At 36.2% G+C, this 64,699-nt stretch overlaps 3 protein-coding genes across 3 annotated transcripts; 1 reads left to right on the top strand and 2 right to left on the bottom strand.

Moving 5' to 3' along the window:
* Window positions 1-2,093: 2,093 nt before the first annotated feature.
* LOC110463480 (uncharacterized protein C7orf72-like) lies at window positions 2,094-9,216 on the bottom strand. The gene is made up of 4 exons (XM_021518099.1): window positions 9,212-9,216; window positions 3,454-3,561; window positions 3,184-3,273; window positions 2,094-2,238 (listed from the first exon to the last, which is right to left on the bottom strand). The coding sequence occupies exons 1-4, from the start codon at window positions 9,214-9,216 to the stop codon at window positions 2,094-2,096; spliced, it is 348 nt and encodes a 115-aa protein (XP_021373774.1).
* Window positions 9,217-22,078: 12,862 nt separating this feature from the next.
* LOC110463479 (myeloperoxidase-like) lies at window positions 22,079-37,988 on the top strand. Its single transcript, XM_021518098.1, has 13 exons — window positions 22,079-22,265; window positions 22,526-22,655; window positions 25,601-25,818; window positions 26,262-26,444; window positions 26,672-26,720; window positions 29,602-29,705; window positions 30,374-30,475; window positions 30,956-31,048; window positions 33,706-34,189; window positions 34,434-34,646; window positions 35,563-35,729; window positions 36,809-36,908; window positions 37,388-37,988. The coding sequence occupies exons 1-13, from the start codon at window positions 22,079-22,081 to the stop codon at window positions 37,986-37,988; spliced, it is 2,631 nt and encodes an 876-aa protein (XP_021373773.1).
* A 1,642-nt stretch (window positions 37,989-39,630) lies between these two features.
* Window positions 39,631-61,823, bottom strand: LOC110463469 (uncharacterized protein C7orf72-like). The gene is made up of 9 exons (XM_021518085.1): window positions 61,154-61,823; window positions 53,932-53,993; window positions 47,252-47,343; window positions 45,612-45,750; window positions 45,126-45,193; window positions 43,946-43,987; window positions 42,685-42,792; window positions 42,406-42,504; window positions 39,631-41,045 (listed from the first exon to the last, which is right to left on the bottom strand). The coding sequence occupies exons 1-9, from the start codon at window positions 61,686-61,688 to the stop codon at window positions 40,901-40,903; spliced, it is 1,290 nt and encodes a 429-aa protein (XP_021373760.1). The 5' UTR covers window positions 61,689-61,823; the 3' UTR covers window positions 39,631-40,900.
* Window positions 61,824-64,699: the final 2,876 nt, after the last annotated feature.

The following is a 64,699-nucleotide window of genomic DNA, read 5'->3' as shown; positions in this document are numbered from 1 at the left end:
CTTTTACAAACAAAGTAGTCCTTGATCCAAGCATGCTACTGACAAAATATCAACATACTGAGCCTTTTGGTTATTCAGAACAAGTTCTTTAAATATTTTGAACATATTTGCTCCTTGTGACATTGAATATGATTCAAGGTAAAACATTTAAACAAACTGGTAGCCCTCGATCCAAGTATGCTACTGACGAAATATCATCTCCCTGGGCATTTTGGTTATTCAGAAGAAGTTGTTTAAAGTTTTTAACAAATTTGACCCCTGTCACCTTGAATATGGGTGAAGGTCATTCATTTTAACAAACTTCTTAGCCCCTCATCTCAGCATGCTACTGGCCAAATATCATCACTATGGGCATTTTGGTTATTCAATAGAAGTTATTTAAATTTTTTAACATTTTAGACCCTTGTGACCTTGGATATGAGTGAAGGTCATTCATTTGAACAAACTTGGTATCCCTTCATCACAGCATGCTACTGACCAAATATCATCACCCTATGCAATTTGGTTATTCAGAAGAAGTTGTTTAATGTTTTTAACATATTTGACTCCTGTGACCTTGAATATAGGGGAAGGTCATTCATTTGAACAAACTTGATAGCCCTTTACCTCAGCACGTTACTGGCCAATTATCATCACCTTGGGCATTCTGGTTATTGAGAATAAGTTGTTTGAAGTTTTCAACATATTTGACCCCTGTGACCTTGAATATGGGTGAAGGTCATTCATTTGAACAAACTTGGTAGCCCTTCATCTCAGCATGCTACTGGCCAAATATCGTTTCGTGAATATCGTTACACGCATCTTACTGCTGCTGGCGGTGGTCTAATATAAGTAACACAAATCATACTAGAAAGAAAAATATGTTTATTTGAACATCAATAAGGGGAATAAGTTGATAGACGCACATTCTTTTTTATATGAAAATAAATCAATATATTTCTGCCAGGTAGAAATTCTGACCAGTTTCACTCAGGTATATATATATATTTAGACTTCGTACAATCAATTCTGTCTTGGTGACAAAATGAAGATTAAAAGTTGATTTTATAATATGAAAAAGTCCAAAAGCATATCAATATTCATGTGTAAAGAGACATGAGAAAACAAAATAGAAAAGTAAGGAATATAGAAACGTTCCAATTGTAAATATGTATCACAGCCGGATGAGCAATACTAACAGCACGATAATAACGTTGTCGATACAGCACCTGTGTTTATTACAACATATAATCTAGTCTTTACAAAAACATTTTATTATGTCTTTAGTAGTGTCCTGGCAAAATATTGTTTATCAGAACATTTTATCTTCCATACTCTATCTTATCAAAGCTTTTGTATATATGCTGCCCAAACGGTTCAGGTAGGATACGTTTACCGTAAAAGGTCACAATCAGCGTCAGTCAAAAGGTAAAACGGTCGGTTCAGGCCAACTCGTGTTGAACTAAGATCCTATTTCTTACAGCTCAATGTAATACAGACGGTAAGCAGACTTAATACATTAACAAAAACATGATAACAGTTATTAGAACATTACCCAAATCAATAATAATACTGTTTCAGATCAGTGGTAACATTGCACTGACATGGGCACAACCTTACATTGTAAAAAGCATGGACATCAGTTACACCTTCCGAGGTTATCTTAGGCCCAGGACAAAATTGACCACAGGTAAAAAACACCCAGCTACCACGTTAGTATTCAGAATCATAACCTATGGGTAACAAGTAGATAAACTGTCATCATTCCAACTAACAAGACATAGAAAACATGATTAGAAGCTAAGAAATTTGGATAGAAATCAGATGTTGAAAACAATCTTGATTTCAATATCAATGAGTGCATTCATTGATTGATAAATAAGTGTACATTTTGAGATGTTACGGAAAACGATATGTCACGTTAGCATACTAATTGCTCTTTTTGCAAGGGTTCACATTCTACATTTAAAATTTTAACCGGTAATATATTATAAAATTGGAAAACGAATGTTCTTCGAATTGCAATAAGAACTAGAGCCATCGTGGGGGAAAATATCAAATTCTGTCACATAGTAGGGTGCAATACTTGGAAGGAATATAAATCTATATTAATTCTATGCCACATATTTGTTAGTGGCGATGATCTCATCCAGTTTGTTGATCTGGTTGAACGGATTACATGGTGCAACAGTGGTGACCATCTTAGACATCTTGGAGTCCTTCTTATGTTCAGACGTGTTCGGGGAGATAGGTAAAGATCTGCAAATACCAATATTATAAATGAAATACAGTGTATGAAATATTTATATACATGTATACTTAACATACTTAAAGGAACAGTACATATAACCGGAGTCAAGGACATGCATGTGTTTTGTGTCAACTTGTGAGCCATTTCACGTGTTTACATGTGAGCCATTGCACGTTTTAACTTGTGAGCCATTGCACGTGTTTACTTGTGAGCGATTGCACGTGTTTATTTGTGAGTCATTGCACATGTTTACTTGTGGCATTGTACGTGTTTACTTGTGAGCCATTGCACATGTTTACTTGTGAGCCATTGCACGTATTTACTTGTGAGACATTGCACGTGTTTACTTGTGAGACATTGCACGTGTTTACTTAGTGAGCGATAGCAATGAGAGAACAACACTTTATCGTAGTTTTGGATATTTTAGATGTGGTTAATTTTCGGTTTATTTGGCTCTTGGAGTAAATGAGCCAAAATTTCACACACCAAGGATACCAAAATATATCGGCAGACAGTCTTCAAACTGATTTATTATGCATCATTTACCAATTTTTGGGCCTTATTTTTCATGTAAGTTACTCTTAGAATTGCTCACTTGTTTAGGGCAGGAATAACACAATTCATAAATAACACATCCAAAAAGGTATGCTTTTATCTGAAGATGGCCTAACTTATTAGTGTTTTCGAACAGAAAATGCCAGTTTTTGGCAATGCCAAAATATCCTTAAATACGGTATTTCTTGTAGAAGAAGTAAAAGTATGTATGTGATGGAAGTAAAAGTCTTTAAGATACTTACTTCGCATGTAACGCCGGCATAAATATGACAAATTCCTTACTTTTTTGCAATAAAAGTGAAGCTAATGCACATATATATGTATATGTTTAATGTTAGCAGTAATTGTGGGTGAGGTTAGTGAAGATCAGATAGTTGGAAGTCTGATAAGTTACTTACTTGTGGGTGATGGCAGTAGTAGCCTGGGAACCTTGGGCATACACACCCCTCCATAGTGTACAACATTTGTAGCCCGGAATGTTAGGTCGGCTGGTAGGGAAAAAATAAGGAAAGCAGTTAGATAGGTCTACCTTGAGAATGATTCATCAATACCATACTTCTAACATGATGTAAGATTTGAGAAAGAAAAGACAAGTTTTGCCTATTAACTCATTGAACACTAAGTACCTTCACTGAAATTATCTTAGTGAACTGTATTTGTCTACTTACTGTCCTGTTTCACTGTATCGGGGAATGAGGACCCTCTTCACAGTGTAGGGGTCAAATGGTTCTTGAGCATTGTCTATTTCATCTTGGTTTTCTGCTCCTATTGAGCCACTGAAAATATAAAATATGATTAAATGTTAAGTTCCCAGTGCAGGTAGAGTCCAATGGTCACTCTTTACACAGCATTTACGCTAACATCTACAATAGTTGATGTATCAACTGAGGTGGGCATCAAGAAGGCAATACTAAACGATATATCTATAGAGATGGATACCAGGAGAGTGGAGCCCAATGCTTAACCACAGGTACTAGCCTCGTCTGTCAATATACCTATAATATAATCTTATAGGTGTTATTGACAGACGAGGCAAGTGCATGTGCCTAACCATATCCACACAACACAAAAGGATATCAATGAGGCAGTGTTTAACATCTACACAACGTGGAAACATATATTCGCAATACCACGGGAACAATGTTGAATAAATAATATTCACATGTGAATAGTAAGGGAAAATGCTAAAAACATAATCTTCACATGTGAATACCATAGACAATGCTAAAAACTCCTTTGTGTGTGAATAATAAGGGGACAGTACTAAGCATATCATATTCATATGTGTATAGCAAAGGAATAATCTTCAAAAGTTAATATCAAAGAGACAATGCTAAGCATATCATATTCATATGTGCATAGCTGAGGAATAATCTTCAAAAGTTAATATCAGAGAGTATGCTAAAAACTCCTTTGTGTGTGAATAATAAGGGGACAATGCTAAGCATATCATATTCATATGTGTATAGCAAGGGAAAATGCTAAATACATAATCTTCAAAAGTTGATATTAAAGAGACTATGCTAAAACATCTTCTCATGTGAATGGCAAGGGGACAATGCTAAACATTTAATCTTCACGCGTGGGTACAAGTGGAGAATGCTTAATATATTATCTCCACAAATGAATACCGAGGGCACAATGCTAAACACAGTATCTTCAAAAGTGGATGTCATTTGGTAGTAGAGTTGAATATTTCCACAAATGAACACCAAATGGACTTGTTAGAGTAATCGAAATAGACATGACATCTACACGAAAGGACGTAACACAGATGTACTTACCCATAACTAGTAATCTGTTGAGCGCGGGCGTTTGAACTGCAGCTGTAGTGGTCAGAAATGATGTTTTTAATATTTTTGTGTACAACAGACACCATAGAACAATCAATGTTTCATAAGGAATTCATCAAAAAAAAAATATCATAAATTAAGACTTCAAAATTTAAAAAAAATGAATCGCCTAGGTACCTAAAAGACATCATTGAACCATACCTTTACAGCAATATAAATGCAAGATACCCACTAAGACATAGCTGCATTTTCAATCTCCCTTTCTGTAGATCCTAGAATTATTTTAATAGTTAATTTCCCTCAAAGTGTAGAGAATTTAACCTTCTATCTGCAGAATCTTTAAATGCTACTTCCCTTCAACAATTTAAAATTGTCATCAAGTCTAACCGATTTTATTCCGGTTTGATTGAGGCTGGTGGTGATTTAAATAATATTTGACATCCCTTAATGACTGTCTTTTCGCTTGTGATCTGAATTTTGATGATGTATATGTTCTTATCTTGCTATATTCTATTAATTAGATAGCGAGAATAACAAGTATTTATGATATAATGTTAAACGGGAGTAGTGAATCGATCATGTACCATCTTCCTTTAGAAAAGCATTTATGGAAAATGTCGACAAGACCTGACGATATTATGCTAAAAAGGTGATTTAAGGGTAATACGTAGCAAAGTTTCAATTTCCGTAGAAATCTACCATTGATTGTTCTAAGATAAACTTCTTGTATATGATAATGAACTCAAAGATATACTAAATGACTTGTAATTGTCCAATGTATATCGTATTTCCCAAGGGAAAGTTGATCAGCTTACAGATTAGATAGAATACCACCTTAGATAGAAGGGTTTATACATGTAAAAACACCATTTAAAACAATTTTTGAACATGTTTATGCAAATGAAATTATACAGAATGATGTCATGAATAAATTTAACGCGTGTTAATACTGTTACTGCTGTGTAGTTTCCGTCGGTCAATTTTTACTGCCTGCTGTAACTCCAGACATTGTTGTATTCATTGTAATTTCTTAAACAGTTTTGGAGGGAATTAAGATATTGTCAGTCAATTGCTAGGGCCTTGGTGACAAGGTTAAGCGCAAAGATGTTTTTACTTATTTAAGAGATAGTAAATACAATATCTACTGTCTGCAAAATACTCACTTTACCGAAGAACAGGAATAAATCTTACTGAGTGAATGGGTCTATTTTAATTATTTTAAATCTAATGCAAGGGGGGTAGCAATACTTATCAATAACAATTTTGAAGTCAAGGTGATAAAGGGAAAAAAAGACTGAACAGGGAACTTTTTTGGCATTGGATCTAGAAGTTGAAGGTAATAAAATAACTTTAATTACATTGTATGGTCCAAACTCTGACAACCCAACTTTTTATGATAAAATAGAAGAAACTCTCTATGAGTTTAAAAATGATAGCTGTGTTGTTTGTTGGTATTTTAATTTAGTTCTTAATCCTGATTTAGATTGTGATAAAAACTACAAAAAATGTTAATAATCCAAAGGCTCGTGATAGGGTATTAGAAATAATAGATAACTTTGATTTAGTGGATGTTTTTAGAGAACAGCATGCTGACATTTCCAGATATACATGGCGTAGGAGTAAACCTATCAAGCAGGCTAGGTTAAATTTCTTTTTGGTTTCTGGGAATTTATTACAAAGTGTAGATGAGACAAGTATAGATCCAGGTTACAGATCAGAGGATTCTTTCCCCAAAATTATGTTAAAATTTAACAAATTTAAAAAAGGGAAAGGTCTATGGAAGTTCAATAGTTCCTTGTTACATGACCTGGAATATCTAAATATAATTAATGATACTATCAAAACAGTTAAATTACAGTATTGCCTTCCCATATATATTCCTGAAAATATTGATGACCTGTTCAGATTTACCGTTTGTTATAAATGATCAGGTTTTTTAGAAACACTATTAATGGAAATTAGAGGTAAGTCAATTTCATATTTTTCCTATAAAAAGAAACAGTGTTGTGCAAGGGAAACGACCTTAAAAAATCAAATACAGGAACTGAAAAATGAGAATGATGTAGACTTAGACAAGTTACTTGAGAAAAAAAAAGAATTGGAAAAGATTAAAGTACATAGGATAAAAGGGAGTATAATGCGTACAAAAGTCTTATGGATTGATAAGGGTGAAAAACCTACCAATTATTTTTTTAATTTAGAAAATATACAATTTATTTCAAAAATCATTCCAAAGTTACAACGGGAGAATGGAGAATTCCTAACTAAACAAGTAGATGTTTAAAAATGAGCTGTTTTTTTTATAAACATTTGTATTCTATTGATAATGAAGTCGATGACATAGATTTGGATGAATTTTTAGAAGATTTTGGTGTTCCTAGATTAAATGTTGAAAAAGCGGTCAGTTTGGAAGGTATTATTACACTTAAAGAAACATCTGAAACACTGAAGAATATGAAAAGTAATAAGAGCCCAGGCTCAGATGGATTCACATCGGAATTTTTTAAATGTTTTTGGAATCAGTTAGGTAATTTTGTGGGTAGGGCATTAAATTATGTTTTTTTTTAAACGATCAGCTGTCTATTACACAACGTCAGGGAATAATTACTTGTATACCTAAGGCTAATAAATCGAAGTATTTTATAAAGAATTGGAGACCTAAAGAATTGGAGACCTATTTCTCTATTAAACATTGTATACAAAATTGCTTCTGGATCAATAACAAGTAGATGCAAATTAGTTTACAAAAAATTATAAATTCTGATCAAAAAGGATTTATATCAGGACGTTACGTAGGAGAAAATACTCGCCTGGTTTATGACATTATGCAATATACAGAGGAAAATGATATCCCTGGAATGTTATTAATGGTTAATTTTGAAAAGGCTTTCGATTCTGTCACTTGCAAATTCATAGACGAAGTGCTTAGATATTTTGGATTTGGAAACGACATCAGAAATTGGGTCAAAGTTTTACACTGTCATTCAAGTTCTGCAGGGGGGTAATTTATCAGCATTTTTCAAAATAAATCGTGGTTGTCGTCAAGGAGACCCCATCGCTCCATATATTTTTATACTATGTGCAGAAGTATTAGCAATCCGCCTTAGACACATTAAGAGTATAACTGGTATAAATGTTAATAACTGTCCCATCTTAAACTCTCAGTATGCAGATGACACTTCTCTGGTATTAGATGGTTCTGAAAAATCACTGAAAGGGGTGGTTGATGAACTTAATATTTATGCAAAAATATCTGGTCTTAAAGAAAATGTAGGTAAAAATGTCTGGATAGGCAGTAAAAAATACAGCAATGATGTTCTCCTTCCAAATATGAATCTTAGATGGAGAGTTAATAAATTTGCTCTTCTTGGGATAGATTTCCATGTAGATCTTTACAAAATACCTAAAATGAACTTTGATAAAAAAAAGTTAAACTTAAAGCTCTTATTAAGAGATGGAGTAGAAGGTTGCTCACACCTATCAGTAGAATTAATATGATTAAATCTTTATTAATTTCTCAGGTGAATCATTTGTTTATTTCCTTACCTAATCCATCTGAAAATTTTATAAAACAGCTCAATTCTGTTCTTTTCAATGTTTTATGGAATAGCAAAACTGATAATTTCATTTCAAAAATTATAACCATTCATTTTCGGAAACTTTGGCAACTGATCAGAATTATCATTTAAGCTTAAAGAAAATCGTGCAGAAAACCAAAAAAAGGTGAAACTGTATTCAAAACATTAGCAGAATCTATGTTAGATGGACAGATTCCATTTACAGCTGGTACATGGCCAGATACTAGTGGCGGTATCGCCCTTGTTGGAACAGCCACATCAGGCATAAAGATTAGCCTAGTCTCTGTTTATATTTTTTTTTATCTACAATGTTGTTACTGATTCAGAAATCTCCAAAAACCCTTTACTGTATCACCTAACATCCCAAGCTTTCATTTCCAGAATCTCCCTGACCTCACCACCCCTAACACCATCACTGAAAATGTGTATAACTCACTTATGACACCATGGCCTTATGTAACACTGTCACTCCTTACTACTATTTTCATCCTCACTTCCATTTACTGTATCTGGTGGAGAAGGTTTCGTAAAAATCACAAACAAATCCTTGAACTCACCACTGGCACCGCATGTGAGCTAGTTTGCGTAGCTTTACTCCCCCTCTGTCCTGATAACTAGACTATATCACTCCCTATTGACATAACTAACATTCGTGTGTATGGAAAGATCTTTCCAATCCTCAGAGTGGACTTGTCAGAATTCTCCATTACCAACAATAATAGCAAAAAGAGAATTTATCCTGCTAACAATGTTCGTCTCTCTCCTATGCAAGCACACTCAATTCGAGCCATTTTGAGTCAACCTTTTGCAGCATACCCTTTAGTTTGCCATCATGGATATTTTCATCCACTTTGATCGAGTTTGAGTCTTCAACCCCTATATTAAACAATGTGATCTAAATGAGACATGACTTACAACACCCATTTTGATATTTGTATATATGCTATATATATGTGTGTGTGAACTTCATTTCATTGCTCATAATAACATCTTATACAGAATGATTTTATATTCTTGATTTATAAGCTTTAAAATCATATACTGCACAGTATTACCTCATGTTGTGTTCAGAATACTGTTTTTGTTTAGTTCCTATCAAGGGACACAACAAGAGCAATAACAAGTTTATGTACATATTGGCCTTGCTGTTAGTGTTTATGTGTACCAGGTTTTATGTTTAAAGTCAATATTTGCTTGAAAATGATTTATTTTTTGTGTTAAATTATATTTACTTATCATCAGTTACCTCCCTTTGCAACAGCCAACTAGCATTATTTTCATACTTAACCACTGATGAGCCAATTTGCTAGTAACAGTAATACCATGTACCAAATAGGTTTTTTTATTTTTTTATTATCCTGATAAGCTTTAGAGGCTATGCTTCTACTATGTTGAACTACCTCCCATATTATTGTACATATTTATTAATATTCATCTATATTCACATGTCATATGCTATTGCCATACATACTTTTTTAACCATATAGTTTTAATCTTTGAGAACAAATATTTTTCAGACCGACAGGTGTATTTCATAGTGAAAATCTCTCCTTTTTTCATATAGATGTTTTCCATATATTTTCATTATAAAACTATTCCCAAAATTTATGATTTCAATAATATGAATATTTTCTACTAGAAATAATTTTTACAAATTTTTCAAAGCTTACAAAAATGACGTATTTACTGTATCAGTGTGTCTGCAAACAAGATTTACATAAGCCACTCAGGTTAGTCTCTTAGATTATACCCACGCTGTGATATTCTGTCTTGTCCAATTAACCAACAAAGAATATACACACCGCTAATGTAAATTTATTTACTTAAGGGTCACTCTGATGAAGATACCTGTATAGTCATTTTTATTACGCTTTGTTCTGGCTTATCCAGCGAATGGCATTTACAACTTACCAAGGTAGCTAAAACTATCAACATTTTCTAAAACATTACCATCATAAAACCATTTTTCTTCCTCCTTCAACTTACCACCATTCCTAAAAATTATAACTTTAGTTTTTTCGACATTAACAGTTAGATTCCATTTCTTAGTGTATTGTAATAGTGTGTCTAACTTTTTTTGCAATCCCTCTGCCGATTCAGCTAACAAAACCATATCATCTGCGTACATTAGAAGAAATAAGTTAATAGTTTGGAGTTCTATAGAAGGACCGTTGTCATTTAAAATATGCATCTCACAATCATTCACATAAAGAGAAAATAAAATCGGTGACAATATTTCGCATTGGAATAAACCATTCCTGCATTCGAAGAAATTAGACATTGAATTGTTGTATTTAACACAGCATTTTACATCATTATATAAAGAACGTATTATATTTAACAGTTTACCTTCTACTCCTTCCTTAATTAGTTTAAACCACAAATTCTGTCTCTTAACAAAATCGAAAGCTTGCTTATAATCTATGAAACAACAATCTAGCTTCTTGCTCTTCTTTAAAGTTCTAATAATTAACGATTGCAAGACAAACACATCATCTATGGTTGACATATGCTTTCTGAAGCCAAATTGAGCATCACTTATTTTAGAATAAGCGGTATCAAATTCGATAAGTCGATTATTTAAGGTTGCTGTAAATGTTTTGGCTGAACAACTAGCTAGAGTAATTCCTCTATAATTATTTGTGTCCTTCTTATCCCCCTTTTTAAATAAGTAAATAAGATTACCTATTGACCATATGGAAGGATGGTTACCAGAATTGAAGGGTTAATTAAATAATTTAACAAGACAAGGTAATAAAACCTCTTTACCTCTGATAAAAAAACTCATTAATTAACATATCATGGCCACATGCTTTATCTGTTCCTTAAGTGATTGATTACTTTACTAACTTCTTCTTTAGAAATGTCAGTGTCCAGTTCATAAAACATAGCTTTAGGTATATCATTAGTGGCATCATAATTTCTCAAAAAATCGGTTACAGCCTAATTTTCACAAGGTTTCTTAGATGACAAATTACTAAAATGTTGATAAAAATCATGTTCATCAAGTGAAGACTTCACATTATTCTTTATGTTATTGAAATATCTATAAAAATGTTTTAGATTATATTTTCTCATGAAGTTCAACATGTCACCTTGATGTGTTTTGTACTGCCTCTTCAATTTAAGTTCCATTTTCTTATAACTGCGTTTTTTCAAAACAAGTGCATCATGATTTTCTTTGTTCTTACATGAATTGAACATAAATAAAGCATTTATATATTCCATATAGCGAAGTTTGCAAATTTCATTGAACCAGGGTTTATCTTCTTTGCCTTTTTTCTTATAATCACGTACAGGATGGGTAACAACACTAAGGGGTAATAAAAGTTCTTTCAGAAGATCAGTAAAAAAATTAACGCTTTCATTGAGCTCAAATCATAAGGGTCATTACCAATAAGACTAGTACCTCTATTATTAAAGAAGGTATCACTCTGCCATTTGGATCATTTTTGTACCTTCCATTAACTCTTCTTAAGGCAGTAGTCTTGCAGAATTGGAACGTTTAGCTGGTACAGAATCTGGCACATACGATACAATATTGGCGACAACATTGGCGGAAAACTCTTGGATACTGTCATTGATAATATAATCATTTTTGTTACCCGTTCTGCTATTAAAATCATCAAGCACCGTTACCTTACCCACATCTTTGTACTGACACAACATTTCTTCTAGACAGGAAAATAAATCATTTTCGCATTTTTTACAGTGCTTTTTACAGGCGGGAAATAACATGCAAAAAATTCAAATCCACATTGTCATTCGTTACACCACGAGATACTTTTAGTAAAACAATATTGTCAATTATATTTTTAATAACATGACAATGAAAAGCAATCGAAGATCAAATAAAAATAACAATGCCGCCACCTTTACCGTGTACTCTATGGAAAATATGTGCTTCATATCCTAATAATTCAACAACCTCTTCTTTATCGACCCAACACTCATACAAGCAAAAAAGCTGACCATGACCCTCTTTGAAGGTCACAGGGGTCAAAATATGACAAAAACAACACATGCAAGTAAGAACCATGGATATTTGGACCTTATCAAATTTTGTGAATAAAAATTATCTTGAACAACTTTTAATGTCATTTAAAAAACTTCTTTTGAGAATTGTAAGAATTGGAACGTTTTTTGTATTTTTGTAAAGCCTAGATTTATTATAATTAGCTGGTGAATTCCTTGGATGGAAGTAACAATGTATGTGATCAAAAAGGGCCTTAACATACTTTCTAGGTCGCAGTGGTCAAATATGGAGAACTAAAAGACTTAGAGTCATGATATATGACTGGTGGATTTCTGAGGTAGAACCTTGCAACATCTTCAACTAAAAAAACACCTTGACCTATTTTCAAGATCACAATGATCAAAATGTAAAAGAAAATCTCTTGAAGAACTTAAAGGCGTAGATGTTATATGGCTGGTAGCTTTCTGAGGTGGAACTTACCTTACCTTACATAAAAATACCTTGACGTACTTCCAAGGACATATAGGTCGAATAAGTCAAAAACTTCAGCAACTTTTTCTGAAGAACTTTAAGGCCTAGAATCACGATATTTGGGTGGTATCTTTCTACGGTTGAGCCTTACAAATTTTGCAAATAAATCAGACCGTGACTTATTTAAAGACTAAAGTAATAAATAAATGAAGAATCCAAGTATTTGATGCAAGTGTGAGGTATTCGACCGGTTTTAAATTTTAATGACAAATTCCAGGTGAGCCATGAACGCCCTTGAGCCTTTTTTCTCCTTATGGTATAGTGTATTAAGCCAGTCGTGACGTGACGTAGGTGTGGTCAGTATAAATACACAAGTCCACCTGATTTATTATAATTCACTACATATATATGCTGATGAACGAAGGTAGGTGCGATTTCTTTTAATTTATGTTTGTTGCCGCTATACTTCACTATCTGCTCTAAATTTTACTTGTTGTTTTATAGAGTTGTTTAGGCCGTTTAAAAAAGGACGAAGTCTTTTCAGGGTTAACGTGTTCAAACAAAAAATAGGCCATTGTTTGTAGGAGTTCATGTAAATGTCAACTTTATTATAAAATATCAATAATATCAAATGTTAGCAAAGAACAAAATAATATCAAAGGAGGTGTTGCATAGATGGTGAAAATCGGCCCACGGTTATATTTCTGATTCTCTAGTGTAAATCAATTAATTTGAACAGATATCTTATTAAAACAAAGCTTAAACTTTCATCTGGGCCATTGGAGTGACTGCAGCACCCCCTACACTAATGTTTAATTATTTTACCTCCCTGTGTGCCTTTAAAGGGACCAATGTTGAATGTGCAATTACAAAAATAATATCGCAATCTACTTGCAAATGTTAAAAGCAAACACAATTACCTTTAAAATGATATTGATATACAAATATGTGGTATCATTTTTGACACATGCGTTAGGTAACGCAAGTGTCTAGGGGATCGCGCATACTACGAAATTTGCTTAACGTGGAACTGCACTATCGATACATACGCCATCTATGACTATATGTAGTCTTTCTCTCCCTATATGACAGCTGATATATCCTTATATGGATGTCATTCATTCACTTTTCATTAATATGCAAATGTTTTTGGCAGCGACCCCTAGCATTTTCATTCGTACCGTAGTGACACCATTTGGTGGTTCGTCAACTTATAGGCAGAGAAAGCATTCACTTCTATACTTTCTTAACTAGCCATATGTGAAAAATACAATAATGCATGTATTTTGTGAGTATACAATTAATGAAAAATATTCTGATTAATTTTCTGACGATGCTCCACTTGCTGAAATTGTGCTTCCCGCACTCTTCCCCGAAGCGGTTGGTTTACTTTGACCTACTTACTGTAGTGTTCCAACCCAACTACAGTACACAGTTCCCGTCACACTGTTTGAGTCACTAACGTTTTGCTTTATATCACAAAAATTACCACTGCAAATAAGCATGAAATTATACCACATTATACCATAGAAAATGACTTCTTTCCGGAGGAAATAAGAAACTCTCTCCGACATATTCTGTCCATTTCAGTATAGTCACAGAATAGATCGACAGGACCAATACATTAACACAAGAAAAGAACTGTAAAGCTAACCATGCTTTGATAACTTAAGCTACTCGTCAAACAGCAAACAGCCGAGATGGCTGGATGTGACCGATGGTCACCGCCGCGGTTTACCTGTATTTCTGCAAAACCTTAGTAGAACATTGGACTAACCTGATCAGCCGGATTTGAATCAAGTCGGTCTATTTGTCGAACCATATTTGTGAGCACAGCACAAAGCTTTATCTCCGTCAGATGTAATATTAGACTAACCCAATCAGTCAAATTTTAGATGATTTTGTGCCTCTTTTGTAACACACGTCAAATTTAAAAGAAGTGCTAGCAGCGAGGTATATATTTGTTATATATACGTATATATTACAGTACTATATTCGCCTTGGAAATAGACATAATATTTGATAATATCTATGAATTATTTACATATAGTGAACGGCAAAAAGATGGAGTGCGTTATTTACTCTATCAAACATGAACATCACAAGATATGTTTTCAGTACTAATGAAACATGATGTGGTGTGTTCAAGACAGGGATTGAAAGATATGTTTGTTACAAACTTGTTTCACATTTATTCAATTTAAAAACGCAATGTTTCTGTTTACTGTTTTATGTTATGAAAATATATCTCTGCTATATTATAGCAAGGACTTATATAATCTAATTCCGTGATAATGGGAGTTTTTTGTACTAGAGTGGAGCCTACTCATTATGATGTCGCTTATTATAATTTGTCCCAATGCACCGATTTTATCCTTTAACCACGGACTTAGACATTATCTAATTCCGTGCTTTAACTTAGCAAAACAAATATTTTATTATGATATGGTCAAAGGTTAGACCCCGCTTATTACAATATTTTTTTCTGCCGTGAATGGATTTTATAAGGTAAAAAACTCAGGTAAGTTGTCCGTGTTTGACACCAGGACAATTGAACCTTAGGTCGGGCTAACTCTACATCGCCCGAGATGATCAACTGTTCACTCCAGGTACAATTTTCACACCTCGCTTCACCCCCGTCAGTGGAAAACAATAGATCGACCATCGCTTCATAGTCATAACAAAACATGTGCGGTAGTCAATTGCTCCAATCAACATTTTCTGACATAAATTCTGATAAGAAAACGAGCATGCCTTCCATGACCCTCTTCCATTAATATTAACGGTTGCCTTGAAACATCATGTGCGAAAATCATGCCGATTCATTGAAAATATTACTCCAGAAGGAAGACGTGTGTTTTTAATCATTTAAGCAATGGTTTCCCTATTCTCTATTGCATTACAAATTGATTTCCCCGTGTCTAGGTTGAAAAGTGTGCAAATCGGGGCATGCCTTCCTGACAGCATGGTGCCGGAAATCGATCCAAAGTAAAGGTCATTGCTATTGTTTCTATGCGATTTGCTTTCACCGCACGACTTGCGAGGCATGTGATTGTCACGTGATCGTAATTTACATAGAGCGGCAAAATATTATGACGTTTATGGGCCAAAATGTAACGCAACTTCGCGGTCCAAAATAGGTATATCATGACTATTTATATCACTTCTTTCATCTCACTGACTATAACATTACGATATCGTTAGCTAGGATGAAGTATAACGGGAGTTCTAAGTTCTTGCTCGAAGTTATTTGAAAGTAAAAGTAGAATTTACATACTGATCATTAGGATGACAAAATGAAATCTTCTCGATTTTTTTCAAAAAGCCGATATTCATGACAATTTACAAACGATATTCAATTATAGTCTTTTGCTGATGTCGATAAATCCAGGTATCGACCGAAGTCAAAGGCTACAATTGTTTTATTATTTTCAAAAGAGTAATGTTAGCAATCTGAAAGAAAATCACAGCAAAAATCTACAATAGCGGGACGATGCGTTCGTTTGGAGATACGTCATAATTCTATTTTTAAAAACACGCGCTCCAAGTCAATATCAGTTTTTGTCGGTGGACACGTGATGCACTCCTGTCCATTCACTTGTCGGGAATAATATGAAAAAATAATAATTTCAATTATTACTTCATCAATTTGTATCATTACTCAGGTTTCCACATTAATCTATTTCTGATGATTATAGGGCATCTCACTTCCGGTTCAGACAACCAAAAAACGATCGAAAACAGCGTAATCGTTTTTTGGCAAAATATCGTTTATTATATTTATTTTTTCTGGCAAATAGAATATCATAATAAGCGGTTTCCAATGTGCTGTTATTATTCATTTCTGTTATTATTTCGGACTCCTTTGGTGTTATGCATGACATTGATTGCACTTGCAAAATACATTTCAAAGTTTGCATGTGGTCAGGTAATCATAGGTTTTTAACAGAGGAAATGTTTTGAGCAGAAGTTTATTGAATTGTCGGGGGCTTGAAATCCCTGAACACTCATCCCTTCTATTACCGATTGGCACGGACTCATATTACGGTACTATGACGACTACATCATCGAGTATCTTGACGTGTGAACTGAATGCTTTTGTAAACATTGCGTGGCAAGGTACGTGCTCTGAATCAGTGAATAAGATGTTAATTTGTTCCGAAAAAGACAGTGTGCAATATAAATAAAACTCCAGAATGATATTTGACATTATGACATTATGTATCACCCCAAGCTTGTATAAAGCCAATATATATTCCGCGTCTCTGATGCACTATCATCTTGATGTTGAAGTCAATATATTGTGTTTTAAGTTCATTGCGAGGGTAGCAAGTTTATTTGATTTTAATATTTTCATTTCTTGAGTAATGATTCTGTAAATGTGTATCACACTGCCCGCGCAATATCTGTCCCCTTCCCTCTAACATGTTTATAAACTCGGTGTTGAACTGTTGACACTTCCCAAGCATCAATTAAATTGGTCAGCGAACCATGATACAGACGTTTGTACCTGTAAGGTCAGTGGTCCGTAGTAGTAACAGTGTTATATTTAAAAAAAATATAAAAATCCGAGAATCTTTTTCGTGGATGTTTGATAAACAGGTTGTTTTTTTCTGGTGAAAATTGAAATACATGTAAATATTCATGATTCATTCCACTCTGGCATTTTACTTAAAAAAATGCGAAGTTGGGAAAGTACAAGGTGGCTAGCCAAGACAGGTATCTAATTTTATTTTGTGCAACCCTATTTGGTTCTGATTACATGCGTAGCAAAATAGACTGGAATGGTAACACCTGTCCGAAAAAAATCTTGATCCGCCCCTGGTCAGTTCTTAAGAAGATATAATAAAAACTGTTGAGGAGACATGGAAAAAGTATGAATAATAAAAATGACTGTTAAATTTTTATATAAAATCATAAACTTTGTAACAATGAAAACAACCAAAACATTAAATGTTGTTTTCTTTCAGCACAAGAAGCTTTGGAAGATGTGAATAAAACCAAAGAGGCTGCAATTATCAAATACAACTGGATTGAAATTGAAGATATTATTATCTGCAATAAAGATTTAACACGTGATCATTAAATGGACTGCATGATTGCCAGACATCGTATACATGCTGTGCAGTTGTGGCCCAATATGGATTCAGAAGTGTCCATCAAAGCCATTTTATCACATATACATTTTTACATACTCTGGGAATACATGATCTCTCATCAAAATAATTTCCTTGATGGAGGCCTCCCTTCTAGTTAAGGCTCCCTCACATATCCTCCCCACCTAGTCACTTTCCTCATTGGTTGGTGCAACAGCTCATGAGGCCCCCTTTATGGGTATCGAGCCTCGTATTGGTATGTCCTGGAATCAGAACTTTATTTTAGGTTACAACCAATATTAAAATCCAAATATGTTTAAGTTGAAAATTGCCACCTTTTGAAGAAAGATATGTAAATGAGGAAGTTATGAAGGATGGGGGACTTTCCGATAAAAAATTCTTTGAGATATATTTGCTGAGGAGAACCCCGACCCCAACCCTGGTCTTAACCGTCCAAGATCACTGGCATAACTGTTTGTGTATCGAATACTTGTATAAATACACATACATGCAATTTGCCGGTGTGTAGTTTCATGAACATACTTCTGTAACTTACAGAGCAGTATTAAACCACAAGAGGCTTGAAAACCTGTATATAATATACTATGATTAACTATTGCCTCAGCACATTTCATGATAACACACAATACACTTGACTGACTTATTGTAGAATGATTCCATACTATACCCCTAGTTTACGAACGTAAGACAATGATATTTTGAATATCAGAAAAATATGAACTCAAAATTACTTTCACAAGCCTACCCTATTTTTTTGCATAAAAACTGTTTGATAAGTTTGATGTGATTCATTTATTACAACATTTATTTGCAGTGAGATTGTTGTTTTATGACACAATGTTAATTAGTACTCCACCGGTCCCCGGATGGAGGATAAAGAAATTGATTTAAGTTTCATGCTGTTACTATTAATATAATCATACGAGGAGGTGTATACTGACATATGACCCATGGCAACATCCTAGTTGACCTAAAGACATTTGTGACACACGTGTACTGGTCTGTAGGAAATATATGTTTCACCCTCTACCAATAGGCACTAAGGAGATATTGCAACAGCCATATAATTATTCATTCGGAAGTTTACTCTTTATTTATGGCAGAAGCAGAGCACAAAGCAATACTTGTTGTTGGCCCTCGGAGGGAAACTACATTTCAGACTATTGCCAACACATTAAATAAGAGTAAATATTCGTTCACATCATTTTCAGCAACTTTAAATGGCGTTTAACCTGCATCTCAACTGACTGTATTGTGTTCGTTTTTCCTAAAATGTTATAATCAAGAAAGCATGTGTCTGGAGTACTTTCAGTACTTTGATATCATAAATTACCATTTACGCGTAAATCTAGTCCCAAAAAATGACATCATTTTTTGACTCTTTTGTTATTGTAAGAATATTTACAAGATAGAGCTCGGGTTCCATCAAATTTCCATATTTTCCTAAATTATTCATCTTGATAGCATATCAAATTTTACTGATGATTCACTGGAAATGCCCACTTTTTAGAACTTCTTTTCCGCTACCCCCTTGTTTTTTTTTTTTTATTAAATATCAAAGTACTGAAAGTACTGAATCAGTTCTGTCATCTGATCATAAAAACGTTTTGCATAGCAATCAGCAACCTAGTATTGATTGATTGATTGGAATATGTTCAAAAACAACAGTTTTTGTTTATATACATGGAATGTGACTGTAGCGACACGTTGTTTTGTGAATTTTCTTTGAAAATACGTCAATCTTGATTTACATTTTAATACTTGATGAAATCCGTTATGTTTCAGATATACATCTAAATATTCAAAATATATTCTAAATTACACGTATACACTGTCCTGCATGTGTTTATGGGTGGATTGGTCGAGTGGTTAACACACCGGCCTTCCAAGCAGGCGGCCGGGGTTCGATCACCGAAGTCGCCGTACGCATGGAATAATAGAGAAAGTGTTTTTCTCCTGCCCTCACAACTGCAACAATCCAGGTGGAGTATAAAATGGTCTGGGGTGGGTGTTGCGAAAATGGTCTGGGGTGGGTGTTGCGGTATCTGTGCTGTAGCATTCAAGTGAGGTGGCACTATAAATTATACCGTTGGAAGCACGGTCCCACTACAAACAGAACACAACACATCTCCAGCACACGCGCAGGCATACATACATAGGGATATATTAGCCAGGTGGCATAGGACTAGTAGTAAGCGTCTGATAAGGCAGCTCCTGCGAATTACACAATATTGTATTGATTAATATATGCTAAATGTATTGACTGTATAAAATTGTATATCTATGTAGTGTAAAGCGTTTTAGAGTGGCTTATGTTAGCTAGATAGGGCGCTATATCAAATGTTGTATAATTATTTATTTATTTTATCGTATCAAAACCAACAATAAGTACATGCCACACTTTGTTTATTATAGCATTAATTCATATTTTATAACGAATATATTACCGACATATTTTTGCTGCAGACATAACGCATGACCCAAAGCACCATTTTTGTTACTTAATCGTCCTTACACAATTTATTTTAAACAAAAGGCCCTCGAGACAGACATATGTTTGGGCGTAGCCAACATACAAAGAATATAAAGCTTGTATAGTAAGTAATCGCCAAGAAATAAACAAAGCCTATATCAGTCTTCGACATCATACCGGTTATAAATTATTATTGAATATGGAATATCTGTTATCCCTTTTGCCTTATGATTCTTGAAAAATAGTCTTGATTTCTGAACCTTCAACTCTTTGGCTATGGCAAGATGTGAAGGTCATTATTCGAACGAGCATTATAACCTTTCATTCATACTATCTACTGTCTAAATCATAAAACTATGCTTTAAAACTGTGTAAAGTTATATATTCAAAATTTAAAAAAATCGATAGACACACATACCATGACCGAAGGACTTATGGTTCATCAGATAAACGTAACATCTTCAAATCTTGTCTTTTTATCCTGTCCGGAAATCTGCTCGTTCAGTTTTTAATCTTCCTACAATTTGCCCAAGCTCATTGTCAAAATATGTAGTTGTGCATTTCAATAAAAGAACTATAACAGAACGATGTTTTGACAGAGTTAATAACTTTCTGTATCGAGTGCGTAGCAGACACCCGTATATGGTGCCTTTGTTGCTATTTTAATTCCCAACTTGGTTAAACTTAGAAACCCGCAGGTAAAATACTAGTATGCAAATTGCGACGATTTAACATCGCCCCTCCTCTTCACAATCATCATCGATTGATAAATAAATAAATATGAAAGTGTACATTATTCACCATTTTTCTTGATGACATTAAATATCAATCTGAGTTGTTATCCATGAATCACCAATGAGCGCATTTTAACCCATGCACAGACAATACCGTACAGCAAAATCATGTTATAACTCCAAAGTATTGTACAGAGAGAACAATCCCACTGAAGTAAATCTACATAAGTCACTTCCTTAATTTATACCAAATCTCATTCTCATCTTCCCAGATTATCCCATACTAAATTCTAGACCAAGTTATATTGAAAACTATCATGCAGCACTCTTTGTAAGATCATGTAACAGTGGTCACTCCGGACTTTGATATTTAGCAAAAAGACAAGGGGGTACGGTTAAAGAAGTTCCAAAAGGTTGGCATATCCAGATATCCTCATAACTAAATTAATACGCAACAAAATGGATACATTAAGATATGTTTAAGTGCAAACATTTGATGGAACCTGAACTGTATCATGCTTTTCTTTTCATTTGAATGTAAAATGCAGAAATCGAAATGTTATTAATTCTATGACAAATAATGAGTAAAAATGTAATTTGCAAGAAAATGACATCTTACATGGTCGATCGCTATATACCATCGGATAGGCTATTTAAAGTACCATTATACAATGCAGGCAGATGTTTGTTTTGTTATGTGTATTTTGAAATATAATGCATGAAAGGCACAGAGTCCTATGCATCCTGAAAATCAATGTAGGGGGCGCTGCGGTCACAAAATTGTTCAATTTGAAAAATAAATATTGTTTTGTTGTGCATGTCATGCCAATTTATTATTTTTTGCTAAAACTTAATAAATTGGTCGTGGTCCGCCATGCAACACCTCCACAAATTTGTTTCTGCGGGATAACTTGTTTAATATCGTTCGATTTTGATGAGGCTTGGTATGCATGTACAATATGTGTTCAGACACTGAGGCTAAGTTCGAAGTTAAACGAAATTCGCATTTAATGAATTAGAATAATGTGGTTTGATTGACCAAAAATCTTTTTTTGTAACTCTTAGCAGTACTTAACAAAAAATACCAGAAGGTTTTACCAGCATTAAGGTTATTTCTATCTTTTATTTCTATTTTTGTTAGACCAAAAACTATGATGCTTTATCTGAGAGCAGCCCTATTTGGAGCAGTCATCTGCTATCTGACAGATGTGACGTCAGCACAAGACAAAAAGATTGACATTCTGGATCAAGTTAAGGATGTTATGAGATTTGCAAAGGAGAAAGGAGAACGAACGGTCAAGGAAAAGAAAGAACAGAGGAAACATTTCTTTGATAGTGGTAAAGCCTGTTTCTCATTTTTTAAACTGAAAATTCTGGATGTCGCCGATTATCATAGACATAGGTATTTGTGTGAAATGCAAGAAAATTGTACCCAAGAAAATATACTAGTACCGGTTGTCGTCAAAATGTATATTACGTCAAATACATTGGTTAGAAAAATCCACAAAGCAATAAGTCATTAGAATATACCGCGAAATGCAATTTGAGTATAAAAATACAAAAATAGAAGATAAAGCAAACAATGTTTATATAAATAGGCGTAGACAAACACAACCATGGCAATAGTGTAAGACAGCTTCACCAGCTGAAGATGTCAAGTCCCGAGACTCGGGCGAAGGAGGAACAAGCCATTCAGTCACTGGCTGCAACCAGGGAACTCCAACAGCTGTAAGTATAGTTTTCGATTACAATCTAAGCGCAACTCGTTATAAGTAAACGATGAAACGTCAGTCACCGAGGCCCTAATTGGTATGTAGATCTGAAATGTCTTCACGTATCTCGTGTATCATTGATCGTTAAGTGAAAATATTGCGGTTCTGACCAATGAGCTAACGGATATGTAAATTGATATCATCACGGCTCGTATGAGGGATATCTACAGCATGACTTTGTAAGTGAAGAACAGTTGTGATTTTGATGAGGACTTTGTAATGCTGTGATACATAACATTGTCAATAAATCCATAGGGAACTATACGATTGTCTTTGAGGTCTTCATACCTATGTAAAGAAAAAAAACTATTGTGGCCAACAGCTTCTTGGCTGTGTACATAAGATAACAAAATACCTTTGGTCGAGATGCCTAGTTATCTGTTCCCAAAGAACATCTGGTACTGGCCGAGCATTAAACTGAATAAATTAATCAAGAACGTAACGGTTCTTCTAGAACGGCTCAATAATATATTAATAAATAAATAATGGTTCTTACCGAGTGCCTCATGAATTAATAAATCTACAAATAACGGTTCTGACCGAGGACCTCGTGGTTACATAAACTGATAACCTAATGGTTCTGACCGACGCCCTCGTGGTCACATAAACTGATAACCTAATGGTTCTGACCAAGGCCCCTGTGGTCACATAAACTGATAACCTAATGGTTCTGACCGAGTATCTCGTGGATACATAAACTGATAACCTAATAGTTCTAGCCGAGGACCTCGTGGTTACATAAACTGATAACCTAATGGTTCTGACCGACGCACTTGTGGTCACATAAACTGATAACCTAATGGTTCTGAACGAGGCCCTCGTGGTCACATAAACTGATAACCTAATGGTTCTAAACGAGGCCCTCGTGGTCACATTAACTGATAACCTAATGGTTCTGACCGAGGACCTCGTGGATACATAAACTGATAACCTAATGGTTCTGACCAAGGACCTCGAGGTAACATAAACTGATAACCTAATGGTTCTGAACGAGGCCCTCGTGGTCACATAAACTGATAACCTAATGGTTCTGACCGAGGACCTCGAGGTAACATAAACTGGTAACCTAATGGTTCTGAACGAGGCCCTCGTGGTCACATAAGCTGATAACCTCATGGTTCTGACCGAGGACCTCGTGGTCACATAAACTGATAACCTAATGGTTCTAGCCGAGGACCTCGTGGTTACATAAACTGATAACCTAATGGTTCTAGCCGAGGACCTCGTGGTTACATAAACTGATAACCTAATGGTTTTGACCGAGGACCTCGTGGATACAAACAACGTTATGGTTCTTACCAAGGGCTTCCTTGTTATATAAATTGAGGTTCTGACTGTCCTCTCTGCCAATGCTTCTGATAACCTAATGGTTTTGACCGAGGACCTCGTGGATAAATATAAACTGATAACCTATTGGTTCTAGCCGAGGACCTCGTGGTTTCATAAATTGATAACCTAATGGTCCTGAACGGGGCCCTCGTGGTCACATAAACTGATAACCTAATGGGTTTGACCGAGGACCTCGTGGTCACAAAAACTGATAACCTAATGGTTCTAGCCGAGGACCTCGTGGTTACATAAACTGATAACCTAATGGTTCTGACCGACGCCCTCGTGGTCACATAAACTGATAACCTAATGGGTTTGACCGAGGACCTCGCGGTCACAAAAACTGATAACCTAATGGTTCTACCCGAGGACCTCGTGGTAACATAAACTAATAACCTAATGGTTCTAGCCGAGTACCTCGTGGTTACATAAACTGATAACCTAATGGTTCTGACCGAGGACCTCGTGGTTACATAAACTTAAAACCTAATGGTTCTGACCGAGGACCTCGTGGGTACAAACAACGTTATGGTTCTAACCAAGGGCTTCCTTGTTATATAAATTGAGGTTCTGACTGTCCTCTCTGCCATTGCCCTCTTTTAGGTTCAGTTTTTCGGGATGAGGATTACTTATTCTGTATAATTGTAAATATAGTTTTGAAAAACAAAAAAGCATGCATTTTGATAACGGATACCCCATACATGTATATATATGTTATAGTTTGGGTCGTAGATATATTAACCCCATTATTTCTCAACATTTTCTTCAAGTTGGTAAGTATGGAATGTGTAAAGATTCATGTAGAGATGACTCGATTCAATTACGTTTGTTTAATACCTGGCCATGCGAGAGTATATAAACTCCCTCATCTTGATTTAGAACTGGCCCACTGCGGCGAATCCAGGTAGCTGCCTTTATCTGCCACTTGAACAGATTGCTCCCTGTGTCAAGTACCTTGGAATTATAGATCAAAGACTATCGCACATCTTTGGCGAAGTATTAAACAAAGCGTAGCTGAATCGAGTCATTTCAGTACATATTTAACAAATGATGGTACATAAGCTTACAGCGTAACTGAATCGACATCAATTTTTTGACAACTCGTACATATTTTACACCTTTGTGTGCATACGCTTCACTGGTCATTTGTCTGATGAAGGTGACAGAGTACATACCGTACTAGTCATCGAAATATCACATATACGCATATATTTGTTGTGCTAATAAACTTTACCCCATTTTTGTATTAAGACAATGTGTTAATTTTTAGATAGGATATATACACATATTCATATATATGTTTTACTTATCGCAAGACTACTGTGTTGGACACTCCGTGCATGTTTTTAGGTTTTGCGTATCAAGATGAAAAGTACCATCAAGATAATGTATGAAATGTTCACTGTCATTTCTATGAAAAATCCTACTAGTCATTTTGTACAAAATATCAACCACATCTTATTATCTTTCCACGCATTTTCTAGTGGTATGGTTGATCGAAAAATAGAGAACAGAAATAAAATATAAAACTACGATGGTCATAGATATTTTTAGTATGTTTTCGTAACACAGAACTGGCATGAGCCTACAGGAGATCCAGGATTCGGAAGAGATCGTGTCGGAGTGGCGAAGGCAGACACAGTGCCCGAGCGTAATAACGGCGCCTCAATGTCCGACGACCAGCTCGTTATACCGCACAAGCAACGGTCAATGTAATAATCTACAGAACCCGGACTGGGGCTCAGCCGGCATCTCACAGAGACGCTATCTCGATGCCAAATACAGCGACGGTAAGACAGTTGCCGTCGGCACATTAACCTTAATAATTTTTAAAATTGGTCAGATTACTTTTCGTTACATTGTGTAACCGTCATTGCAGTAAGGCAAAAACGTTGATAAATTCCACTTTGATTTTCGAGTTTAACTTACTGAATTGAACAATGCAATTTAATTATATTTTGACAATCTTTTTAACAGTTCTTGTTCACTCTTTCTGTCATCAATTTCTCAGAAACAACACAAAACCTAGGCCGTAAATATATATATATAAACAGTGTACAGTGATCTGTATGGAAACACATAATAATATACATATTGTGGTTTGAATATCAGGCTTACGTATTGAAATAATTGATTTGACTTGATCATCTCTTTTTTATCTATTTCTTTTTACACTTTCTGTTTGATGAGGGAAACGACTGGTATTGCAAAGTATATTTTATTTTTCTTATAGGTATCGGTTTACCAAGAAACATAAGCAGCAGAGATTCCACTGCACTGCCTAGCGCTCGCGTTGTCAGCAATGTTCTGTTTGTGAACACGAGTTCACAAAGAACAGATAGCGAGATGTCTCTAATGGTTATGGCATGGGGACAGTTTCTAGACCACGACATCACACTCACGCCCACTGCGGCAGGTAGATCAACAGCTTTGATTAGACCACAAAATGTTTTATTAGCGTATTATGATTCTACTGAGTTTATATTTGTTATTTTTTTTTGTACATTTGTGTGTAAAGGTCGACCACTTATTCAGTACATATTGTTTATGTGAGACAATTAAGAACTGTTTCATATGTTGTGACGTTTTTAATGTCTATAAATCCTGTAAGGCAGTGATTCGTTTACAATTTATGTTTTACAGGTGAAGAAGGATCACAAATTGATTGCTGTGACACGACCGGTACCGGAAGGTAAGACTTTAACATGAACTGTTTAATATTAGGTTCCACTGGACAATAGCTATTCCATATTAAGTAATACATATTAATCGACACTAGCAATTTACCTCTATGCCCATAATTAGCGCAACGATGGAGAAATTCATTATTGTAAACTCATTTGATTAGGTCCCTTGTTTATCATATCAGTCTTCAAATGTTTGTACAGATGGTGATGAGATCCCTATATCTACCACCACCAATTATTAATACAAAGCAGTTTTTGCAATCACTATGTTTTTGTTAAGCTTTAGGATGTTTTGACCTCTGACCTCCGTAACATCGTCATCATAACATTTACGGTTCAGTTTGATTCATCTGTCATTTTTCCTCACAACCTCCTTTGTTTTTGTGTTGGAAACTTTTGGAATCATCAATCTGTACATTAGTGTTTTCATTCCTGGATTCGCTTATTGGCCCCTCTGTGTACATTTCCAAGTACATTTATGTCTTTGCAGATATTGAATTATACACGAATTCGTCAGGTGAGGTCTCACGAGTTCATTGTACAAAAGACAAATGGAGTTTTCAGATGATGCGCATTATTCTGTTGCGAAATTGGCCGGTATATGTAAAGGGTAATACATTGAAGTTGGCCGTCTGTTAATTTCCAATATCATCCTTTACATTATCTAACGTGCCATGACCTCACTACATCTGTGTTTTTACCGAAATGTAACAGTTCGTTATGTTATACATTTCCTAATTTCAGTACTCATTATGTGTCCATGTGAACTTGACAGAGGCTTGGGTAGATTCTCCTGGAGGTTTATACTTTTGTTGTTATCGGAGATTATTTTCCAGCAGACGTGAATGATGCTGCATTTATAAGTTTCTGGGAGGTCATTGATAATTGTTTTGTCCTGATAATGTTGTAGAGTTCATTGTCTTGCGTTTTCATATAAATATTTACTTTTATATTTTCATTTCCCCCCTTTTGAAGTCCTTATATTGCTGGCTGTTACCTGTTCATGCTAATTTCACATTTCCTTGTTTCAATACATGGCACGTCCTTAATTGACCATAGCTGTTAATAGGACGTAAACACAAACAAACCAAACGAAACCAATCAAGATATCGTCAGCTGCGGCCTTTTGACTCAAATGTTTGCTTATTAGTAAATAGATGTGTCGATTGAACTTTACATAAGACTTTTACCATTGTATTTCCATGCAACTATCATGCCTTCTTTGCTTTGTTTGCAGTCCAACTTTGTTGTAGTAAGATGTGGTTTTACTGTTTTATACTTCCACGTACAGTGATATCGAAAACGATTTTCCCCAATATGACTTATATCTAACTTGTAAATGTCCAGAAAATTATCCTTGGATCGTATATTGATCGTTAGTTCCTTAAGATAGGAGTTCTTTTACTTGTTTGCTCCGTTGAATGGGTTTCATATAGTCCGATATATAATCTTTTTGTTAAGTCTCTCCATATTGTTAAAAGGAAACTCTCAATTTCTCATTTTGCAGTTAGTAAAACGTGTTTATCCATGTACTTTCTACTATCTTCTTAGATGCAGCCAACCATTAAAGCTCATCCTGTGTGGAGTATGATTACTGGTTTATTAACTGTTCATTAAATGTCATACTGATTAATGTAGTCGATAAAAAAGGTAAAACTTAGAGGCACAGAAAACAAAAGGAAAAACAAAAGGAAAAAACAATCTAAGATACAGTAAGATCTCTATTTGAAAATTAAGTAGTGATGACGAATGTTACTTCGCTCATGTTAAAAAATCTCTGGTAAAACAATTGCTCATGTATTTATTTAATCGAAGGAACGTACCATATCGGAACATTTAATACTAAGAACATTTCCTTGAATTCCGAATCAGCTGCTGAATGTGCACTATGTAGATAGGGTGACGCTCCTACTAATGATAGTCCAAGCTATCACAATGGAGTTTGTCACCAGGATCGCTGAATATAGTCCTTACTTTTGAATGTCCCCGCTTTGCTATCATACATAAATATAACCTTTATCTATTTTACAAAAATATTATTCACTCTTGTTAGCTCGGATGTGAGCGCGAGGGGGGTCCTACTGTGGAAGGAAACCGGTGTTCCCTGAGACACATGGTTGGACAGGTGACCCCGTACCTTTTTTACGTCTGATCGGGGAATCTAACTTTGTCTGGAAAGCATTATCAAATTAGAACTGAAAAAAGTGCTTTCACCGTAATAAAATCACCTAGAATCAACCCAATTTCCTCCTGGCTAGCCATTCAGAATGGAGGAAATAACTGCGACGTCACTATATGTAAAATAACTAGATAGCTGACCCGAATATTAATAAAATCAATTGGAATAAACAATTCATAGTGACCTTGTCAGCCTTACAGAAATGCTCTTATCCTAATTGCTCGTGCTCAAAATGGGTATCAACATTACCATTATACAATTACACCAGTTCTACTAAAATCCAAATATCTAAGGAAGTTATCATTAAAACATAATGATATTAGCATGCAAAGATTATGACAATCCCCAAACCTGCTATTAGCTATGCCATTATGTACTCACTTAAATAGTTTGATAAAATTACGTCGGCCGATCAGAATCGAGAAAATATCCGTAGCCTTATCAAATATTAATTAATTTGTTCATCTTCGAACTTGAGTTTTGTCATTTTGCTATCGTATAACATTTGACTGAGTTTCATCAATGGGGAGGGTATCGTAAAGGTATTGACATAGACAATAAACAGATTACAAAAACGTGTTAAATCACTCCCGACACAGGTAATCTGAGCATTTTACAGGATAACGTTGTTGGAAGAGTTCATGCAATCCTATCGACATTATGATCGATTATGTATTTAGTGGGTGATGTTATTTTCTATTACGCAGAGACGAGTGTTTCCCAATAACCATCCCGACGAATGACCAACATTTTAGGACCAATTGTATGTCCTTTGTAAGGTCGTCCGCCGCTGTGGACTCTTGTGATCCAGGTAAGTGCTTTATATTATATTTTGATTCCCTTGAGCACCTGCTGTGCTGTTGACTCGTGCAGTACCACCTCTACCTTAAACAGATTTAGGATGTATGTGGGTTCTAAATTATCATCACCTGGCACGAAACACATGCTTTTAAATGAAATTTGTAGTGATTGTAAAAGAATTCGTAAAGGCATTGACATAAAACCATAAGGTCAGAATACAGATAGCCAGTGTTTCCTGGATTAGATGGCGATGTAGTCACAGTAAACAAGTAACACCACTTGATCTTGCAGAATGCAAGGCTATGTGATCACGTGACAACACTTTTAACTGCTTTTTGTACAGCTATATGAACACGTAACAACACTTTTACTTGTTGCATTTACAGCTATATGAACACGTAACAACTCTTTTACTTGTTGCATTTACAGTTGTATGAACACGTAACAACACATTCACTTGTTGCATTTACAGCTGTATGATCACGTAACAACACTTTTACTTGTCATTAGTATAGCTATATGAACACATAACAACATTTTACTTGTATGTACAGCTATATGAGCACGTAACAACACTTTACTTGTTGTATTTACAGCCATACGAACACGTAACAACACGTTAAGTTGCACTTGCTGTATTTACAGCTGTATGAACACTTTTGCTTGCTGTATTTACAGCTATGCGACAGCAGACAAATGCTATCACGTCATTTGTGGACGGGTCTAATGTGTACGGATCTTCCGCAGCTGAGACCACTAATCTCAGACAATTCCGCAAAGGTAAGACCATCGACCGTCTTGAGTTGTACATAGATGATAGAACTATGGCAAGTAAGGCGGCGTTATCCTGGTGTCGCTAAATAGTAAACCCCTTCGATAAAGCCAACGTTATCGAGATGTAAAGGCCGGCCTCATCCCGATTTCACCAAAAACTGAACACCTGAAGTTTAGAGTCGCCATTTTTAATTTGAGCCTTTCTCTTCACTTGCTAGTTGCATTTGTGAACAGACCTTACACTTGGGTTTTTTTTCTACTCGACTCTGTTTATTACTTGTGTACAGACCATCCGTTTGGTGTTAGTGTTGTTCTTACTTTATATTTGTTACTTGCGTATATACTTTGTTACCCGTGTACACACATTCCATCTATTTTTTTGTGCACAACATATCCGTTTGTGCCTTGCGTACAAAATCTTCGTTTATTACTTGAGCACAGACCTTCTGTTCAACACTGATCCGCCCTACCTTTTTCATGTTTCAGGAAAGCTGAAGTCTTCGCAAGGAAACCTGCCCCCAGCTGGAAGTGAGGACTCATGTATTGTGTCTAAGACAGGGGATTTTTGTATCGAAACGGGTAAGTCTCTATGTCATTATGTTAAAGTATGTGACATAATATTGGGTAAGTCTCTGTGTCATAATGTTAAAGTCTGTGACATAGTAACGGGTAAGTCTCTGTGACATAATGTTAAAGTCCGTGACATAGTAACGGGCAAGTCTCTGTGTCATAAGGTTAAAGGCTGTGACATAGTAACCGATAAGTCTCTGTGTTCATAATGTTAAAGTATCTGACATAGCACCAGGCAGGTATCTGTGTCATAATTTTAAAGTCTGTGACATAGATAGTAACGGGTAAGTTCTCTGTGTCATAATCTTAAAGTCTGTGACATTGTAACGGGTAAGTGTCTGTGTCATAATGTTAAAGTCTGTGACATAATAACGGGTAATTCTCTGTGTCATAATGTTAAAGTCGGTGACATAGCACCAGGCAAGTATCTGTTTCATTATGTTAAGGTCGGTGACATAGTAACAGGTAAGTCTCTGTGTCATAATGTTAAAGTATGTGACATAGCACCAGGTAAGTCTCTGTGTCATAATGTTAAAGTCTGTGACATAGTAACGGGTAAGTCTCTATGTCATTATGTTAAAGTATGTGACATAATAACGGGTAAGTCTCTGTGTCATAATGTTAAAGTCTGTGACATAGTAACGGGTGGGTCTATGTGACATAATGTTAAAGTCTGTGACATAGTAACGGGTAATTCTCTGTGTCATAATGTTAAAGTCTGTGACATAGTAACGGGTAAGTCTCTGTGTCATAATGTTAAAGTCTGTGACATAGTAACGGGTAAGTCTGTGTCATAATGTTCAAGTCTGTGACATAGTAACGGGTAAGTCTCTGTGTCATAATGTTAAGGTCGGTGACATAGCACCAGGCAAGACTCTGTTTCATTATGTTAAAGTCTGTGACATAGTAACGGGTAATTCTCTGTGTCATAATGTTAAAGTCTGTGACATAGCAACGGGTAAGTCTTTGTGTCATAATGTTAAAGTCTGTGATATAGTAACCGATAAGTCTCTGTGTTCATAATGTCAAAGTCTGTGACATAGTAACCGATAGGTCTCTGTGTTCATAATGTCAAAGTCTGTGACATAGCAACGGGTAAGTCTTTGTGTCATAATGTTAAAGTATGTGACATAGCACCAGGTAGGTCTCTGTGTCATAATGTTAAAGTATGTAACATAGCACCAGGAAAGTCTCTGGGTCATAATGTTAAAGTATGTGACATAGCACCAGCTAAGTGTCTGTGTCATAATGTTAAAGTCTGTGACATAATAACGGGTAAGTCTCTGTGTCATAATGGTACAGTCTGTGACATAGTAACTGGTAAGTCTCTATGTCATAATGTTAAAGTCTGTGACGTAGTAACGGGTAATTCTCTGTGTCATAATGTTAAAGTCTGTGACATAGCACCAGGCAAGTATCTGTTTCATTATGTTAAGGTCGGTGACATAGCACCAGGCAAGTCTCTGTGTCATAATGCTAAAGTCTGTGACATAGCACCAGGCAAGTATCTGTTTAATTATGTTAAGGTCGGTGACATAGTAACGGGTAAGTCTCTGTGTCATAATGTTCAAGTCTGTGACATAGTAACGGGTAAGTCTCTGTGTTCATAATATTAAAGTATGTGACATAGTAACGGGTAAGTCTCTGTGTCATAATGTTAAAGTCTGTGACATAGTAACGGGTAAGTCTCTGTGTCATAATGTTAAGGTCGGTGACATAGCACCAGGCAAGTATCTGTTTCACTATGTTAAAGTCTGTGACATAGTAACGGGTAATTCTCTGTGTCATAATGTTAAAGTCTGTGACATAGTAATGGGTAAGTATCTGTGTCATCATATTAAAATATGTGACATAGCACCAGCCAAGTATCTGTGTTCATAATGTTAAAGTCTGTGACATAGTAACCGATAGGTCTCTGTGTTCATAATGTCAAAGTCTGTGACATAGCAACGGGTAAGTCTCTGTGTCATAATGTGAAAGTCTGTGACATAGTAACCGATAAGTCTCTGTGTTCATAATGTTAAAGTCTGTGACATAGTAACGGGTAAGTCTCTATGTCATAATGGTAAAGTCTGTGACATAGTAACGGGTATGTCTCTGTGTCATAATGTTAAAGTCTGTGACATAGTAACGGGTAAGTCTCTATGTCATAATGTTAAAGTCTGTGACATAGTAACGGGTATGTCTCTGTGTCATAATGTTAAAGTCTGTGACATAGTAACCGATAAGTCTCTGTGTTCATAATGTTAAAGTCTGTGACATAGCACCAGGCAGGTATATGTGTTCATAATGTTAAAGTCTGTGACATAGTAACGGGTAAGTATCTGTGTCATAATGTTAAAGTCTGTGACATAGTAACGGGTAAGTCTCTGTGTCATAATGTTAAAGTCGGTGACATAGTAACGGGTAAATCTATGTCATAATGATAAAGTCTGTGACATAGCACCAGGCAAGTATCTGTGTCATAATGTTAAAGTCTGTTACATAGTAACGGGTAAGTATCTGTGTCATAATGATAAAGTCTGTGACATAGCACCAGGCAAGTATCTGTGTTAATAATGTTAAAGTCTGTGACATAATAACGGGTAAGTCTCTGTGTCATCATATTAAAATATGTGACATAGAACCAGGCAAGTCTCTGTGTCATAATCCATTTGCCCCCGCAGGTGACGTCCGAGCCAATGTTGTGCCACATCTCGGGGCAAATCACGTGCTGTTCTTCCGAGAGCACAACCGTATTGCCAAAGAGTTGTCTACCTTGAATCCACAATGGAACGACGAGAAGACGTTTGAGGAGACACGAAAGATTATATCTGCGCTTCTCCAGCAGATAACGTACTACGAATGGTTACCCAGCATCCTGGCACCAGAATTTCTGGAGATTTACAACCTAAAGCGTTCAAATAGAGACCCGTACAGCGCAAGCGTAGACCCCACCATAAAGAACTCGTTCGCTGTGGCGGCAATGAGGTACGGACACTCTCTTGTGAGCGGGGTCCAGGCATTCCTGCTCCACGACTTCATGACATACGAAGTAAAGCCCATTGAAGAGACGTTCTTTAAGCCCTCAATGGTCGTAGGTAACCGCGGAAATGACGTTCCAATGCTTGCACGGTGGGTCTGCGCAAACGAATCAATGAAAAGAGACAGGTAAGTGATTATGAAGTGCACCTATCATATTCAAAAAGAAGTCCTTAAAATTACTTGCATGATAAAGAGATAGAAACATGTAAAATTTCGAACCTATCATATTCAAAAAGAAGTCCTTAAAATTACTTGCATGATAAAGAGACAGAAACACGTAAAATTTCGAAAATTACCAGCATATATTGAGCAGTTCTTTGCCACGTTACACTTTAAAGGTTTACTTAAACATTTCAATTCTCTTTTGAAGGATTTTGGAGCGCGGTATCCGTGACCTTCTTTTCCTTGATTCTGAAGGTCACAGCTTTGACCTCGGTGCACTAAACGTCCAGAGAGGACGAGACCACGGTGTACCATCCTACAATGACTGGCGCGAGTGGGCGGGACTCCCCAGGGCAACGGCATTTAGTCAGTTATCGGAGCATACTAAACGGGAGATCCGTTTATTGCAAAAGGTTTACAAGTAAGTAGATATTTATGTTATTGTGTTTGAGATAATTGTTTTCATTGATTGAACTTAACAATACGTCAACAGACTTGGCATGGTCTCAGACATTAAGTCATACGCAGGAAGCGTGAACATCGCTGCGGCTCATTCGTACATTGAATAAATAGTGCGTATTAGGAGGAATCTTATTTTAGTCGATAAATTTACGTCATAACTATTTAAGCTTATTTCATTGAAGAGATCACAAATACTATAAGGAACTAGGCATCAACCAATGCATATAATGTTAGCTGTCTTAGATACAAAACGAATTGGACAACAATGCCAATGTAAGCTCTCACCTTCTTCAAGTAGTCACAGGAAATCGAACAGAATCACAATAAATATTAATTAATTAATGAATGAATATATACGACAGGTAAAACATAGACATACGACTTCACTAAAGGTAACAAACCAAGAACAGATTTTGGACGACTTTTAATTGTGTGTATACATATATGACCTAAACCAACTGTTGTGTATGGCACGATGCGCTAGGAGTAGTAAGATGAACAATAGCTGGTACAATTTGTTGGGTAGGTAGCAGCTGTGACAATTTATTATTTCCTTGGCCATGTGAGGTAATGGTGATTAGTGTGACTCGGTTGCTACCGTCACTCCGTAATGGTGTTTATAAAAGATTCCTTATCAAACATGATGGAAAAACCCCATTTTCAAGGAAGATAATATTACATTTCACTTCCCTGTTTTTGGTCCTCTGTTGCTACATGCACTATTACGATGATTATAGCATAATTGCAAAGTTTTTTCTTCAGATATATATATTAAGCTAATGCATCGAACCAACCGAATACACCTACAACCTCTGCCCACTGAGGTACCTTTACATTGATGTAATCTTATTTGGTCGTTACTTTCTTCTTCCTAGCCATGTGGACGACATCGATCTTTTCGCCGGCGGTATCTCTGAGAGGGACGTTAGTGGCGGTCACCTAGGACGAGTTTTCAGCCATATCTTTGCACGTCAATTCTCAGAACTGAAGGCTGGAGATAGATTCTTCTATGAAAGGCCCACAGCGGAAGGATTCACCAAGGGTAATTGAATTAATATTTATGTAAGCTTGAAGTGACTGCAATGATGTCGACTGAGCGTATTGTTGTTAAACAGGATCGAGGATAACTTAAATACCACATATCATGGCGTTTGCCCAACCTCTTCTGAGTCCAAAGACGTGACCAATCAGGGGGATTAAACCGTTAAGTTCAAGTGACTTTTAAGTAATACCAGTTTATTGTAAAATTATTTAGTTGCATCGATATTAAAGGCGAAGTTTTTTTTCTTGTTCCAAATATTGTATTGAAACGATTGGAGGATTCGATTTCATATCTATAGAATGATATATATATATATTTATAAATGACAGCATGCGTTTTTATACTACGTGTCAAAATCTGTGTGATAATTGAGGTAAAGCAATTTACACAATTATAGTCGTATGAAAATTCGATAACTTGAAAACCAAAAGTAAAAGATGAATAGAAATAAAAAAAAATATAAATGAATAGAATTCAGGACCTATATAATTCATTGCCAATTATACACTGAAACAAATCGTTTAACCAGGGATTAAAGATCCACTGCACCAAATGGCAGATAGATACCTTTACAATAGATGGTATTCTAACCGAGAACATAATTGAGGTTTTTTTACGCACCTTACCTTCTTTTAGAACAGTGGTTAAGACCTATTTGGATTTTCAACTGTTCGGCCCCTGGCATCACCGATGGGTCCTAGACGGACGAAACAGCCGTATAATGGGCTAGTGTCATTCATATTTGGCCTGCTATATCTATTACCGAATGCCCTTCTATGTACTGTATAATACTATCATGAGGAAGCATACCCTTATTCTCTGCGGTGTAATTATTTGCAGTTATAACCGATACGGTGACAGTTTTAGGCTTAAGTACCCATATCCACGGATTAGAACATTTTGACGAGTACGTATACGTACTTACTCTTATTGAGCATTGGCCCATCTTAAATACAACCGTCCTCGTACATTTGTTAGCGAAATGCTCATCATAAAGAACCTAAAAAATATCACATTTGGCAGAAATAGGTGCAGATGCGAGTGTTTTCCGGTGATAATGATAAACGGTTCTATTACAGACCAATTGGCAGAGATCAGAAAAGTGAAGTTGTCCAAAGTCATGTGCGAAAACTTCGGACTCGATTTGATTCCAGAAAACGTCTTCAAGTTGGTTGGCATGTAAGTTTAGTATTGTGGTGAAGTATGTTTGATTGAGAAAACCAACCGTATCTAACTGATCCATGCATATCTTTATGTTGTCTCTTGTACACTTGTAAAGAAGATGTAACCCGTACATTTCTACTGTAGAAGTGAACATATTTTATTTGCATTTGTCTTTTGTTCACCTGTATGGTAGAAATGAATCAAACATGTTTGTGTTGTCTTTTATTCACTTTTATGGAAGAAATGTGTCACGCATATCGTTTGTTCTTCTATTGTCAACGTAAACCATCAACCTTGCTAATCAAGACTACTCATTAGAAAATGAAAAAACAAACATTTATTTTATACAAAGTCAAGAGCTCTATAAACACTTTTAATAGATCGATCTGTTTCTCTAATATACTCATCTGTCCCCGTACCTCTAATGTAGTATGTTGAAGTAGTGTTAAAGTACGTGTGTTTGTGTAATAGCCAACCCTGATTTAACCTTCCAGTGCCAGGACAAAGAAATCGTGCGAGTCACTGCCTGGTATGGATCTATCTAAGTGGATATCTGGAAATGGAAGTGGAGATGATGGTGGTACATGTAGTGGTAGCGGACATGGTAGTGGTAGTGGTAGTGGACATGGAAGTAGAGATGGTAGTGGTAGTGGAAATGGTAGTGGTAGTGGTAGTGGACATGGAAGTGGAAGTGGGCATGGTAGTGGTAGTGGTAGTCGACATGAAAGTGGTAGTGGTAGTGGACATGGTAGTGGTAGTGGTAGTGGACATGGAAGTGGAGATGGTAGTGGTAGTGGAAATGGTAGTGGTAGTGGTAGTGGACATGGAAGTGGAAGTGGGCATGGTAGTGGTAGTGATAGTGGACAGGGAAGTGGAGATGGTAGTGGTAGTGGACATGGAAGTGGAGATGGTAGTGGTAGTGGAGATGGTAGTGGACATGGAAGTGGTAGTGGAGATGGAAGTGTTAATAGTAGTGGTAGTGGAGATGGGAGTGGAGATGGTAGTGGTAGCGGACATGGTAGTGGTAGTGGACATGGTAGTGGTAGTGGACATGGAAGTAGAGATGATAACACTAGTGGAAAACGGAGACCATAGCTGTAGTGGAGGAAGTGGCAAAAAGAGACCAACACTGCGCAGGTGACTTGACATCTGATGATGAAGACAATACCGGAAATCAAAATGTTCAATAAACTACATGTTAAATGTCGAATAAAGCATGATAAAGAAAGTATGTCTGTCCGTCTGTCTGGCCCCACAACTTATCAAAGAAAACCATAACAAATATTGGTGTTTGTTGTGAACCGTCTTATTTGTAGAATCGTATTACATATTGATTTTAAACCCTGGTCATAAGTTCGTGTTAATTAGCAATATTTTATTTAGTCCCATTATCCATTACATAAACGACAATGAGTTTTTGTTATTTCATTATTAAGGGACTTTCTGATGTTGGTTGAGTTGTTTAGTGAATAATATAACTACTAAAAGTATATGAAAGGTTATTTAAATGCTTACTTATTTGTATTTCGTTCTTTTTTCAGAAAAATAGATACGAATACCTTTTTTTCTGTTCGTCATTCCGTCACGCATTGCTTTGGAACAAGTTTTCTTAAATATTGATGGGTGTCAATGAAACTTGAGATATGATTACATAACGGAAATGTTCATTCCAAGTTCGAAGATGACAAACAAATATAGTCAAGTTACAGATACGTGCGCGATTCTGATTGGCTGACGAATAACATACTATGGGTATCAACGAATTTGTTCTTTGCTCGCATAGATGCAGTGCCAAAATCGAGACGAGATCGTCTTTGTTTGGTTAGATTACAGGTACCGTCTTGATTCTGTTAAGTCCACGCATTCCTGACAATGAAATTCCTAAATTTAGTCTCGCAAGGTTATGCGGAACCCTTCCAATTTAGTTTCTCCTGTTTTCTGATTTGCCTGTGCATTTCAAACAGTAGCTTCCTTAAATGTGTTTTGATTTTAGTCGGTCTTTTTATATAGATATGTGTGCGTTTACAGTAATTAAGGTCACTAAGGGGCGTGGGTATCCATGTATTAGAGTGCAATTGCGCGAAATATCTCTATGATTTTCAACAGCTGACTTTACTGAACCGATACACTGTGGCTTAGCGAGTTGTTTTTAGCGGTTTAAAGTAAAGTAATCGGTCATGTACACTCATGGCTATGCAAAGGAAACAGACGTTTTCCAAAGCCCGCAAAATCAGTTTTCAATTTCGTTTTGTGTTCAGAAAAAAACTTACCCTTTATTATTCACACCAATCTGTTGCTGAAACCTTTTTAACTATTTTTGGTGTTGTGAACCAAAGGAGTGGTGTCCACGTTAATGCTTCAGTGGGCCGTAACGGATAAGCTGGACATTATGCAGAAATGAAACAAAGGTTAGGTAATTATAAAATGGTGTTTCGTTTTCAGATCAATCAGTCCCCGCATAGAAAAATGAGGGAGTCTGTTTTCGATTTTGATGAGTTCATAAATACTTCTAAATTTTGATTGTTTATTGTTCCACATTGACATAGGTCTAATCCTTTTTTGTATATTTGCATAATGTGCACGTAACATAAAATATGGGTCGAATATGATCGCATTTAATGAGGCTGCAGGCACTGCCTCAATTTCGATTTGGAATTGTTTCATGAATAGCCATGTAGGTTTTACACGCATTTTACTGCTGCTGGAGGTGGTCTAATATAAGTAACACAAATCATACTAGAAAGAAAAATAAGTTTATTTGAACATCAAAAAGGAGAACAAGTTGATAGACGCACTTTTTTTTTTTATATGAAAATAAATCAATTAATTTCTGCCAGGTAGAAATTCTGACCAGTTTCACTCAGGTATAGATATATATATATTTAGACTTCGTGCAATCAATCCTGACTTGGTGACAAAATGAAGATAAAAGTTGATTATATAATATGAAAAAGTCCAAAAGCATATCAATATTCATGTGTAAAGAGACATGAGAAAACAAAATAGAAAAGTAAGGAATATAGAAACGTTCCAATTGTAAATATGTATCACAGCCGGATGAGCAATACTAACAGCACGATAATAACGTTGTGGATACAGCACCTGTGCTTATTACAACATATAATCTAGTCTTTACAAAAACATTTTATAGACTACTGTCCTTAGCAGTGTCCTGGCAAAATATTGTTTATCAGAACACTTTATCTTCCATACTCTATCCTATCAAAGCTTTTGTATATATGCTGCCCCAACGGTTCAGGTAGGATATGTTTACCGTAAAAGGTCACCATCAGTGTCAGTCAAAAGGTAAAACGGACGGTTTAGGCCAGCTCGTGTTGAACTAAGATTCTATTTCTTACAGCTCAATGTAATACAGACGGTAAGCAGACTTAATACATTAACAAAAATATGATAACAGTAATTAAAACATTACCCAAATCAATAATAATACTGTTTCAGATCAGTGATAACATTGCACTGACATGGGCACAACCTTACATTGTAAAAAGCATGGACATTAGTTAAACCTCCCGAAGTTATCTTAGGCCCAGGACAAAATTGACCACAGGTAAAAAACACCCAGCTACCACGTTAGTATTCAGAATCATAACCTATGGGTAACAAGTAGATAAACTGTCATCATTCCACCTAACAAGACATAGAAAACATGATTAGAAGCTAAGAAATTTGGATAGAAAAACATATGTCGAAAACAATTTTGATTTCAATATCAATGAATGCATTCATTGATTGATAGATTAGTGTACATTTTGATGTTCCTCCCTAGAGTTAACATGTAAAACGATATGTCACGTTAGCATACTAATTGCTCTATTTGCAAGGGTTCACATTCCACATTTAAAGTTTTAACCGGTATAATATCTTAAGATTGGAAAACGAATGTTCTTCGAATTGCATTCAGAACTAGAGCCATCGTGGGGGAAAATATCAAATTCTGTCACATAGTAGGGCGCAATACTTGGAAGGAATATAAATCTATATTAAGTCTATGCCACAGATTTGTTAGTGGCGATGATCTCATCCAGTTTGTTGATCTGGTTGAACGGATTACATGGTGGAACAGTGGTGACCATCTTAGACATCTTGGAGTCCTTCTTATGTTCAGACGTATTCGGGGAGATAGGTAAAGATCTGCAAATACAAATATGATAAATTAAATACAGTGTATGAAATATTTGTATATACTTAAGATACTTGAAGAAACAACATATAACCGGGGTCAAGGCAATGTATGTGTTTTGTGTCAACTTGTGAGGCATTGCATGTGTTTACTTGTGATCCATTGCATGTGTTTACTTGATAGCCATTGCACGTGTTTACTTGTGATCCATTGCATGTGTTTACTTGTGATCCATTGCATGTGTTTACTTGTGAGCTATTGCACGTGTTTACTTGTGAGCCATTGCACGTGTTTACTTGTGATCCATTGCACGTGTTTACTTGTGATCCATTGCACGTGTTTACTTGTGATCCATTGCATGTGTTTACTTGTGAGTCATTGCACGTGTTTACTTGTGAGATATTATATGTGTTTACTTGTGATCCATTGTATGTGTTTACTTGTGATCCATTGCATGTGTTTACTTGTGAGCCATTGCATGTGTTTACTTGTGAGTCATTGCACGTGATTACTTGTGATCCATTGTATGTGTTTACTTGTGATCCATTGCACGTGTTTACTTGTGATCCATTGCATGTGTTTACTTGTGAGTCATTGCACGTGTTTACTTGTGAGCCATTGCACGTGTTTACTTGTGAGATATTATATGTGTTTACTTGTGATCCATTGCACGTGTTTACTTGTGAGTAATTGCATGTGTTTACTTGTGATCCATTGCACGTGTTTACTTGTGAGTCATTGCACGTGTTTACTTGTGATCCATTGTATGTGTTTACTTGTGAGATATTGTCGGGGTTAATTGTGAGTCATTGCACGTGTTTACTTGTGATCCATTGCACGTGTTTACTTGTGAGATAATATATGTGTTTACTTGTGATCCATTGCACGTGTTTACTTGTGAGTAATTGCATGTGTTTACTTGTGAGCCATTGCATGTGTTTACTTGTGAGTCATTGCACGTGTTTACTTGTGAGCCATTGCACGTGTTTACTTGTGAACCGTTGTACGTGTTTACTTGTGAGCCATTGCAATGAAAGACAAAAACTTTTTCGTAGTTTTGGATATTTTTGATGTGGTTACTTTTTGGGTTTTTTGGAGCTTGGAGTAAATGAGCCAAAATTTAACACACCAAGGATATCAAAATATATTGGCAGACCGTCTTCAAATACGGTATTTCTTGTAGGTAGAAGAAGTAAAAGTCTTTAAGATACTTACTTCGCATGTAACGCCGGCATACATATGACAAATTCCTTACTTTTTTGCAATAAAAGTGAAGCTAATGCACATATACATGTATATGTTTAATGTTAGCGGTAATTGTGGGTGAGGTTAGTGAGGATCAGATAGCTGGAAGTCTGATAAGTTACTTACTTGTGGGTGATGGCAGTGGTAGCCTGGGAACCTTGATGAGCTTGGGCATACACCCCCCTCCATAGTGTACAACCTTTGTATCCGGGAATGTTAGGTCGGCTGGTAGGAAAAAAAATAAGGAAAGCAGTTAGATAGGTCTACCTTGAGAATGATTCATCAATACCATACTTCTAACATAATGTAAGATTTGAGAAAGAAAAGACAAGTTTTCCTATTAACTCCTTGAACACTAAGTACCTTCACTGAAATCATCTTAGTGAACTGTCTTTGTCTACTTACTGTCCTGTTTCACTGTATCGGGGAATGAGGACCCTCTTCACAGTGTAGGGGTCAAATGGTTCTTGAGCATTGTCTATTTCATCTAGGTTTTCTGCTCCTATTGAGCCACTGAAAATATAAAATATGATTAAATATTTAGTTCCCAGTGCATGTAGAGTCCAATGGTCACTCTTTACACAGCATTTACGCTAACATCTACAATAGTTGATCTATCAACTGAGGTGGGCATCAAGAAGGCAATACTAAACGATATATCTATAGAGATGGATACTAGGAGAGTGGAGCCCAATGCTTAACCACAGGTACTAGCCTCGTCTGTCAATACACCTATAATATAAACTTATAGGTGTATTGACAGACGAGGCAAGTGCATGTGCCTAAACATATCCACACAACACAAAAGGATATCAGTGAGGCAGTGTTAAAAATCTACACAACAGGGAAACTCATATTCGCAAGTGAATACCAAGGGGACAATGTTGAATAAATAATATTCACAAGTGAATAGCAAGGGAACAATGTTGAATAAATAATATTCACATGTGAATAGCAAGGAAACAATGTTGAATAAATAATATTCACATGTGAATATCAAAGAGACAATGCTAAAAACATCTCTGAGTGTGAATAATAAGGGGACAATACTAAACATATCCTATTCATATGTGTTTAGCAAGGGAAAATGCTAAGTACATATATATCAAAGTGACTGCTAAAAACATCTTCTCATGTGAATGGCAAGGGGACAATGCTAAACATATAATCTTCACGTGTGGGTACAAGTGGAGAACGCTAAACACTTAATATTCATGTGTGGGTACAAGTGGAAAATGCTAAACATATAATCTTCACATGTGGGTACAAGTGGAGAATGCTAAACACTTAATCTTCACGTGTGGGTACAAGTGGAGAACGCTTAACATATAATCTTCACGTGTGGGTACAAGTGGAGAACGCTAAACACTTAATCTTCACGTGTGGGTACAAGTGGAGAACGCTAAACACTTAATCTTCACGTGTGGGTACAAGTGGAGAAGGCTAAACATATAATCTTCACGTGTGGGTACAAGTGGAGAATGCTAAATATGTTATATCCACAAATGAATACCAAGGGCACAATGCTAAACACATTATCTTCAAAAGTGGATGTCATATGGTAGCAGAGTTGAATATTTCCACAAATGAACACTAAATGGACTTTTTATAATAATCGAAATAGACATGACATCTACACGAAAGGATGTAACACAGATGTACTTACCCATAACTAGGAATCTGTTGAGCGCGGGGGTTTGAACTGCAGCTGTAGTGGTCAGAAATGATGTTTTTAAGGATTTTGTGTACAACAGAAACCATAGAACAATCAATGTTTCATAAGGAATTCATCTTCAGTTGATTCTTGAAAACTTCAAATATCTATCTTTATGTTATACTCCACAGAGACCAGAATGCATATGGCTTTTATGCAAAGGGGCTTAACTCCTTATCATCTTGTGACCATGTGAATAAAATATGACTTTACAAGCATTTTATAAAATTTTCTGTGTTCATAAATTAAATGTTCATTAATAAATAAAGAAAGGTAAAAACTAAATAAAAGAACTTTTCTTTAAATGGGTGTATCTGGGAGTGCCCTTTGGGCAGTGTTTTTTAATGTCCGAGAAAATGATAATCAAACAACTTGAACACTCAATAACATGTTTATTAAAATGATTCAAGAAGCAATGATACTGATGTAAGTGATAAGCAAGAGAAATTAATTCTATATTATTAGTGAGGTCAGGGTTGACAGTAAACTTTGGTATTTTAACCTTGGACTGATAGATCAAGTAACCAATAATCTTATGGTCCATCAATAGAAAACATCATGGTTGCAAATAAAACAACTTTAATACAAGACAACAGTACTGATATACATATATATGGTACTATTTTCCATGTAAAAACACATTTTTTTGTTTAGCATCATTTTCATAAATTTTCACCAATTATCAGAAAATTTAATGTCTAACAAGATGCATGGCTATCCACTCATTACCATACACCATGGATTTTTGTGGGCTGATTTTGTAAAAAGACCTTTACTCAAAATTGGTATAATTTTGAAGCAGGAACCAGTTTAAGATTACAGTACCAATATGCAGCATGCTTCAATTTGATCCCTGATCGTTGTCACAGGTTGATTTTTTATGATTTTACTGGTAGAAGAAAACTCTTCAAAATATCCAATGTTGTATTTTCATCGCCTATATAGCTTTTAACAATGTTACTTTAATTAGTAAAAAATTGGAACAAAATAAGTTGGATAGTTTTTCCAGATTGGGAAATATGGAGGCTGCTTGCTATTGGAAATGGGTGTGAATATGTGTTCCTATGAACTACAGGTGTAATTCTGATAAAGTTATAATAAAGAATCCATCTGCTGCATCCAACATACTTACAAGGCCACTGGTTGATTCTTGTAATAGCCTTGTCTTTTCTGGAACCAGTCCCAGGAACGTCCTGTACTCTGTATGAAAAATGAAGGATACCTTGCTAAAATGGTTCCCTAAACATTGATGTGCTCTGTATAAGATACTCAGAACGAGCTTGTTCTTTTACATTGCAAGGGTACTCTGGGGGAAGTAAAGAGAAACTTGTGTTCTCTAGCTTGTACAGTTTACTCGATTACCAAGACCTTTAACCCTTTCACCCCTATGTAACTTTAGTAGACTCTACCATGCATTGATATGGAGGGGTCCATTATGGTCTACAGTGGTGAAAGGGTTAAATAAACACGTACAGGAACCTTTACTAATGTAGAGGGGCTTGTTATAATGTACACGAGCTTATAATAATTTAAAGGGACTTGTATAATCTTCAGGAGCTTGTAACAATGCATAGGAGCCTGCAATAATGTGTAATACTGTATATATATAGTTCCTTGCCTGCCATTCCTGAGCTGCCGGGTCGTAACGTTTGAGCGTGTAGTTTTGTGATATCATATCTGGCCTTTCCTCAATGGTTGACACAGGTGCCCATTGCTTGGGATGAAGCATGTTGTCCCACGGTACCTCCTCAAATGACCTACAACACACCATAAAGTTTCATCAGACCGAGATTATTAAAACAAAAACCTTTCATAAACATTACATCACCTTCTTAGAAAGACACAAAACTATTTGTTGCAATTTATTTCATACACCATTTTGTCACATGATATATTACTCTTTATATCAATTCTTTCAATAAAGAATACAGAGAAGTTTTCAAAAATGGATGCTATTTTGTCTTCCATTTTTAGTCCATTTCCTCATACCCAAGGGTGTAGGATAGGGAAATTCCACCCTCAGGATTTTCAAATTAGGCAAAACCCTCAACAAAGCCTCGGGTTTTACCAAATTTAACAAGAGGCCCATGGGCCTTAACGGTCACCTGAGTCTATAGTATTTATTTTTGTTGTTGAAATATGTACCAATTTGAGTAAAAAATAGTATAATGTTAACTTAACTTTGTCAGGACCATGAGCTGATCATTCCTAGACCAATTTTAAGTGAGATCGGCCTATTAGAACTTAGTAGCAAAATAGCGGCCATGGCAGCCAAATTGTATTTCTGATTGACCCGAAAAATAACAACACTTTGTCAGGACCATGATTCGATCATTCCTACAAAGTTTCAGTTCAATCGGCCAAGTAGATCTTTACTTTAAGTTTGAAATAGTTTACCAAAATGGCAGCCGTGGTGGCCATATTGGATTTCTGATCGACCCGAAAAATAACAACACTTTGTCAGGACCATGAGGCGATCATTCCTACCAACTTTCAGTTCAATCGGTCCAGCAGAACTTGACTTTAAGTTTGAAATAGGTTTTCAAAATGGCGGCCGTGGCGGCCATATTGGATTTCTGATCGACCCGAAAAATAACAACACTTTGTCAGGACCATGAGGCGATCATTCCTACCAACTTTCAGTTCAATCGGCCCAGCAGAACTTGACTTTAAGTTTGAAATGTAAAATGTTAACGGACGACGGACGACGGACGACGGACGACGGACGACGACGGACGAAAACGGATAGCAATAGGTCACTTGAGCTAAAGCTCAGGTGACCTAAAAACCCCTCGGGTGGAATTTCTCTATCCTACACCCCTGGACATGAAAGAGTCTTATAATCCAGTGAATATACCCGTGTCAATTTTTTTGCGTATTAACCCATGTAATATGATCTATCAGCCCTGTGATTGGTTGTAAGTTTTAATTGTTTCAATTGTGACGTCACGCCTCGGACAAGTACATGACGTCAAAGACTTACGGACTGAAGTCAAAATGGCGGCAGTTTACATTTCAAGGTTACATGAAAATTGTCGTTTTTACAGGAATAAATAACACAAATCTTGATTATGTGATAAAAAGGATCTTACACTCGTTTTCATTTCATAAGAAATTTATGAAACTCATCACAAATTTTCTTTTTAGCTCGCCAGAGGCTCGCTTAATTGAAAAATTCTTAGACTTGTTTCATAAATTTCATATGAAATGGAAACTCGTGTTAGATCCTATATGTAAGGCTACATGTAGTGCACTCACTTCTGTGTGGAGGTGCCATACTTGTACTTCATGGCCAGATGGTCCCGTCCATCACGACTCTGTTCTGACGGAGGCTTGGGTACAAAGGCAGACTGAAATTCACAAATTACGGATAATTATTAACATTATGTAAACAATATCTTAATAACATTCTTAAATCTCTGTTCAGTCGGACTGAATGTTACCCTCACAAACTGTCAATAGATCCAAAGGACTAAATTCACAAATACGGATAATTATTAACATTATGTAAACAATATTTTGGCATCTTATAACATCCTCAAATCTCTGTTCAATTGGACTTAACGTTATCCTCACAAACTGTCAATAGATCCAAAAGACTAAAGTAAGCTTGGAAAAGAACTGAATAATATTTTAAATAACAGAATCAATACCAGAATAAATGGTCCTTAAGTTAGCTCTTTAGGAAATGAAAGACTGATTTTTTCTGTATAAGATTAAGAGTGTTGAATACTGTAAAACTCTTTGTTTTTGGAAAGATACATTTACACATCATTTGCAAAGAGATTAATTCATGAAATTAAAGTTTTGCAAATATTTTCAGAGATATTTACAATCAATACTGCAATAGGATCCTGTAAATAATGGGGAACTATAAATGTCTTATAGACAGATGGACATGCGATCACCCTGATTCCAGTGTAGGCCTTACTCTTAATTTTGTTGCAGAGTGTATAATATCGATTCCCATTGTGACGATATAGGGGAAGCTACTCCAAAAACGTACTAGGAGATACTAATTCCTTTATGAATACATTGGATGTAATTTAACTTGTATAGTTTGTATAAAAGCTAAGAACCCACTACAATTTATCATACTTATAATGTTCAGGATGAGAACTAAATAGTAAATTCAAATGGTGACAGGTATCGACGTAGTTCTGTTAGTTACAATCGGTGAAAGTTTAATTTACACAGGGAAGTAAAATAACATAAAAGTGTCAGCACATGGGACATCACAGGAATTTCTGTTATCTCCAATCTCTCAATGTCTGCAGATAATATGTTAATGTTTCACAAATGCCAAATTATGATTAGCTAAAAACCTTTCACAACATTTTTTGACTAGGTAAATAGGGTTGACTGGTGAACATAGTGTGTTGTACATGTACTTTTGTTTATGGTGATAGAGTTGAGCATTAAGACCACAATTTCAGAAGAATATGATTGGTGATGATGAAACACATGTAACAAAATAAAAGTGATAGATTTGAGATACGACTGACTTTAAAAATAGCAGTCATCATGTACACAACAAATCTTATCTAAATTTAGATTTCAATGATATTTTGGAGACATAAAAGCATGTTTGTGGATGATCTTGATGATAAGGATTTATGTTCAGTATAATATTATGCTCTATTGCCTGATCAAATAAACAATACTCAATCCTTAACTTTGATTGTAAAGTTGACAAGAAATTACCTCATATTTCTTTTCATTTTCATTTTTCAAAATTTCCATACAGATAACAGATACAAAATGAAGAACATTCATCATGAATACATGTATGTTTGTCAGAAAATTGATATTCAACCTCTAACAAATTTGAGGAAATTGAATTAAAATTATTCATTAAAACATTTTTTTTTGATAAAAGAAGAATTTCATGCGTTACATATCATAGATTTGTCAACATGAACCTAAAGCCGCGTTTCTGAAATTGTGTCTTTCATCAACTTGGACATAGAGTAAAACATTGTGACATGAGCCACTCCACACTGGTCTACCTCTGGAATACTCTCGAGAGGACCACGCTCCTTTGGGATTGGTGGCACGATGCAAAACTGTAAACAGCCCAATGATTCTTAGTATAGACATTTCCTACCTCTTAATAATATGAAGCTATAAATATGTCCCACCATTATTGGTATAGATATCCCCCCTATTTAAATTCTATGATCACTGGTATAGATTTTTCTAACTTCTTTATGACATGAACATTGTTAGAGATATTTTGCTTTATGTAATTCCAGGTATAGATGTCACGTACACCTCCTAACAGTATGGATACCAGTATGTGTATCTGTGTGTACCATTAACACCATCCTTTAATGATAGCGATGTCACGTACACCTCCTAACAGTATGGATACCAGTATGTGTATCTGTGTGTACCATTAACACCATCCTTTAATGATAGCGATGTCACGTACACCTCCTAACAGTATGGATACCAGTATGTGTATCTGTGTGTACCATTAACACCATCCTTTAATGATAGCGATGTCACGTACACCTCCTAACAGTATGGATACCAGTATGTGTATCTGTGTGTACCATTAACACCATCCTTTAATGATAGCGATGTCACGTACACCTCCTAACAGTATGGATACCAGTATGTGTATCTGTGTGTACCATTAACACCATCCTTTAATGATAGCGATGTCACGTACACCTCCTAACAGTATGGATACCAGTATGTGTATCTGTGTGTACCATTAACACCATCCTTTAATGATAGCGATGTCACGTACACCTCCTAACAGTATGGATACCAGTATGTGTATCTGTGTGTACCATTAACACCATCCTTTAATGATAGCGATGTCACGTACACCTCCTAACAGTATGGATACCAGTATGTGTATCTGTGTGTACCATTAACACCATCCTTTAATGATAGCGATGTCACGTACACCTCCTAACAGTATGGATACCAGTATGTGTATCTGTGTGTACCATTAACACCATCCTTTAATGATAGCGATGTCACGTACACCTCCTAACAGTATGGATACCAGTATGTGTATCTGTGTGTACCATTAACAACATCCTTTAATGATGGCGATGTCACGTACACCTCCTAACAGTATGGATACCAGTATGTGTATCTGTGTGGACCATTAACACCATCCTTTAATGATAGCGATGTTACGTTCGCCTCCTAACAGTATGGATACCGGTATGTGTATCTGTGTGTACCATTAACACCATCCTTTAATGATAGCAGTGTTACGTACACCTCCTAACAGTATGGATACCAGTATGTGTATCTGTGTGTACCATTAACACCATCCTTTAATGATAGCGATGTCACGTTATGGGACATCTACAAGTACAGATCATTCCCCAAGTTTCTATTGTCTCATCCTCGATACTCCAGGGGTTACACTCATCCCTGGAGTTTGTCATAGCAGTATGGAAGGCTCAGTGTGTTCCACCTTGTTATAGACAAGAAAACTATCGTTTGATCTTTTGATGAACATCAAAAGAATTTTGCTGTCGGGTAACTGTAAAATTGACTGGCTTTCAAATTGCATGTCGTCCCACTGTTATCTTAAAAGGACAGGTATCAGCTAAACAATTGGTCAGGTTTTTGTACCCAAGACCAATTAAATGTGCCTTCAATTCTGTTATGACATTCTCCAGGAGTGCAGAGAGCAAAAGTGAGCTATAACCCTTGAAGTATCCAAGATTCTATTGTCCCAATATTTGTTAATAATTCTCCTACAAATATTTTACACAAACAAATTAATGGTTGACATTTCATTTTTTTCTTACTTCAGTCGTTCAGATTTATAACATGATGGTCACAAAGCGATGTTTGACCTACAGATGCCTCGGGTATAAATTCCAGCACATCAACAGCTTTTATTCAAACATGAAGCAACTGTTACATAATCCCATTCAAAGTTTCAATTACAAGGGGTACTATGATTATACTGCAGCATACACATACTTTTTATCTATCAACAATGCTTCGGCACTACTATGGGTAGTCCAGTGTTTCCCATTGTGGCCAATTTGTTCATGGAACATCTTGAGCAAGAAGCAATAGCGACTGCCCCCATAGAATGCAAGCCTAGCTTATGGAAACGATATGTTGACGACATACTTGAGACAATCAAGAAGGGGTCACAGAAGGATTTGGCCGCACATATCAACACCATATAGATGCCACTTACAACATCAAATTTACATGTGAGGAAGAAACCAACGGCACAATGCCCTTCCTAGACACTCTACTGGTAAAGAACAAAGACGGAACCGTGAAGGTATTGGTCTATAGAAAAAACAAGAGGCCCAATGGGCCTGCATCGCTCACCTGGTATAAATCTCACACTTGTAACCTTAAAAGTGATCTAAAATAAAACTACAGGCAAAATATCAGCATTTATGATTAAAATTCATTCAAAAGACCCTGTTAATTTTTTTTAAAACATTTCACCCCTGTGATTGAAAGTCGAACAAAGTCATTATGTTGAACAAATTTTATAGCCTTTCATCTCAGGATGCAACTTGCAAAGTATCAACATCCTGGGACCCATGGTTATTCAGAAGAGGTTGTTTAAAGATTTTAAACAAATTTGACCCCTGTGACCTTGAATATAAGTCAAAGTCATTCACTTTAACAAACATAGTAGTCCTTGATACCAGCATGCTACTGACTAAATATCAACATCCTGAGCCTTTTGGTTATTCAGAACAAGTTGTTTAAATATTTTGAACATATTTGCTCCTTGTGACCTTAAATATGATTCAAGGTCATACATTTAAACAAACTTGGTAGCCCTTGATCCTAGTATGCTACTGACTAAATATCATCATTTTGGTTATTCAGAAGAAGTTGTTTAATGTTTTTCACATATTTGACCGCTGTGACCTTGAATATAGGTGAAGGTCCTTCATTTGAACAAATTTGAGAGCCCTTTACCCTAGCATGCTACTGGCCAAATATCATCACCCTGTGCATTTTGGTTATTCAGAAGTTGTTTAATAATTTTAACATATTTGACCCCCGTGACCTTGAATATAAGTGAAGGTCATTCATTTGAACAAACTTGATAGCCCTTTACCCCAGCATGCTACTGGCAAAATATCGTCACCCTGGGCGTTTTGGTTATTTAGAAGAAGTTGTTGAAAGTTTTTAACATATTTGACCCCTGTGACCTTGAATATGGGTGAAGGTCTTTCATTTGAGCAAAATTTGTAGCCCTTCATCTCAGCATGCTACTGGCCAAATATCATCACCCTGTGCATTTTGGTTATTCAGAAGTTGTTTAATAATTTTAACATATTTGACCCCCGTGACCTTGAATATAAGTGAAGGTCATTCATTTGAACAAACTTTGTAGCCCTTTATCTCAGCATAACACTGGACAAATATCATTACCCTGGGCATTTTGGTTATTGAGAAGAAGTTGTTAAAAGTTTTTAATATATTTGACCCCTGTGACCTTGGATATAAGTGAAGGTCATTGATTTAAACAAACTTTGTAGCCCTTCATCTCAGCATGCTACTGGCCAAATATAATCACCCTGGGCATTTTGGTTATTCAGAAGAAGTTGTTTAAAATTTTTAACATATTTGACCCCTGTGACCTTGAAAATGGGTGACGGTCATTCATTTTAACAAACTTTGTAGCTCTTCATCACAGTTTGCCTCTGGCCAAATATCGACACCCTAGGCCTTTCGGTTATTAAGAAGAAGTCGTTTAAAGTAAAATATTGACGCCGGACGGACAGACTTCGTGCCAGGTGTGCTAAAGACCATAGGACCAATACCTGAATTTCAAATCTTACCATCCACTGCACCAGAAGTAAGGCGTTGTACGCACATTCCTCGACAGATGTGATACAATAGTCACAGAACAATAGGACAAAACACAAGAGCAGAATCACATCGCTAGGACAATGAGAACGTGTGCATATCCGTAATGGGCCCTAAAATGGGTGCAAAAACACTGTCAAAGTAAGGGGAAGAACAAGAAAAGGCCAATCAAGGATAAGAACAAAACTAAACCATAAAGGTATTGGTCTATAGAAAAAAGAACTCATACGAACCAATACCTAAACTTCAAATCTCACCATCCACTACACCAGAAGTTAAGGCGTCCTACGCACATTGCTCAACAGATGTGATACAATAGCCACAGAACAACAGGACAAAACACAAGAGCAGAATCATATAGGGCAATGAGAACATGTGCATATCCTGAATGGGCCCTAAAACGGGTACAAAAACAGTCAAGTCATCATCCAGTACATAAAGGGTATATCCGAAACCATCCAGAAGATATATCGCGGTCATAGCATTAATTAATTATAATTAAGCAACAGCCATGAAGCCACACAAGATGCTTCGCAATATTCTAGTACACCCTAAGGATAAAACACCTTAAGAGAATGTTGCAGAATGCGCATACAAAATCGAATGTAAAAACTGTGACGCATCGTATGTTGGAGACTGGAAGGCGTTTTGGGGTCCGCCTTGGTGAATACCGGAAAGATATGGAAACCCAAGAAGGTAGGAAATTCACCAGATCAGAAAGGAAGCAGTCGGAGTCCAAGATAAATAAATCGGCAATCACAAACCATGCCACACAGAGAGAGCAATCTGTTTAAGCGGCAGATGCCATCTGGATACGCAACAGTGGGCCAGTTCTAAATACAGATGAGGGGGCTGAAAGACTCTCGCACATCTATGACCAAGTTTTTAACAAAGCGTAGCCGAATTGAGTTATTTCAGTACATATATAACAACTATTGTAACGCTTACAGCATTGCCGAATCGACTCGATTTGGTGGACAACTCGTACACATTTTACACCTTTGTGTACATACGCTTCGCTGGTCATTTGTCATACTAGTCATCGAAATGTCACAAAGAAAATCTTAAAAAGAACTTTTCATGATGTATTGAACAGGACTGACCTTTGACCTCCATTTGCTCATTTCTGGGGCAGGTTGCCTGGGGTCGTAATCACTGGTCCAGCCTGCAAGAGATTAAGGGAAACAGTTATACATCAACATCGTGTTTAAAAGTACTGTTGCTATAACCATAATGAAGACAAATAACAAAATTCAGTGCATTGCAGTATCAAATAATCCTTTATAGATCTCTGGGTTCTCCTCTCAATTCTCACCCCAACTGAAGTCTGTAAATTCTCTTTACAGAATTAATGAAGATCACAAGATTACAATAACTATGGCATAATGATATTGAAATACCACTCGAGGATGCAATGTAATCTTTTATCACATACCTGTTGAATCTTGTTATAGTAATACAAGCAATTTTCAATCATGAAATACAACGTTCTGTATTGCACATGTGCAATATGGAATGTTGTATTTACCTACTAGTCGGAACTACTTTTTATTGGAATCCCCTTGTCATGGCGAACTGAAAAGTTTCGAGTATTCGCAAAAAATATCAAAGTTTATAAAATCTTTGTATCGATCTCTACCAAATACGGAAGGTAAGTGATAAAAGCAAAACCACACACTTGTATTTTTCTAACGAATCAGAGAGCACTCATTTATTGCGCGGATGTATATATTAACTCGTGCGCACTCGTGAATATATATTCGTCTGTGCAATAAACTCGTGCTTTCTGATTCGTTAGAAAAACACAAGTGTGTGGTCTTGTATATATATGCCACATTTAGCACTACAATCAGACCAATATAAATAAAAAGGGCTATATGTATAACCTATACAGAGGTGATACTTTTCTATGGGCTAGTTTATAATTATCATGCAATCTGAATCAGCCCTCTAAAGTCAGTAAATATAAACGAAGCTATACTTTTATCATCAGACAATCTGGTGGTTATAATTAGATTTTGCTACTGGATTGTATTATTTATTTATACAACTTTGAATTTGAACAACCCTGCACCCCTGTGATCATGATTATTTTACCTGATCAAACTATATAAAGCAATTAATATTATGACTTGAAGTTTTGTGGTTTCCCAGCAGAAGTCATTAGAGGTTTTCAACCCTTTTGACCCTGTGACCTTGACAGAGGGTCAAGGTAATTCATTTGAATATTAGTATGCTTGAGGGTAAATATCATTACTATCATATAGATCTTATGGTTCTTTAGAAGGAGTTGTTTTTAAAAAAGCAAAAAAAGTGGATGAGAGCTGATGGATATTGTGGTTATGGCTATTTCTAAATCTTGAACACAAAACAGGGGATGATTTCTTTTGATTTTCCTAGTCTTAATAATTAAATACCGGTATGTGTAATAAAACATTCTGTGGTTGAGCATATACCTCATTACCTGGTAAGTTAAAAATAATCAAACTTGTTTCTTTTTCGTGTTTGTTTGTTTGACTGGTTTAACATTCTAGCAGTAGCCAAGAAGATCTTATAGGAAATCATGCATGTAATTTGGAATACATTAATACTAAAAACAAAACAGTAAGTCGGAGATAAAAGAGAAGATAGAGTTCCTAAGTAGTGCAATATGGAAGGATCTCAAATATCCTCTGGTTTGGGGAGTTAGACAGGGGGCCACCTCTCATGACAACATGCAGTAGTATACATCAGTTTTATTCTTGAACCTGCGGAACCTGTACATGGTCATAGCATGCTTTTTCATATGTCATGACTTTTATGAAACTCACTAAAGTTTAATTTCTGGAAAAGCCATATATTGTTGTATGTGTAATGGGAACTGAATTCAGAGAATATTGAGCTGGCTTGTTTATTGTTTGAGCCGAGTCTCTATGTTAACTACACAGGGTATGCTGTGTTGAAAGTGGGTTTAGTGTGAAGTTTCCACAAATCACGAGGAGAGTTAATAATTACTGGTAAAGTTAAATTCACTGAACATACAATGGGGGTAGAGGCAATCCTATAAGTGTTGGTAGATATGCCGTAACCAATACAGTCTCAGATCATTGTGTGGGGGATTTACTCAGCTCATACACAAGGTTTATAAATACATAACGGCAAGTACAGTGCATGAGTTGGTAGGATTTAACATATTCTATTGGTAATCCCAGATTCTCTAGATCAAACAAAACACTGTGGCTTCTGAGTTGCTATTCAGCGCTTGGCCACTGAAGTGTTATTACTGTGTACATCCCGTTATTATAAAATCTACACACAACCGCATTCAAAACCCAAATTATTATCCGTATAGGGCCTTTTTGCAACCAGCCAATATCTTTCTCAACTCCCTGGGAAGCATACAGCCGGATCGCGGAGCTGCCATTTCGGCGCTAACAGCAAGCATTCAACAGTTCTAGCACTGCCCAACCACATACTCATTTACAGCTGAGTAGACTGGAACAAGTGGAGTTAAGTATCCTTCTCAAAGATACAACACAGCTACTGCAGTGCAGTGCCGTGACTGGAACCCCCAACCCTTCGGTCACGAGCCCGGCGTCCTACCACTAGACTACCTCCCACAGACTTAACCTTAACTGTCTGAATGAAGACCAGGCCTCAATCATCACTAACATGTTGAGTCCTCCGGATCCGGGGATCCTGATGCTGAGTTCTAGAAAAGTCTATTATCTGAAGTCAGTGGAAGACCAAGTTTGAGGTTTAAAGTCTCCAGGTTAAGTCTATGGAAGATTATATTACATCTGAGCAAGTCTCTCAACGTTAGGTCTTTGGATATATATAAGTTCTATGGGAGATAAAGCTCTGTGGGAGATTACAAGGGTTAAGGTCTGATCAAAGCAAAGTTGATGGGAGATACAAAGTTTCAGCTAAGTTTCTACAATGGAATATTTAGTCTGAGCTCTGCTTGAGGCAAATTCAATTGGTGACCTTCAGGCCAGCTACTTCACTGAAACATGTAATGGACCTGTTAAACCAACTTATAAACATTGTTTTGAGACAGCGTTTGCATATTATAGATTGACATCAAAAAAGTAACTAGAACCCTTGAAAATCATGATAACAACTTGGATTGATACACAGTTTGTTAGCATCCAGAATGAACAGCTTTACCTATTACAACCTATAAGGGCCTTGTCGAATGATTCTCTCATGATTGTTATGGAACATTTTCAATGGCAATTAATTAAACCACGGCAGTGTAGAAGCTTTACACATATATACATCTGGATACCCTTATATATCATAGTGACACTGACCTCCTATGGTTCTGTAGACAGTGACAGTAACTGCCTGACACTGACCTCCTATGGTTCTGTAGACGTGACAGTAACTGCCTATGTATGTAACGTTTATCATAATTTACATGCCAATCAATTTCAATGCAAGGTTAATTATATATTACACTATTATTTGTATGATGATACAAGATGTTGCATTATCCTTGAAAATAATCAATCAAATCGTTAGCTAGCTACATAATGTATTCAGTTAGAATATTTTGTTCCACTTTGTATTAAAATATTAAGTCATAGCTACCTTTTAATATTAAACATTTAACACTTAATTGTTAATTTAAATCCGAAACAAATATCCCCCCTCCAATCTTCACATTTGTTATCACTTATGTACATACATGTATATTTAAATGGCATATTTGAAAAGCTGTTATTTAGATACTAAAAATCTCACATAAAGCAATATCAGGGCCAGGATCTGCCAAGTTGGCGGTTTGTAATCAGCTGTCATTAGTGACTATCAGTGATCACTGACTGTAGGGCCTTATTACCTGGTAAAGGTCTGATGACGCTGACCTACCCTCCTCACAAGTCTACAAACAATAACTGATTATCTACGGTAACTGTGCTCTTGTTCATACATTTCAATAGCAGCTACAACTTCACAAATTAAAATTTATGCTTTCTAAAATTGTATTGGCTGGTGTGTGTGTATATTTGTAGAATTCAATTTCCACCCCAAACCCCAACATCCCTTGTGCTCAGAGAATATGAAATATCCAAAAAGATAATATCAGCCTAGGAAATTTGAAATCTACACAGGTAGTATATATGACCCCTGATAGTGCCTTAGATTCTATGCAGGAAACATGACATATCCAAACAGGTAATAAAAGTCCCATCTTCGATACCCAGGGGTTATACGTATACGCTCACACACTTTCTCTGTACCACTGGACTATGTCATAGTAAAATTGAAGGCTCAGTGTACAACACCTAGTTGATGAGACAAGAAGACCAGTCACATGAGGGTAAAAACTGACTCACTTTGAAGTCGGGTGTCACCCTTTGTAATCTTCAAAGGACAGGTATCAGCCTAGCGATTGGTCAGGATTTTTTTTATCTGAGACCAATCAAACAGCTTTCTTTGAGCCTTCAATTTTGCTTTGACATATTCCAGGGGTGCAGAGAGCGTATGTGAGCGTAACCCCTAGATATCAAGGATGTAAGAGCCCATAACTTCATCTTCTTTACATGTACAGGAAATACGAAAACTATACAGCTTATTTAAGAGTATATTATACCCTTATTTAACATAATATTATTTACTGCACTATATAAATATATATAAAACTGATATGTTATGAAAGCAAGAAAAAACTAATTTTGGAATACAGAACTTTTTACCAAACTCGTATTTTAGCACTAAATGATATGTGCATCAGATTAAATAGTGCAGTTAAAAAACACTCTGGAATCTCTCTTACTGCATAAAGGTACTTAACAAAACATGTTTCTGTATTTAGCGCGGTTCATGTATGAGTACACCAGAGATGGAGTGAAATACAGAATACTGCAGAGAATGTATACAACGCACATATATATATATCTGTAAACAATACATAACTTACGAGTACAATAACATTATGGATCATTAGACAGCCAATACACTGTGTAGATGATCTTGATAGTGTTTCCTCTTTGTTTTACGTATATACTGTACCATATATCTCCTAGATCTATTTAAGGTCTGGGTTATTGTCTACAATTAAATGTCACCTCTTGGTGTAAATTATAACTACTGATAATGTTCGATTATTTTCTGTTTTTGTCATCTTTAATCAAGTTTTGTCAATTTAGTGTGTTAAAGTTATAATTACCTGTGGAAGTTTTAAATCCATTAATGCAATTATAATAATAAGCAAACAAATAACAAGAGACCAAAATATTTCTTCAGGATTGTTTTCTGTGTTTCTAAAGTAAGTTCCTGACATACATATGAAAAATCTTCTTGTCTGGCCATTGGGCTAGTGGAATTTAACCCTTCGTGAGTAGTCTTTATCTTATTATCTACTTTAATAAATTTATATCTAATTTCCCTTTGCCATATGATATGACATAAGAAGAATTGCACTGTACTACACATGCATTTCGGCAGATATTTTAAGAAAATTAATAAATCATTTCAAATTGTTCTTAAGAACCATTTAGCTTTTAAAGCTTGATACACAGCCCATTAACTTTTTTCAAGCTCTTCAACAATATCTTTAACAAATCAACAACAGCAAGCTTATCTCAAATGTACATGAACCGACCCCATTACTAGCTTACTCTAGATATTCTATACAGGAATCCAGTGTCACAAAGGGGGATAATCCTAGAATGGAAACAGCAGAGCTGTGTTATTATACACTGTATATATATTACAAGAATATTTTGGACTTTTCTGTAGCACAGTTAAAAGCCTTGTTTAGTCAAAAAAGCCAAATAACTTTTGAGGAAAACAATTAAGGGTAACTTACATATATATAAAACTTTAAAGTACCTAGAAATATCCTGAATAGGAGACAATATCACGCAATTTCAAAATAACATCCTATTAAGTGATATATATAGTTATTAATAACCCATTCACCCCTATGTAACTTTAGTAGACTCTACCATGCACTGATATGGATGAGTTCATTGTGGTCTATAGTGATGAAAGGGTTAACCTGTGACTGCTTGGCCATATGTTTTAATGTTAGAGTTTTCTATGTATTTAATCCACATATATAACCTTTTGACTTATTTACCTGACCTTAAATACAGTGTTATCATTGGATATTTAGTATCTAAATGCACCTGGTATTGTCCATGTTTATCCTGCAATAACCTGAGGGGCCCAAATGCACAATCTCTGACTCCATTGGGGGAGCATCAAGCATCTACTCTTTCAAGACAATGCAACTGCATTTGTTGTCATTTCTACTGAACAGCAGTAGAAACTAGAAATGTTTGGGCTTATTACCAGACATCATGGGCTTACTGACAGATAAATATGGTATATTAAATACCCCAAATACAATTACCCTATGCTATATTTTCTTGTACCATGCACATACAGTACCCTACAATTTATGTACATGCAGTATACCTTCCCTACGTTCTGCACTATATGTTTACCTATTCAAACAGCCTTATTAATTTGTATCTTTTCCCCATTATAGCTAGTACATATACCCTATGTATGGTAATACATGTAACAGTTACACTAATAGTACAAAACAACCAATTTGTACAAAAAAAAAGAAATTATCCCCACATATGATATGTGAACAGAATATATACACTGGTGGCGGACAGGGACTAGGTCGATCGTCGGTGACCAGGTAGCTCAATTGTTAAGAGTATCCATCTAAGAGTTTGGAGGGTCCTGGGTTCGAACCCCAGTCTGGCCGTGCATTTGTCCACTCCTGTTACAGTGGTATCGTGACTAACCCTTGTTTCAAGCATTGGGGTCACACTTGACAGGGGGATATCCCAATCTGGGTTGAGAGTGGCTGTATCTTTGGGGGGTGAAGACTTAGAAAAAGGAAGGAGGAATGTGGTGGAACTGGACTGGGTAGATTGTCAGTGACCAGCTAGCTTAATTGATAGAGTGTTTGACTAGTCTAGAGTATGGAGGCACCTGGGTTAGAACCCGGACTGACTATGCATTTTTCCGCTCTTGTTACAGTGGTGCCGAGACCAAACCCTTGTTTCAAACATTGGGTGTACGCCTGGCAAGGGAAAACCTGAACCGGGGTTGTAAATAGTTGTGTCTTCAGAGGCAAAGACTTAGAAAAGGAGGGAGGAATGTAGCAGACCTGGACTAGGTCTATCATCAGTAACCAGGTAGCTCAGTTGTGAGAGCCTCTTGTCTAGAGTTCGGAGGGTTCTGGGTTCCAACCCCTGTCAGGCCGTGCATTTTACCTCTCTTGTTACACACTTTTCTATATGTATTATGATATGTGCATACCCGAATATAGGTTTGAAAAATATATCTGCAGACCAGAGTATCAGATTTTACCTCCAAGCTGTGACCTAATCCAGATGTCAGACACACTTCGACTGTTCCACATAGAGGGGGCTCCAGGCTCGTATGTGTTTGACCGCCTCAGCTCTGGTGGAGCCTTCACTTCCTTCTTCCGATCTGAATTTTTTCCCTGAGGGGGTACAGCCTGTGGAGTTTCGTTCAACTGTACCAGAGAGTTTATCTTTTTACGCCCGGTGTTCCTATCCACATCCCCACCAGCACTGACAAATCCCGACACAGGATCCACAATATTATCATAGTCTCGGTAGGGAGCACTAGACCTGAAATCTCCCTCATCGTTCCATTTTTTGTAGCCAATGTCAGTTTTCATACTTGTCGTGAAAGAATCAACATCGCCCCTACCTGTCAATGTAGGGAATTTCATGTGCCGAGCCCTACGATGGGTTTCTATTTGCTGCACAGAATTTCCACCTGCATTAGCGTCCACATACAAATAACTAGAAAAATTAGGCCTTGTCCTAAATGTAGAGTCAGCCAGAACTGGCCCATTAGATACTACCTCAGTCATTTTGAGTATAAATACACCACCGCTTTCTTCACTTGAAGTTTATCATTGATTTAAAGGGTTGACATATCACATTGTACGAGAGGATAGCACACAGGTTTCCGACATGGTGTAAACTACCGAGTTACCAGTGGATACTCCGACAATTTCCTTATATGGAACGTACCGGAAGTTGCAGGTGCTCGCCGAAGATTTGTGATAAATGAGAAATGTTGTGTTCTGTGATAAAATATTTGGGGCCATTCCTTTTTATTTCATATTTAATAAGGTTTTCAATTACTCATAGTTATACTAATTTTATCACTTTTCGTAGATTTGTTAATAATACAACGGAAGTTCCGGTTTTTTGGTGAGCCTCCCTCGTCCGTGTGATTTCCGGTTAACCCGACAAAGATTGAAAGTGTATAGAAAATTTAGATAGATCAGAGACGTGTACGTCTCTGGATAGATGAATGAGCAGCAATCATATTTCAATATCCAAATAAGTTTAGAAGTACATACATATTTTTATAATGATATTGATATCTTATATTTGAAAGAATTGATTTAATAAGAAATATCAGGGTTATACCTGAGATCAGGTCAAACCAGATAAATGGTAAGCACTCATGTTGTATGTGATTGCACTTGTTTGATATTATTTTTTAAGAGTAAATTTGCAAGTTCCGGGCATTCTTAAAGGAAAATCTAATATAAAGGTGTAAGCAAAAAAAGGTATCCCCCACAAATGAAAGTACAAATGGTATTAATCACGTATTTTTAATGTCTAGACTTGCACAAGTCCGGTATAGGCCGTTGCTATGAATGCTAGTCGTTTCGATAACAAGTCGTTTCGGGACATGACACAAGATGTTTCGGGACTTAATCAAGTCGTTTCGGGACATGACACAAGATGTTTCGGGACTTAATCAAGTCGTTTCGGGACATGACACAAGATGTTTCGGGACTTAATCAAGTCGTTTCGGGACATGACACAAGATGTTTCGGGACTTAATCAAGTCGTTTCGGGACATGACACAAGATGTTTCGGGACTTAATCAAGTCGTTTCGGGACATGACACAAGATGTTTCGGGACTTAATCAAGTCGTTTCGGGACATGACACAAGATGTTTCGGGACTTAATCAAGTCGTTTCGGGACATGACACAAGATGTTTCGGGACTTAATCAAGTCGTTTCGGGACATGACACAAGATGTTTCGAGACTTAATCAAGTCGTTTCGGGACATATAAAATGTTCACTTATAAATTACATTTCGCTCCCGTTTCATATAAAGTCCTGTATGACCCGTGTCACGACTTACCAGTGCTCGGGCTCATAAACTTGTGTTGTTACCCTGATTTCTAGCGCTTGAGGGGATACCTACCAACATTTACCCGATTGACAGTGTGTTGTTACCTGATGAAACTAATCTCATTATTAAATACAGATCTGGAGGAACTTATGAAATTCAACATTCAATTTCTTTCGTTATTGATAGGTTGATTCCTTGTTTGATATTGTAATAATATGTTTTCGATTCACTATATTCTCCATTATTGACATTAAGAGACGAATGAGTTAACAGTGATTTTAACAATGTTTTAAGCATTTTATTTTTGCTATAATGAAATTAAATTTCATGAAAGTAAAAACGTGAAACACATAGAATGTTTTAGACATGCATGAGAATCAATTCATCAAATCCAGCAATATATTTTGAACGATGTTAATTATTATGTTGTGTATTTCTATTCATGTTTTATTAAAATCGTGTAATGGTAAATGTATGACGGGAGAAGGCTATGATAAGTTGTAATAACTTTTATCTAATCGATTGTTCAAATTTATTTGACATTAAAATAAGTTTAAAGGAAAAAGACAACGGTACTATCTACAGAAGAAGAAAAAAGAAGAAAAATCACGATACGACTTTTGACATGTCCCGAAACAACCCGAAAAAAGTCCCGAAACGACTTTTGTCTTGTTACCGAAACGACTTGTTACCGAAACGACCTGACACCGTTGCTATTATGGGTTCAAAACTTCTGCAGCCATTTCTATGTGGCTCCTGACATACTAATGTGGATTCCAAAGGTGAGTAAACCTGTGGTTCCTAATATTACAATAGTACACTGTGTTAGGAGCCATGGTTCTAAGGTGAGTAAACCTGTGGTTCCTAATATTACAATAGTACACTGTGTTAGGAGCCATGGTTCTAAGGTGAGTAAACCTGTGGTTCCTAATATTACAATAGTACACTGTGTTAGGAGCCATGGTTCTAAGGTGAGTAAACCTGTGGTTCCTAATATTACAATAGTACACTGTGTTAGGAGCCATGGTTCTAAGGTGAGTAAACCTGTGGTTCCTAATATTACAATAGTACACTGTGTTAGGAGCCATGGTTCTAAGGTGAGTAAACCTGTGGTTCCTAATATTACAATAGTACACTGTGTTAGGAGCCATGGTTCTAAGGTGAGTAAACCTGTGGTTCCTAATATTACAATAGTACACTGTGTTAGGAGCCATGGTTCTAAGGTGAGTAAACCTGTGGTTCCTAATATTACAATAGTACACTGTGTTAGGAGCCATGGTTCTAAGGTGAGTAAACCTGTGGTTCCTAATATTACAATAGTACACTGTGTTAGGAGCCATGGTTCTAAGGTGAGTAAACCTGTGGTTCCTAATATTACAATAGTACACTGTGTTAGGAGCCATGGTTCTAAGGTGAGTAAACCTGTGGTTCCTAATATTACAATAGTACACTGTGTTAGGAGCCATGGTTCTAAGGTGAGTAAACCTGTGGTTCCTAATATTACAATAGTACACTGTGTTAGGAGCCATGGTTCTAAGGTGAGTAAACCTGTGGTTCCTAATATTACAATAGTACACTGTGTTAGGAGCCATGGTTCTAAGGTGAGTAAACCTGTGGTTCCTAATATTACAATAGTACACTGTGTTAGGAGCCATGGTTCTAAGGTGAGTAAACCTGTGGTTCCTAATATTACAATAGTACACTGTGTTAGGAGCCATGG

This window comes from Mizuhopecten yessoensis, unplaced genomic scaffold, assembly GCF_002113885.1.
Source record: "Mizuhopecten yessoensis strain PY_sf001 unplaced genomic scaffold, ASM211388v2 scaffold10911, whole genome shotgun sequence".
NCBI lineage: Eukaryota > Metazoa > Mollusca > Bivalvia > Pectinida > Pectinidae > Mizuhopecten > Mizuhopecten yessoensis.
The sequence above is the reverse complement of the archived record's forward strand: the minus strand, read 5'-3'. Positions and strand labels throughout refer to the sequence as shown.

Excerpts from the sequence above, each read along its gene's own strand:
- LOC110463480 (XM_021518099.1), bottom strand. Across the intron at positions 3,274-3,453 it reads CGATACAGTGAAACAGGACA|CCGACCTAACATTCCGGGCT; the intron begins GTAAGTAGACAA and ends TTTCCCTACCAG. Across the intron at positions 2,239-3,183 it reads ACTACTGCCATCACCCACAA|ATCTTTACCTATCTCCCCGA; the intron begins GTAAGTAACTTA and ends TGGTATTTGCAG.
- LOC110463479 (XM_021518098.1), top strand. The coding sequence starts at position 22,079 with ATGATGCTTTATCTGAGAGCAGCCCTATTTGGAGCAGTCATCTGCTAT. Across the intron at positions 34,190-34,433 it reads GAATCAATGAAAAGAGACAG|GATTTTGGAGCGCGGTATCC; the intron begins GTAAGTGATTAT and ends TCTCTTTTGAAG. Across the intron at positions 35,730-36,808 it reads AGCGGAAGGATTCACCAAGG|ACCAATTGGCAGAGATCAGA; the intron begins GTAATTGAATTA and ends GTTCTATTACAG.
- LOC110463469 (XM_021518085.1), bottom strand. The coding sequence starts at position 61,688 with ATGACTGAGGTAGTATCTAATGGGCCAGTTCTGGCTGACTCTACATTT. Across the intron at positions 45,751-47,251 it reads TATGGCACCTCCACACAGAA|GTCATTTGAGGAGGTACCGT; the intron begins GTGAGTGCACTA and ends GGTGTGTTGTAG. Across the intron at positions 45,194-45,611 it reads CGGCAGCTCAGGAATGGCAG|AGTACAGGACGTTCCTGGGA; the intron begins GCAAGGAACTAT and ends TTTTTCATACAG.